The sequence below is a fragment of the Lactuca virosa genome, chromosome 4 (assembly GCF_052849685.1).
Source record: "Lactuca virosa cultivar CGN04683 chromosome 4, Lactuca_virosa_CGN04683_v6, whole genome shotgun sequence".
Taxonomy (NCBI): Eukaryota; Viridiplantae; Streptophyta; class Magnoliopsida; order Asterales; family Asteraceae; genus Lactuca; species Lactuca virosa.
In genome coordinates, this window is record NC_136429.1 from 44629253 (window position 1) to 44701341 (window position 72089).

At 35.4% G+C, this 72089-nt stretch overlaps 1 long non-coding RNA gene and 2 pseudogenes across 1 annotated transcript; 2 read left to right on the plus strand and 1 right to left on the minus strand.

Annotated features, from left to right (window-relative positions):
- The first annotated feature begins 6735 nt into the window (after positions 1 to 6735).
- On the plus strand, positions 6736 to 7655 carry LOC145109709 (uncharacterized). Its single transcript, XR_013709161.1, has 2 exons — positions 6736 to 7324; positions 7563 to 7655. It is a non-coding gene; the product is annotated as an uncharacterized LOC145109709 (long non-coding RNA).
- A 22793-nt stretch (positions 7656 to 30448) lies between these two features.
- Positions 30449 to 31491, plus strand: LOC145104372 (cyclin-dependent kinase inhibitor 7-like; annotated as a pseudogene).
- A 7941-nt stretch (positions 31492 to 39432) lies between these two features.
- Positions 39433 to 40628, minus strand: LOC145104373 (putative F-box protein At5g55150; annotated as a pseudogene).
- Between the last annotated feature and the right edge of the window lie 31461 nt (positions 40629 to 72089).

Below are 72089 nucleotides of genomic sequence, written 5' to 3' on the forward strand. Positions count from 1 at the left end.
CATTTGAATTTATGAAAATTAATTGTATTGCTTTATATTAACAATTAATAAGATCATAAAATAGACTAAAGTAGAAAATTTTATTTTATAATTTTTTTTTCACTTTTTAAAAAATGTCCCTTTATATCATTTAGAAATTATTTTTTTGTGCGAAAGTGATGTATTTTCAAACTATTTTTTTAAGCTTTTCTTTAAAACATTTGAATACAATTTTGTGGCAATAGTTCGGCATTTATGTTAAAAACGAACAATGGTCATTTTCTTTCCTTTCCATAATTTTAATATTTTTGTGATGATCTCGTTAATAAATTATAATTTATATGAATTGTATTACAGAAGGGACAAAGGGTAAGACATTTTTTTATGCAACCAATTTACATTGTTTTACCAATTTATGCAACATGGATTTCTTAACAATTTGTGGTGTGTGTTTGCACGATAGAAGTTTATATTTTTGTGAGAAATCAGAACATGGAGTAAAGTGTTGGGGTGCAAAGTTCTTCATGTATGACTTTGTAATGGTTTGACTCTTGTAGACCCACTTGCATGTGGTGCATTAGCCTTTAGACCCATGTGTTAGTGAGAGTGAGAGAGAGATATGTAAACACCTCTATATAAGGTGGGTTTAGTCCACTTGTAGAGGTGTGCTTGAGAGATGTAAAAGTGAGTGTGTAAGTGTGTGTTATTTATGTAGTCTAGATCTAGATCCTTTTTGTGTAACACCATATACAATCAATACATCTCTTGAACACCCAAATCACCATGTTCATTGTGCAATCTTTAATTCCGCATGCCAAACCATGTTCTTATGTCACTACAATTGCTATCAGAGCGGGTCTTCAAGATCAACGTGATTTTTGAAGAACGATTCTCGGTTTGGCAACTTTTGTCGCAATTTGAGCAATTTTGGTGAGTCTCTCTCTATGATCTCTTTTAATCTCATTGAATCGTGCGTTGCGTTCTTGATTCATGATCATTTGACTCGTGATCCAATAAATTTTTTTTATCAAAGTCAATCCTAATCTGTTGTTCGATTTGATTTTCGATTGAAAGTGTTTGGTTAAATCAAGATATTATCCAAAATCATTTTGATTGAATTTTGGAATTTGATACTGTCCAAAATTGATCCAAATTTCTTATCTGTTACTATTCACGAAAAATTAAGCCCATATTGAAATTTCGAATGTTCATTGATCAATTCATGAAAGCCCAATTTTAGATCTTCATATTATTGTTCATGTCCAATTCATTTTGAGCCCAATCATCTATTAGAACTGTTCATGAATCCGATTCCTTATATCTTTTTGCTCTCGTTGTTCTCTTTCTTCTGGTTCAAAATTGTCGATGTTTTTATTCTCATATCTTAAAATCGTCGATGTTTCATTCGTTTTTGATTGAAATTTGAGAACCAAAGATCGTGTAATGGTGTATGGATTCGAAATCGTTAATGCAAATCAATTTTAAGTTAAAATGAAAAAGTCAAAATCGATTGAATCAAAACTCAATTTGAGTTGAAATCGGTATTTTCTTGGCTGATCGTTGATTGAACACAAGTCTTATATGGTTCAAGATCATATTAGATATCTGTTTGGTTTTGATTGGTTCTTGAGTTCGATGTTTAAACATCAAGTTTTGGTTGTTGATTTGGATTTGACGTCAATTGATGTCTTGATTTTGGAAAAACTTTCTCAAGAACAAATGAAGAACTGTTAAAATTTTTATGTGGATCGATGTACTGTGTTCGTTCATATTTGCTTCTTGAACGAGATGTTCTGGGATTTGATTTCAATGTTCAAGGGATGAAGTGATTGAAGATGAAGGCAGTCGAAATTGATGAATTTGATGAATGAAAAGCAAAGTCGGCAACCTGGATGGTTAGTCTGGGTCTCATGTGCGAAGGATCGATGATCGAAGCTTTGTTTGGTATCTGTTATTGACGTACGAAGGTTTAATTTGGTCACAATGATTGTCGATGGTTTGGAATCGATGGTTGGGGAAGGCTATGAACTCAATCGTGTTTTCGATGATTTTGGATGTTGATATCGATTCGGTTTTGACGATTAGTAACGATCTGGGTTTGTAAGTCGATAGTCGATTTGTGTACAACAAAAATAGATGTCGATGGTTGATTATTTGGAAACGCGAAGCGACGAGATATTCAATAGTTGATGTCGATGATCGGATTTTGGTTTGTGTTTCAAAGGCTATGAAATCGAAGGTTTGAACGATTGAAGATTGATTTTGGGTCCCTGTGATGAACAGAACTCAGATTTGGAATCGAAGACAATCGATGTGTTGGAATCGATATTCGAAGATTGAGTCGGTGTTTGAAGGATTGGGTTTGGGAAAAATGAACGAAAATTTGGGTTTGATGATCTGTAAAATAAAATTTTGATTTGGGTTTGGTGAACTGGGTAACGAACGAACTGGGAAAATTCGATTCAGAGGTATTCAGAGGTTACTGTTCATTAAGAGGCTTCGAATGTTTCGAATTCGTGTGTTTGGGAAAATTTTCGTATGAAGAGGAGAGAAAAATTTTGAGGAAGATGATTTTCATACGAAGTGAAGAAAATGCTGTGAAAATTTTCGTGTGTTTGGTTGAAGCTTTGTACGAAGGGAAGGGAATTGTGTGAGAAACGAAATTGGGGAAGAAAGAAGGAAAAGTTTCGCATATGGCCCTTATAGTTTCGACTGTTTGACAAATTTTAAAACTCTTCGTATGATTGGCAAATGTTTCGTATGTTTTGCTCAAAAATCAGAATTTTCGAATTCAGCCCCTGAACTTTCGAATATTTGGCAACCTCTACAATTAATTGAAGTTTCGAATGTTTGACACTTTTCACCCAAATTCGAAAATTTTCTGAATTTTCGAATATTTGGGACAACTCTTCGTATGTTTGGAACACAAATGGCAGAATTTTCGAAATAGTCACTGAGGCGTCGAATGTTTGCGGTTCATACCCAAATTCGAAAAAGGACTGTTTTTGCTGAAAATTGAAGAAAAAGCATTTCAAGCCTCTGCAGTTTGTGCAAATTGACGCTTTCTACCCAGCTTTGGAAAAGGGGGAGAGTTTTGCATATTTTGTTGTGTAAGGTGCACCGGGTCACTGCAGAATTTTGAAATTGACAATTTCTACCCATTTTTGAGAAATTTTGTCAAAGGCGATCCGTGAACGAAGCTAAAAATTGAATATTTTTTGGGTTTTCCGGATTAAAGCACAAAGTTTATGCCACATGTTAAGGGGGAGTTTTGACACGAAAAATTCCGAATAGAGCACGTTCTTTTTCCTTGGGAGTTTTATAATCAAATTTTGATTATAAAAAGGGGGAGAAGTTTTATATGGAAATTCGAACTTGAATTTTTCATATTACACGGATTTGAAGACCAAAGTGATCTTGAAGTTTTGAAGCTTACGAAATGATGCAATTGGAAGTTCGGAAATGATTTATTTTCGAAATGGGTTTGGTTTTATTGAAGATTTTTGGGATGTGTTTTTATGCGCAACTTTTGGGTGATTATTTGGAGTTAATCATTCGTTGCTGCTCGGTTTGTATGGTTTCACATCCTAGAGCCCAAATTGAAGAATCATGGAATAATTGAAGATTGAAGTTCGTTTCGACATGTGTCACCTTTGAGGCTCGAACCGCGTAGTTGCTCGATTTTGGAAGATTTGAAGTGGGTCAACCATTCCTAACTTTGAGGGGGAGAATGTTGGGGTGCAAAGTTCTTCATGTATGACTTTGTAATGGTTTGACTCTTGTAGACCCACTTGCATGTGGTGCATTAGCCTTTAGACCCATGTGTTAGTGAGAGTGAGAGAGAGACATGTAAACACCTCTATATAAGGTGGATTTAGTCCACTTGTAGAGGTGTGCTTGAGAGATGTAAAAGTGAGTGTGTAAGTGTGTGTTATTTATGTAGTCTAGATCTAGATCCTTTTTGTGTAACACCATATACAATCAATACATCTCTTGAACACCCAAATCACCATGTTCATTGTGCAATCTTTATTTCCGCATGCCAAACCATGTTCTTATGTCACTACATAAAGAGTAAGTACTAAGCAGTGAAATTTTGAATAAGTGATTGCCGCAACCATACACCAATAAAATAGAAACAATTAAAAATATATTATGTTGGTAGATCAAACCTCTTATTCGCAGATCTTTCCTTCAATTTGCAGATCTTTACTTCCATTTGCAGATCTTAACAGATCAAAGACTCCAACTGTTGATAAGAGGTGGTCCAAGTTATTATAGCTAAAAAATTGTATCAATAAAAACATTATATGGTTAGTTATTCATCATGGTTAGATATGTTATTTCCATTAACATATACAAAAATGAACAAAGTTTATCTAACTTCCACTTATGTATCAGATCTATATGAAGCCCAAAAAATCAATTTAAGCACTACTACAAACAGAAGAACAAAAATATAATTATATGTCAAAATTTTAGGCTACAATGTGTTCATTTTCCTACTCCCTTATTCTTAGGCATTACATCAAACACTTGGAATGCGTCATCAAATGGCCCATAGAACTTACCAATTTCTAGCAATAAGGCCAATTTCCCAAATGAATTGCATCTTACTAAGAGAAAGAGATGAATCGATTATGAAACAAAGGAACAACATTAACGGAAACCCATTCCAAATCAAAATTGACAAAAAGAAATCCGAATTTTGAGGGAAAAGTATGTTAAGAACATATACAGATTATCAACACTACATGAGGATATGAGGAAATAAATGCTAATAAATGCTTATTGAAACGATTTTTAACCTGATTTACTAGAGAACGAAGTGAAATGAAGAGGTACAACACCGATTTTTGTCTTAAAGGCCAGTCGAAATTGGTGGTCAATCAAGTACATTCTCTTCCAGATTTCATAAAATTATTTCAAATAATGGTTGAGCGTCGACCTCATCAATGATCGGTCATCAATTAGATATGTCTTTCATCACTCAACAGTCTCTTAAGGGAATAATTAAATAGTCTTTGTTTATGGTTGAGAAGACATACCAAGCCTCACAAACGAGGTTAAAAGCTTTATTGGTGAAGGGGAACTTATTATGGTTGGGATCTAGAAGCTCGTATAACTGACTGAATGATCAGATCAATGGCTAATGAATCGTACGTATGTCAAACAGAATGAGGTGGTTTTCGAAGGTACGAGGAGTAGAGGCGGTGGTGCAGTGGTTCCGGCGGCGGCAATGCGGTGGTTCTATATGAATAGGATGTATGTTTTTGAAGAAACAGGAAATATTTTTATCATGTTAATCAAATTCATGCTTGAAATATTTAAATAACTTTTGTTCTTTTATTATTCATCATGTATGATTCAAAGATACAAGCTAATCGTCATTATTATTGTAATCAATTAAAAGCTTTACAAGTTCTAATCAATAATCATAAGTTTATAAGCAAAGATAGAAAACAGTTTTATAAAATAATGTATGATTTTTATCATCAAAAAATATCTAAAACTACTTGTTAATTTGTTCCGCACTATTTTGTCTTGAAACTACTTGTTATATATATATATATATATATATATATATATATATATATATATATATATATATATATATATATATATATATATATATATATATATATATATATATATATATATATATAAAGTGGTTGTGAATAGTTTACCTAGTTTTTTTACTTTGGCCTAGGGGGGGAATTGGTACGGTACCAATTTATTTTTCTCTAAACCGTGTACCGTACCAACTATAATTGGTATAAAAAGAATTCTACCGGTACCGTACCAAGTATACTTGGTACCAATTTATTTGGCTACCAACATGTTTGGTTGGTACAAATTGGTAATGATATATATCAACTTCTTTTAATTTTCTATTGTAAGATTTAAAAATAAGCAAAGACATCGGAATTTTGATGTTTAGTATAGAAATTAGTTATGTACTTCTTTTTGTTTACAAAAGAATTCTACTAAAGCAAAGACATCGGGATTTTGATGTTTAATATAGAAATTAGTTACGTAGTTCTTTTTGTTTACAAAAGAATTATACTAAAGTAATGTTTTAATTTTGTGTTTTAACGTGGTAATAACTATTGACTAATACAATCAAATGACTAATATAATGTTATTAAAACTGTAAACACTAAACACAATTAATAGTTGAAATATACGATTTCATATATATATATATATATATATATATATATATATATATATATATATATATATATATATATATATATATATATATATACTAGCCGTTTACCCGCGCCAAGCGCCGGGTGCGAATATTTCAGAAATTAGTTTGTAAAAACAAAACTCGAACAACTACTATAATCCATCATACGTGAACATGTCGCAATGACGAAAATTCTTGAACAACGGTATGACCAACCATTACTGAAATAATTCATATCAAAATGTAATATTGATAATTTTTTATTTTCATAAATTATTTTAAATATAAAAATATTTTTGTAAATTATTGTTTTTTTGTTTGTTCTTTTTCTTTGAAATGTTAAATATTTACATAACATTAACAAAATTAATTTTATGTAATAATAAAAAAATTCATATTTAAAAAAACATAAATTGGATTTGCCATGTTTATATATTTTTATGTGATCATATAATTAATGTTATGTAATAATAAAAAACCATTTGTTTAAAAACCTAAATTGGATATATTATATTTATATGTTTGTGAGGGATCGTATGAAAGGAAAAGTAGTGTATACAGTTAAATATTTATAATTGATACAGAACAAATTGCCTTTTGTTTTTCTAACCCTAATCAAATCGATCCCCTTTCTCTTATTCTTTCCTTCACCGACGGCTCCTCTATTAAGCTCATCACCGATGGACTGTGGTGAAATCAAGAGAACCGGCGACCTCAGCTGGTATGTTTAAGAACCAATCGCAGCCTCTACGTCAATATACTCCCAACAAACGCGGCGACCAACACCACCACAAACTACCACCGAATCCTTCTCATCTTGACCCCTCGTCTATCTCTCATCTTGATCTACAAAACAAATGGTGTTTGCGAGTCCGAGTAAACCAACGAAGTTGCTTTTTGTCGTGTGCCTCCGTGTTTGTTGCTGCTGCTCTTGCTGTGACGGTGATTGTTTATGGATTATCTACCGCTACTTCATTATGGTATGACTCCACCGTACTCCACCATTATCGTGACCACCATCGTACTCCACCGGACCATTTCATGTTTCCCTTTAAAAACCCTAACATTCAAAATCGCGATGGCAGCTGCAACACTCAAATTTCACCGATTTCCCCCTATATCTCTCTCACGGTCCCCACAATACTAATAGTGAGTGTGTATGTATTTTCCAGATTTTTACAGAGGAAAGAAGAGCAATTTTTTGTTTCGTTAGTGATGCATGTTCCTTTGACTTACTGAAGTAATTGGTAGCTATTCGAAGTTCATTGCTTGAAAATTAAATACAAATAAAGTTGGTTGTTGTAATTGGTATATTGTCAAACTTTGATGTAGAGTGTACATTTGTTGTGTTTTATTGAATCTCATGATTTACTTTTTGGTGTATTAGGCTTGAAGATTTGGATGAGAAACGGTATTGGGGTTGTACACAAACAATTTGATTTCAACTTCTAAATGTTAGTGTATTTGTATGTTAACAATATTATGTATAATTCATTTGCATATAATGGTCACATTGTTCAAGTAATTGCCTAATATAAAAGTAGTCATACACGTATTATATAACAGAATATAAAAATGAAAAAATAGCAACATAATTTTGTATAGATGTTTTATGCTTTAGGGTCAAATAATCAAAAGAAGTAAAGAACAAAGAAACACATACATATTAACGTGATACATTTAGCATTGATTGAAAATCACGAACACATTTTTAAAAACAAAGAGCGAGGTACCCGTTTGAGTCAGATAAAAAGTGAGGGAACAAATGTTGACTGCGGCTGTACAAACATAAAAATATGCACTTTTTTATGTTATTAACACTGTAAAGCATGAAGTAAAAATGTAGAAACAAAAAACACAACAAAATATACCTTTTTGCAGAAGCATGAGAGGAATGAAAACAATTGAGTCTTGAAAGTTTGGAGGGATAAGAAAAAGTCAAATTAACGTATCCGCTACAAATTTAGTTAGGATAGATAATCGAGAAAGTTTTAGGATATGTTTATAAATTTAAAATTAGGAAAGATTATTAAGATTTTGAGATATTTTAAAATTTTGTTTTTGTTTTTTTATCGTTTATTGAGCTAAGAAATTGTGAATTTTTCATTGATTGTTATTAAAATTATAGTAAGTTATATCAATATTTTATAAAATAAGTAAGAAAAGAAAGATTGTGGTAAATTATAGTTCTATCTTTTTATGCATTTAAACTTAACACTATATCTTAAAAAAAAATTGGAAGAATCCTTTTAAACCAAAGATCAGATTTAATTGTATGTCATTTTAAAGCATTATGCATTGAAAATTTACCAATTAATAACATTCTACTTTTGTTTTAATATGAACTAAAATGAAAATAGGGTGCTTAATTGGAAGATTTTCAAAGTTGATTGGTTTAAGTATAATATAATCTGAATCCAATTAAAGCATGCCATAATTCGAAAAAAGTTAAATACTTTAATATTATCAACCCTGAATATTACATATCTTTTTGCTTAAATGCTTTAATATTATCAACCTGAAAATCCATGTTATGCATTAGTTAAGTTTTGTATTTTAAATTTTCTCTTTCGAAAAAAAAGTTTTGTATTTCAAAATTTATAGTTTTAGGAAAAATTTTATAAATATAAAAGTAAGGATAATGTCATTTATTTCAATATGGGTTCTTTTTATTTATTTATAATATCCATTAATTAAATTTTAAATTTCAAACTGTGTACTTAGTTTGTATAAATAAATAGGATTGGTTATAAAGGGATAAGTAGAATAATGTAAATCTAAAATATCTAGTTTTTAATTTGTGTTTTTTGAAATTTCTAAATTTAAAAGCTGGAAAATGTAAATATAAAAATATCCATGTTTTAAATTATAGAATTATACATTGAATATTTATGTAAGTGCATTGTAATTTTAAAAATATAGAACATGTGTTGTTTAAAAAATTTAATAAAAAAATGTATCAACTACCCCAAGAGAGTTAGAATGTATATTAATAACATTTCACAAAAAACTTACCTCATAAGTTTTATGTTTTATGCAGGAACCGAGAAAGAGAGATTGCGGGAAAAAAAAGAATACTAAAATGTTGAATATTTCGGGTCCTCTTCTCACAAAAAAATACACATTCACACCATTAAAGATAATAGAAAAAGGGAGTTTGTATATGTATCTATTTGTTTTCTGTTGTGTGTGTGTGTGTGTGTGAGAGAGAGAGAGAGAGAGAGAGAGAGAGAGTAATATTGTGTATATATGTAAACACACACACACACACAAACATACACCATTAATCGCATTCAAGATGGAGAACATACCTGTTATTTTTTTTCCCTGCAAAAACCAAGAGAGAGAGAGAGAGTTTATTTATGGAATTCACAAATAACATACATGTTCACAAATAACATATTTGTTGCGTTTTATATGTCCAAAACACACAAACACACACCAATAATCGAATTCACAAAGAACATCAATGATTATTTTTTTCCTGCAGTAATCGAGCAAAAGAATTTTAGATATTAGGGTTTTGGATGATCAACAGATTATTGTTTCAAAAAATAGTGGATGGGAAACTTTGGAATTTTATAGAGTTAATCAGATCACCTAAAACATAGGGAAGACAAGCGATTCTAATCCATAACTATTGTCACGTTTTAATAATTTCCTATAAATTCACTTTGACTGATTCATAAATGTTGACCGAGTACTACTTATCTTATCTCATAAATTTTAAACATTCAAAGTTTGTTAGACTTTTTATAAATGTTGACTGTATTAGATTTCAAAGCATAAATTCATTGTACATGATGCAATAAGAGTTTGTACCTCTTAAAATTTAAATCTTTTATATTGGGTAAGATAAGGATGTAGGTTTGAATGTTTCAATATTAATTTTACATTTGTACTTAATGCATTGTATTTTGTAATTTGTTGATAAATGTTTGTACATTCAGCTTAAAGGTTTGGACGTCTTAAATCTATTTTTAGAAATAGTAAGGTTTGTATAATAAGATAGTATATATATATATATATATATATATATATATATATATATATATATATATATATATATATATATATATAAAATAAATGAATTGGTTGGTACGGTATTACCATGGTATTCAAATTTTTATACCATTAACGTACCAACATTGATCAAGTGGTACGGTACTACCAACCAAACATGTTGGCTACCAAATGTATTGGCTACCAAGTTTCTTGGTTCGGTTGGTAACATGTTAGTTGGTTTTCCGTGGTATAATTTTGCCAGCCCTACTTTGGCCATATATGTTTTTTATTTTATACTTAACCACAAAACTTTCTTTTTTTGACATGTTTGGTCCCTAAACTATAGTTTTGTGGTTTCATACTTTGGCAACAATACTTTCTTATTTCATTCTTTGACCAAAAAAAATTCCTTTTGTTCATAGATTTGATCCCAACACTTTCGTATGTTGGCACTTTCCTCCCTTAGTTTGTAGAATGTCACTTTTGACTCCTCTACATATGTAAGAACTAAACTGCATAGATGGGTGCCAAAACACATCACAAATTGATGTCAAAAGTGAGAAAACGAAACAGAGCGAAACATAAGGTGGTTGGGACTAATTTTTCATTTATTACCCATTCTACAAATCAACAACTAAGGACCAAATAAATAGCAAAAAAAATTCCTAAATAACTGGGACTTCTACCCTCTAGTTCAACCACTGCCAACATGGCTTTGACTGGATCAAACTTCAACAAACATAACAAAAGACTGATATATCCATAAGATAATCACGTGATTTTGACTCAGTTTGGATCAACACCAACAACATATTGACAAAGTTTTACAAACTATAGTATGTAGTTCAAAATTTGCAATTCAGCACACTCCTTTAGCAAATCAGCAGCAATCCATAATGTATGCATAATGAGTAAAGCAATTGGTTTGCATTTTTACAGGACCTGATTGATTATATGTGGGATAAAGGACTTTTGTTGTGCATGGTCCTAAGGTAGGTCAAAGTTTTTCAGTTGTACTATAAATAAAATAGAGTTGATAATTTTTTTCGCTTTGTATACCTTTACAGGAAATTCATGATCATTCTCATTTGCCTAGAAATTTGATTATAAATCATGGTCAACATTAACATGGTTCCAGATCCTAAACATATTATGCTATGGAATTAATTTAGACCACAAGGTGCAAAAGGTATGAAAATCCCCTCAAGAACTTTGAGATTTAAAGCATCAAAAACATGTATTTTTGTCGCCTCATCTTTTACTAAATTGCTCAAATAACGAATAACAAGAGTAATATAATATTTGAACTCAAAAACATTTTTATAGTATGTTTTTTTCTAGAATAAGAAAAGTATGTAGCATTGATTGGTTCCTAGAATAAAGAGCTAAACCCAACTCAATTGGGTTCGAAATTTTGGAGCGTGGTCTAGTGGTAGAATGTGGATGGTGGATTATGATGAAGACCACTAAAATAACCTCAACTAAAAGCGTGTACTTTCTTCTTTAAAGATTTATGGCATTTCTTTGTATATTTATAGATGTCTTAAATATATATCAAAAAAACCTCTTAATCCCATTTTATTTTATTTGCTATCCATAAAGATATCTATCAAAGTGCATTGATTGTTATAATGATCCAATCTCACAGTTTCAAGCAATTGGTGAACCTCAAACCTGCAACTTGGTCTAAAGGTTTTGGATGGGAACAAAATTAACCAGTAATAATCTTTTCTCGTTAAAACTCCTTTTTATTAAAAACTTTATCATAAATAAACTCCAGAACATTTAAAAATCATGGACATCCCTTACTGTACGTAGGAAGTTTAAAAATCGTCAATTTTGTTTTCTCCTTTTGTCCCATTTCACATAATATTGACTATTAAAGTATATTTCTACTGAATACTAATGCACACTCGATTTTCCAACATAGAAATAATGGGATATAGCATAAACAACAACAAATGTGTATGTATTGGCCTTCTATTGACGACATGTTCAGTCCTTTAACACAACTTCCTTTTTTTCACTTTATTTTCATGTTCAACCATAACTGATGTCATCCTATTCATACTAGACCCTTATCTTAACCTTCTCTAATAATCATGTTTGTGTGGTACAGAGTCAACTATGCTGGGGTATGAAGTCTTGTCCGACATGGAGCACTTGGAATCAACATGGAGTGCAATGGAGCATCAGGAACATGGATCACGTCGTGTTCATGGAGCATGTGATAAAGGAACAAATCATATGAGAAGGGAATGGATATTCAGATAAAGGAACGGATCAAGTAACAAAGGAACATATCTTCTAAAACAGGATATGGAGCACCTAGGAAGGGAATGGAGCATCTTGTGATGTTCTATGATGAAGATACGCCATCCATGATGAAGGTATGCCACATGTGTTCCTTGATGATCCACGAAATCCCTTGATGAGTCACTTATGCGATGATGCTCATGGAGGATGTTCATGGAATATTCTTATGGGAGATGCTCATCGATAATGCTCATGGAAGATGCTCTTCGATGATGCTCATAGAAGATGATCGTGGAAGATGCTCGTGGAAAAGGCTCATCGACAATGCTCGTGGAAGATGCTTATGGATGATGCTCGTGGAAGATGTTCATCGACGATGCTCATGGAAGATGCTCATCGATGATGCTTATGGAAGATGCTCATCGATGATGCCCGTGGACGATGCTTATAAGGTTGAAAGTTCTAGAAGCGCCCACATAGAATTATGTGATTCGTTGAAAATTAGGGCATCCACTTTATGGGCTAATTATGGATGGGTCTGGCCCATGAGAATTAGGGGTTCCCATGCTTTCCAATAAATTGGCTCATATCACCATGCATTATTCTTGGGCGACTACGTGTACACAATAATTTCAAGAGAGAAATCATTATGAGGTTGAGTGCTGTAACACCCCGTTTATTAAACAAATAAATGAGCAAATTAATAAATTAATAGTAGCCTTGAAATCCGTAATAATATGGCAAGGCGTTGGTCTCGAGGGTTAATTGTTACGATTTTGGATTTAATTTGAAAATGATTTCAGACGTCAGGGTGCGTTTGGTAATTAATGGATTTAAATTGAAAAGATTTGAAGGCTTAGGGGGCTGATTGGTAATTTAGGGACCTATTATGAAAGGAATTTATGGGATCAGGGTTTAAAGGGTAAATTATAGACTTCCTTTGAAAACAAATATTGTGGGAGGGACTGATTTTGTAAAAAACACTCAAATGTTTGAAGAAACACGTGTTGCATTCGGTGTTCATTCCCCGTCACCTTATTACTCCCAAAACCCTAATTGCTATACTCCAGCCGCCACCACCATGGGTAGCATCTTGAGCCGCCGCCACCCCTTGTTCCGTTCGCCTTTCCAACCAGACGAGCCGTTGCCGCCGCTATTTCGCTGTCGGGACATCGTTACGACTGTCGGACGTCATGACCATCGTGGGACGTCGTGTGGGTCGTCGGAGCTGTGAGGCGCGACTTTTGCTGTCGTTCGGCGATAAACACTCAACCCTCAGTTCTCAGATGCGGTTATCCTCCTCCCTCCGCCTATTCTGTCGCTGTACTGCCATCGTTATCTCTACTCCGAGCAGCAGTCATGGTGGCGCCCTTCTCCTTCGACTGCCGTACGCCGCCATGAGTATGGCCGTGTGTAGGTACGTTTTTTCAGTCTTGAACCGTGATCTGAGTATGTTGGGTTGCGTTTGGGTGTTGTATGAGTCGAATGCATGGACATGCGTGTGTGTTTGCCTAGAAACCCACCACCACCACCTCATGGTGGTGGCTGCCACCTTTTCTGCCACGTTTGCCGCCACCAGCCACCGTAGGAGGTGGTTGTGTGTGTGTGTGTATTTATGATGTGTGAAGTAGTATGTGTGATTTTTGGGCAGGAACCACCACCGCCACCATTGGAAATGGTGGTTGCCGCCGCCTGCCGCCATGAGCCGCCGCCGATCACCACCGCCCGAGGTGGCAGTGGGTGGTGCCCGACCTAGTAGAACCCTAATGGACCTAAGCACTTAACTTTGGACTAGGCTAGTTCGTTATTGGGCTTGAAAACCCTAATTAGGGTTTAGAAAACCCTAATTTTAGAGAATATTGGTTTGGACCTATCGGGACCCGCGTGTGGACCAGCAGACTGAAGTTGCTTAATGGAATAATGGACTTAATGGGTTAAGTCCTTAATGGGTTAAGTGAGAACACTTAACCCTAATCGTTATTTCATGTGAAAACCCTAATTGTGTTGGGCTTAGAGTTAGGCCTTTTTGTTGGGCCTAGATGTCTGGACTCTTAGTGAGCCAACTATTAACAAGTAAATGGACTAGAATATTTAAATTGACCTTTAGGATAAGGCCCATTGGAAAGGTTGGACCCAATTTGGAAAATTGGGTCATAGATGGGCCATAGTCTAGGCCTTGATGATCATGAGATATTGGGCTATCAAAATGTCAAGTGTTGGAACAAGAATAAATGGTCGGGCCTTAAGCCAAGACCATGTAGAGGTTTGGGCCCAATTTGGAAAATTGAGCCATAGTTGGGTCTTGGTTCATTATTAGACTTTTGGGCCTTTCGATTGGGCTTTGGGCTTGAGTCAAGCTAAGTTAGGGGTAAATTAGTCTTACCCCAAGCATGGATTTATGGATATGTGTCGGGGACCCAATTATTAATTGAGTGTTATTTTGATGTTGATAGATAGGGAATCTGTCATCCAGCAGCTAGGGTTTTGTCTGCGAGACTTCAGCAGTACGAGGTGAGTCCTCTTCAGTAGGAACGGGTCTAAGGCACCAATGTCAGCCCGTGTAGTTTATATGTTCTTGATAGGAACACGGAGTGAGGGCGGGGCCCGTATCTCATTATTACCAGAGTATAGATATTAGTAAGATTGTTGATTGCTATACTTGTTGTCTGTGTGATACATGTATGTGGTTGTTTATGTATGTGAGTGTGGGCGGGGCCCGAATCTCGTAGTATTATTTGAGTAGAGTTATGTGCCTGTTTGATAGAGTTGGGGATACTTGTTGTCTATGTGATACCTGTATGCGTGTCAGTAGCTGAGTGTGGGCGGGGCCCGAATCTCAGAGTAGCCGAGTGTGGGCGGGGCCCGAATCTCGTAGACTGTGTTTTCGGGATGTTTGAAGTTGGTATCAGAGCCTTGGTTTGAGGGATTCGGGCACACTCTCGGGTGTGTATGGACTTAAACTAAGGACTTGGTATGAAAATTTTCAAAAAAATCATTTTTTTTATAAAAATAATTTTAAAATGAGAATAGAATTTTGAAAAAGAAAAGAACTTTGAAAAGAGAAAAGGGTGTGGTTCATGAAATCAGCCGAGCTCAAGTAAATACTCTCAAATTACCCATACAAGTTTATGTTATGTTATGTGTATCAGTTTTATGAGAATTGCATGCTAGATTAGGACTAAGGATCTAGGAAGGATGCCTTATGTGCCTATTATATGTGTATCAGTTTTATGAGAACAACATGCTAGATTAGGACTAAGGATCTAGGAAGGATGCCTTATGTGCCTATTATATGTGTATCGGCTTTATGAGAATTGCATGCCAGATTAGGACTAAGGATCTAGGAAGGATGCCTTATGTGTCTATTATATATGTATCAATTTTATGAGAACAACATGCTTGATTAGGTTACTTTGACCGAACCATGTTAAATATTTTGACCGAACCACGTTAAATATTTTGTTATGTTTTGACCGAACCACGTTAAATATTTTGACCGAACCACGTTAAATATTTTAACCGAACCACATTAAATAAAATCCTCTCTCTCTCTCTCTCTCTCTCTCTCTGTCTGTCTCGTTCGTCCGTGGATGTAGGTCACTTTGACCGAACCACGTTAAATATTTTGTTATGTTTTGATTTAAGTATTTAAGAAGTCTTATTCTGCAAGTTTCACCGAAGTTTGTGTAACATCCCAAAATTTCAGATAAAAATTTCATTTTTAGTTCATTCCAAAATATTCAATAATCATGTCAAAACAACAAAGAGTGTATCATAGTGAAATAACATCAGAGTACAAAATCCCAAAATTACATAATGCGGAAAACATGGACGGATGCGATGCGATCAAGCTGGGCCCTTCCCTTTCAAGCTGGAAGTACCTGAAACATAAACTGAAACCATAAGCATAAAGCTTAGTGAGCTTCCCCAAGATACCCCACACCATACATACGTAACAGTCAAAACATAATTGGGTCTATTTCACCCCCTTCAGTATCTTTCAACCTGTACTGGGTCTATTTCACCCCCCTTCGGTATCTTTCAACCGATATTAGGTCTATTTCACCCCCTTTGGTATCTTTCAATCAGTATTGGGTCTATTTCACCCCCTACAGTTAAGCAAACAATCATATCAGTGAAAGTCACGAAGACAACAAGCATAAACAGGCATATCATGAAATTGTCACGAAGACAACTATCATCATACTAACATAATCTAGTGGGCCGACATTGGTGCCTTCGACCCACGAGTACAGTGAAGGAACTCATCTGAACTACTCAAAAGAAGCTCACAACTACCTCAGCAACAGATCAGCCAACCCAAGCTTCCTAAAGCCAAACCGATACCAAACCTTAGTCAAATACTCCACGCTACTCAAGGTTGACCAAAAGTCAATAGGTCAAAAAGTAAAAGTTAAAGTCATTCCAGCTAAAATCCACGTCATGACCAACCCATGGCGACGTCGTGGCCACTCAATCCAGTCCTGATCAAAATCTACTACCATACTGTAGCAGACATGCCACCACGCCATGGGCACGTCCTGTAACGACGTAAATTTTAAAACAATTTTTCATTTTTCAAACATAATAAATCTCATATAATATTCTCAAAATCTCATGTATCTATGTCATCACAATAAAACATATCCCAGTATCTCAACACAGAATCTTCTGCCAGTGTGTACAAATCATGCCGGCGCCTTCCCGCGACCCTCACTGATACCTGAAACACATATCACATAACACGGTAAGCATAAATGCTTAGTGAGTTCCCCAAAATACCACATACAACACATACGCCACTCGAGGCTACAGTACGACCCTCCGGTCGATGTGTCTCAGCGGGACCCTCCAGTCCCGTAGCTCGTTGGACCCTCTGGTCCGGTCATAGCTCGTTGGACCCTTCGGTCCGGTCTGTATCGTTGGACCCTTCGGTCCGGTCTATATCGTTGGACCCTCCGGTCCGGTCTATACAACACATTGCATACATATATCACAATGCACATAATCTCATACATACACATAGCACACAAGACCCTTCGGTCTACACATAGATACCACTCTAGGTAATGTATAGTGAGAAGACTCACCTCGGCTAGCAGGTGAGCAAATAACCTCGCGCTCGGATCTCGAACTAGTCTCCTCCTAACACAAAGGATGAATATCTCTTATTAATACTCTTCTCACAACTCAGATAATCGAAGGCGGGTGTTTCTCTTTCTAACTCATTAAAGTGGGTAAAAGACCATTTTACCCCTCCAAGGTCTCCATCACATATGCTGACCAAAACCCCATGGTCAACAGAAGTCAAACTCGAGTCAACAGTCCAAGTTTGACCCGACTCGTCGAGTGCACTCCTGCGACTCGTCGAGTCCCCTCGTATCCTCAGAAGTCTCAAAAGTCCAGCTCAACTCGTCGAGTTGACCCCCAACTCGCCGAGTTATCTCACAATCAATCCATCGGGACAAACCCTTGCCGACTCGTCGAGTCAGGTCATGGACTCGGCGAGTCCCTTTGATCTGATTTCTTATTCAGACGATTTCAACCAGATCTATCACTCTAAAATATAGATCTATCATCCCAAGGCTCAATAATTACGTAAAGCTTAGATCTTTACGTTCATACATGATGCTATTGCTTCAAAACGCCAATACATGCTCTTCATGAAGGTTTTTGCTCATCAACCCTCATTTGGACCACTAAAGCAGAGACATCTAGACTCTAAGGACCTTAGGAGGTCCAGATCTGAGGTTTCCAACCACAACCAGGTCTCATTCGACTCAGATTCAAAAGAATGGAAGCAAAGCCCTAAAACTCCCAAAATGAGATCTAGTACAAGGAATGAACAAGATGAGAACATTGTACCTTCTCTTAGCAGCTGAAACACTCAATACCATAGATCCACTGCCTTCCTTTGTTCCCCATCAAGAAGCTCTTCATCCTTCTCCATAGAAATGCACCAAGAACCACAATATGAGCTTCTCTCTCACTCTCTAGCTACAATAGCAAATAGGGTTTGCTCTCAGGGGAAGGTAGCTGCAATTGAGGCTATAAATGCCTTTAAATAGGTCCCAAACCCGGGAAATTAGGGTTTCTCTGCCCAGCACCTACTCAACGAGTCCCTCCTCTGACTCGTCGAGTCCATTCATTAAATCCACGCGGCAATCTCGACTCGACTCGGCGAGTTGGTCCCTCAACTCGTCGAGTCCCTCCTTAAATCTCAAGATTAACATACACAATAATGTCCCTGAAAATCCGGATGTTACAATTCTCCCCCACTTGAATTAGATTTCGCCCTCGAAATCGCTTCTCAACAACATATAGATCTAATCCAATAATCGAACAACACCATCCAAAGGATCTCATACCATACAACTATCTTTCTCTCTGGGCACCTGAATCCAACAGGAACTCCTCCCTGGAAAAGTACAGACTCACTGCCACTACGCTACCCCTCCTGACTCTCAAGAGTCTGGAGACTCTAGTATCTCGATACACAGCCAGACCGCTCTCTTCAGGTGTCACCTCGTTATTCGCTCCTCGAATAATAAACCCTGATAGCTCACTGCACCTCTGATTCTCTGGTGGGGACCGATAAAAACAAGTCCATGCCCAAAACTGGCTACCGATCACTCGTCCCAAACATGATAAACAACCCAGATCATATACCAAGGAATGGAAGGATCACATCACACCAGGGACTCATCCACTGTACTGTAATCAAATCCATCTGAACAACGAATCCTCAACACCCTGACCTCAAACACAGGTAATGATCATGCTTGTTCTGAAGCGTCCTCCGACATCTAACAAACATAAACCTCAAATCCCCTCTCAAAACTGAGCACCGGGTCCTCACCCGACCCAGCAGCTGAACCTCTAAAGGTTACCCCTTGCATGTCCTAAAACGTCTCGTCTACTTCCTTTCCACAACAACTATCTCGGCCCAGTGTGACACACACCAGTCACGGAGTTCGCTGTACCTCAAGCGAATACTGAATTCGACTCACTCTCGATCTCTGTCGTCCACTACTCATTAGTTCCATGCGTTTCACGGTTTTCTCATACCAACGAATTGACCCACTCCAGTCCAAGACATCATATGGAACAATACCCCCTTCCAAATGAAATGCATCTCTGAATCTGGAATCTCATTCTGTCTACTCGATACACTACTAGAATCGAACTCAACTCGAGAGTCTGATCCGGCAAAAAATTGGAACCACTCATCCCAACGAACCACTCAACTCATGACTCATGACCCGCAACTCATGCGTTCTTCACTTATCCACTTCCCTTTGGTTGCGACAACCATTACTCAATTCAGAATATAACAACTCCCGACAATTATGGAGATCCCAGTCTCACCCCTGATTCGACCACCAGGCTCCCACAAAACTCAAATATTAGGGCTACCCAAGCCCAAAACTCCTCTGTCTCACGCTCTGATCAGAGAGTACTTTGTCGCAACATTCTCTTGCTGACTAGTGGGTATTACGGCTCCCCGCAGTATCACAACAACCTCTCACTGAATAGTGAGTACTACGGCTTCCCGTAGCATCACAACAACCTCTCACTGAATAGTGAGTACTACGACTCCCCGCAGCATCACCACAACCTCTCACTGAATAATGAGTACTACGGCTCCCCGAAGCATCACCACAACCTCTCACTGAATAGTGAGTACTACGGCTCCCCATAGCATCACCACAACCTCTCACTGAATAGTGAGTACTACGGCTCCCCGCAGCATCACCACAACCTCTCACTGAATAGTGAGTACTACGGCTCCCCATAGCATCACCACAACCTCTCACTGAATAGTGAGTACTACGGCTCCCCGTAGCATCACCACCCTTGCTCTTACCACTTTACAATCTCATCCTCAGGTTGACGCCACACTGCGATCATTAACTCATGCCCTGCGGACCAACCATAGGTGTACATACTTACCCAAATTATGCATTGCTATTTCTGACGACATCTGCCATAACAAAACACCTTTCCCTGCTGCAATCCACATTCTCGAATAATCCCGTTTGATGTCAACTAGCTGAAAGGGCTCCCACTGGAACCGTGGACACCTGATACACCACTCGTCATCCCATAACTCAAGTCTCAAAATAGTCCGAAATTTAGAACATCATACTCGGATACCTCGGTACACCATCACAGAACCTCATGATGTCCTGTCTCAACCACTGATCTCCTACTTACCGCATCATACACAGATACAACAATGCGTTCCTTCAGGATTCACCACTAATCTTCATGCCACACACGGTCTGCGATCAATAGCCACCTGCCGTGGAGACACTCATCCTTTCCTTAACACATACCACATGCACTATCTCGCTCTGTACTTCGCCTTGACCACCAATAACCCTGGTCTCAGGAATCCGCACCGCAGGTCTCTATATCCAGTTCTCCAACCACTCTTGAACAACCTCTAATCTCCTCAAAGGTACCCGGTTCTCCCCCACTCAGGGTCTGAACCATCACCAATTGGTTCACCAACAATCTATCCCACAGACTGTTTTTACCAGTAACATCGCACCTACCCTTGGAAAGTGATACACAATGCTCGATGATCTCCCCGATGGAGATCAAACAATTCCAACTACCCCGAATCTCAGATGAAATCCTCAGAAACTCCTCATCATGACTGCCTCTAGTCATTCAGAATCTCGTACCATCCCACTACCGGACATCTCAACTGTCCAGTAGTAATACTGACCCTCAGTCTGAAAATAATGAACTAACATGCTCCTCATCCTCGACTCCTCAACTGACGTCCCATCACGTGAATTATCATAAGAGCAGAGTCCTCATTTCCACACTCGATATCCATCATAGACAATAAGAGCCACCACTCCGATATACTCCTCTTGACCGTCCGTTGCTGCAGCTAACACATGCCCTACTATGCTCAAATAGGGTGTATCCTGGTCCTTGATCATCTCAGTCCCCACTGACAACCTACTCATGCTATATCCTTACCTCGCGGCAGACATACTGCCCAGATACTCTGATGAAAGATCGTAACCAAAACTACGCCACAGGGCTCACCCCCAACCTCGGAAACCAAAAATCTCAATATCTCTCATGTTTCCCACTGGAACAGAAATAGCAGCGCTCAGGTCACAGAAAAATGACATCTCCACTATCGTCCGGTCGCTCAGCCCAGACCGTATTCTCCAATAACGCACCATCCCTACTCATCCATGAGTCTTGCGACTCCAACTGGCATCTCACCAAAAATCCCTCGGAGCTAACTCGATTCCCCTTTCAAGGGATGCTCCACTAAAACTCGTTCATCATGGCCCTCTGACCCCATACTCTTTCACATCTGATCTCAGTCTAGACAATCACCACAGAATAATCGGTAAACCAGAAGCACTAACCGCCACGAGTCAGGGTACTCGAACCATGTGGCCACCTCTTGATCTGCTATGAATCATGGTACCCGAACCACGTTGTCTCTTCTCAATCCGTTATGAATCATGATACTTGAACCATGAAATCACCTCTCGTTCTGCTACAAATCATGGTACTCGAACCATGAAATCACCTCTCGTTCTGCTACAAATCATGGTACTCGAACCATGAAATCACCTCTCGATCTGCTACTTAGATCCTCCGGAATGTTCCCTGTATCGAGTATGGGTCCTCTGCTTTCAGTAGTACGGGCCCATACTACCTGCCACATCTACCCATACTTTCTGCACGGACCATCCCCGAGTTCCTAAGTAGCTGCTCAACCTTCTCGATCACCAATCCTGTCACGTGTGTTCGCTCTTCTGCGAAATGCTCTACTCTTGTCAGCGTACTCATCTGACTAGGGTTACCCTTTCCTAGGCTCTTCCTAGGTTCTCACACTTCTCCGCCATCAGCTGCTGAAGAACTCCTTATGATGCCAGCCATCTACCTCCTGAATATCGTCATATTCACTTAGTAGGTGACTCCCATCATCAAAAGTTCCACAAAGCACGAAGCAAGCAGCATTCGGGCATCGAATAATTTCTACCAACATGTAAAACCACTCTAGGTTATTACCCACTTACTCTCCTGATACTCAAAGGATATCACCGAACTCAAGCAACTTTACCCCACACGGGCATCTGACTACTCTCTCAGTAGACTCCTCAAATGCTCATCTAGGTATCTCTCCTATATTACTCCTCTACTCAGATCCCTCTCTAAAAGGATTCCTGCTGGATACTCATACTCAGCACATACTCGAAGGCACGTCACATATAACAGCAACTCCTAGGCTAAGGTATCACAAATCAGGCCACTCTAGTCCTAAAATATGAATACCTAGCCTATCTCTAGCATGCATAGCATATCACATAATATCTCATAACACATAATGTAAGGGTATTTTGGGAAATCACCGTTCGGGCGCTGGCTGATCATACACACTGCTCCGTTCTGATTTTCTCAAAAATCTTTTACTCTTTTTAGAAAAATTGTTTCTTTTATGAAAATTCCCTCAAATCCTCAGTTTGAGTTCAGATATGCCCGAAGGTACATCCGAATCCCTCAAACCAAGGCTCTGATACCAACTTGTAACGACGTAAATTTTAAAACAATTTTTCATTTTTCAAACATAATAAATCTCATATAATATTCTCAAAATCTCATGTATCAATGTAATCACAATAAAACATATCCCAGTATCTCAACACAGAATCTTCTGCCAGTGTGTACAAATCATGCCGACGCCTTCCCGCGACCCTCGCTGATACCTGAAACACATATCACATAACACGGTAAGCATAAATGCTTAGTGAGTTCCCCAAAATACCATATACAACACATACGCCACTCGAGACTACAATACGACCCTCCGGTCGATGTGTCTCAGCGGGACCCTCCAGTCCCGTAGCTCGTTGGACCCTCTGGTCCGGTCATAGCTCGTTGGACCCTTCGGTCCGGTCTGTATCGTTGGACCCTTCGGTCCGGTCTATATCGTTGGACCCTCCGGTCCGGTCTATACAACACATTGCATACATATATCACAACGCACATAATCTCATACATACACATAGCACACAAGACCCTTCGGTCTACACATAGATACCACTCTAGGTAATGTATAGTGAGAAGACTCACCTCGGTTAGCAGGTGAGCAAATAACCTCGCGCTCGGATCTCGAACTAGTCTCCTCCTAACACAAAGGATGAATATCTCTTATTAATACTCTTCTCACAACTCAGATAATCGAAGGCGGGTCTTTCTCTTTCTAACTCATTAAAGTGGGTAAAAGACCATTTTACCCCCTCCAAGGTCTCCATCACATATGGTGACCAAAACCCCATGGTCAACAGAAGTCAAACTCGAGTCAACAGTCCAAGTTTGACCCGACTCGTCGAGTGCACTCCTGCGACTCGTCGAGTCCCCTCGTATCCTCAGAAGTCTCAAAAGTCCAGCTCAACTCGTCGAGTTGACCCCCAACTCGCCGAGTTATCTCACAATCAATCCATCGGGACAAACCCTTGCCGACTCGTCGAGTCAGGTCATGGACTCGGCGAGTCCCTTTGATCTGATTTCTTATTCAGACGATTTCAACCAGATCTATCACTCTAAAATATAGATCTATCATCCCAAGGCTCAATAATTACGTAAAGCTTAGATCTTTACGTTCATACATGATGCTATTGCTTCAAAACGCCAATACATGCTCTTCATGAAGGTTTTTGCTCATCAACCCTCATTTGGACCACTAAAGCAGAGACATCTAGACTCTAAGGACCTTAGGAGGTCCAGATCTGAGGTTTCCAACCACAACCAGGTCTCATTCGACTCAGATTCAAAAGAATGGAAGCAAAGCCCTAAAACTCCCAAAATGAGATCTAGTACAAGGAATGAACAAGATGAGAACTTTGTACCTTCTCTTAGCAGCTGAAACACTCAATACCATAGATCCACTGCCTTCCTTTGTTCCCCATCAAGAAGCTCTTCATCCTTCTCCATAGAAATGCACCAAGAACCACAATATGAGCTTCTCTCTCACTCTCTAGCTACAATAGCAAATAGGGTTTGCTCTCAGGGGAAGGTAGCTGCAATTGAGGCTATAAATGCCTTTAAATAGGTCCCAAACCCGGGAAATTAGGGTTTCTCTGCCCAGCACCTACTCGACGAGTCCCTCCTCTGACTTGTCGAGTCCATTCATTAAATCCACGCGGCAATCTCGACTCGACTCGGCGAGTTGGTCCCTCAACTCGTCGAGTCCCTCCTTAAATCTCAAGATTAACATACACAATAATGTCCCTGAAAATCCGGATGTTACACGACTAGACAAAACATACGCGATAAGTGTTGCCACCACGTTGTGGCCTTCCTTGGCCACATCGTGGTCCTCAGTCTGAAAGGGTTTTCTTCAAAAGAGCTTAATTTTCTAGGAAGTACTTTTTTGGGAAATAGTTAGGTCTTGGTCATCACATATTGCATAAGTAAACTGTTATCATTCGTCAAAGTGCATTGCCTATATTAGAAAAATCATAAAGCATATTTCCGTTTTTTCTTTTTTTTGCAATTTACATGAAATTATTAAATTTAATATTTTTTTACCAGTTTTTGAAACAACCAACTTCATTGCAAAACCAGTATGGCAGTTGTCACCCTCACTACGAAAACAAGGTAAGAAGTTGGTCATATATTCTTGACTGTTCTGTCATTCTTTTTTTAAGTACCTTACTGTCAATTGATTTTTAGGCTCACATAACTTAAGTTAATCATGGATGACATCGGAAAAGAGATTGCATCTATGCAATATATTGTTTCGTATTTTTGATAAACAATGAACATTTTGTAATAAAATAACAACATCCTTTCATTTATTTGTGTATTATATCATTCTGCTTTCGTTTTATACAGACTTACAACAAAGTATTTTTTTTTATTTTATTTGGTAATCAAGGGGTTTGGTTGGACATATGTTTAAGAAACATTCAAAAAGTGTCATGTATTATTGGCATACTTGAGCATGCAATGGATGGTCTCAAGGAAAAGCTAGAGAACGCATACAAAGCTTCATGGATAGAAAATTCAATCTTATATCATACTCCATGGATGGATTACTGGTATCATGTTTGATTATATGTGTATGTGATGATTGTAAACTTGACAGTTTCATGGAGAATATCACATGTGATCTACTTGTTATATATAGATATTTTCTAGGTATGTGAAAAAATTGGTAATTTATGTTCCAAAAAACAAGTCAATATTTACTTTCAAATATGTTCAACTAGGTGTGAGACCCATGTATTACATGGGTGTATATATATATATATATATATATATATATATATATATATATATATATATATATATATATATATATATATATAAATCTAAATATTTGAGAACTTTGGATTTATAAGAAAATTGGAAAAATAATGAATTATTAAAATTGAAAAGTTTTTTTTTATCTTTTAAATTAAAACAAATAATTTAAATAAATAAACAAAAGAAACTAATGAACTTTAATTTTGGGAATTTTGAAATTAAAATGTAAGTTCATTAATGGAATTGATATCTATTGATTACTACATTTATTGAAATTATTATATTAAAATATTAAATGAAATTTAATAAAATAGAAAAACTAATAAAATGACATGTAGAAAAAAAAATCAAATAACCACAAAATGACATTTGACAAATTAAATGAGAGTGTGAAAAAAAAAGTTTTATGACCCATGCGAAAACATGGGCCCTTCTTCTAGTTTAAAGTAATTTTCTGAATAACCTTGTCATTTTTTAAATATTTTTATTTGACATACTAAAAATATGAACTCTTTTATTACGTCATTTAGGATATTGAATTGTTTTATAAATTAATAATATTTTGATTATATGAAATAACTCATGAAATTTAAAAGTGAATTCATTTACATAAAATATATAATAACACTAAGAGTCCATTAAACCATTCAAATAGCCAATTATCTTAATATAATAGTCAGAATATTTTCTTATAATTATTTAAATTAAGTTTTATAATTAGCTAAAAGTTTAACGATAACGATCGATAAAATTAAAAATGATATCTACACCATATAAAACTATATCTACAACATATACATAACATATATGATCAAAAATGATGTTTATAACTTTTATTATTTATTATAAAAAAAGATGTTTATTATTTTTTATTATTTTCGGAATCCTATATAATAGTATTTATTTGTCTAAATATGAAAGAAATAGCTTAACATCATATTGGACGAAAATTAAATATAACAAAATGATTTTATAAGAACTGTTTATTTTTATATACATATATTAACCAATAAAGAAGTCTCAAAAACAGATTGGAAATGAAACTAAGATTAATTATTGCTATTTCATGAGTTTCCATCCCGAAACCAGTTTTTTGCCAAATACCCAAGAGATGCGGTGAAGTACGAATCACAACAAATTTCTTGATCCCAACTCCTAAGAGATGACCAATAATGACTTATCAAATTCACATTGTACTTCTTAACTTATTCTCATTAGAGCATTGTACTTTGAAAGTTAGTTGTTATTTCTTGCATTTAACCCAAACTAAATGCAAAAATAACAACTTACTTTCATTTCTTTCTACTGCTCTCCTACCATACCCTACTAAACATAACCAAACAAACGCATTTATCAGATACATACATACAAACAGCAGACCCATAAATGTACATACACACACGTAACAGACTTGCCTTTCCAATTTCATCTGCCACAACCGATCAAGCACAAACTCAATTAAAAACTATTTTATATGACTAAAGGCCTAACTAATTTGTCAAATCTTGAATTATTTATATACCAGAAGAAATTGTTTGCTCTTGCCATTTGAGTTTGTAAGGGGGGGGGGGGAACATTTCCAAATTCTAAAGTGGACGATACATAACTACCAAAGACTCCAGGGTGTGTCTTCACACCCTCTGATACTTCCCTACAAGTAGAAGTTTTTGTCTTTTCGTGAGATTTGGATTGGGGGGGGGGGGCATACGATGTTGCATTCACATTCAATCCTTTATCACCATTTATTTTAACACATAGTTTGTTGGGTGACAATAAAACAAGTTCAGCACTTCTGACAATTGTCAAACAAACTGTAACATCCGGTTTCGAGAAGCTTCTTATTTCAGGATTGTGGATAATAAATGGATCAAGTAAAGTTCTTGGGCTTCAAACGAATAGGGTTTAGAACCTACTGGATGTTGATAATATTGGTTATGTGATATAATCCTTGGTTTTATGTTTTGGAGTCAACGGGGAACGTGGGAAAAGTGATGTTTTGAGTTTCCTTTATGGATTATGGTTTTTAATTATGCATGTGTTAATCAAAAATTAACTAGATAGTAGTTTGGGACTCGTCAATACCTTTCCGTGGATATAAAGATCACCGAAAACAGAGTTGAAACGAAGAAGTTATGATTGTTTGAAGCTGGAAAGGATTTGGGCGAAAACCGTCACCACAGAGTGGTGAGACGGAACCACGAGGAGTTGATCACCACGTAGTGGTGAGTCGGACCACAAGGTGGTGGTCACCATGGAGTGGTGAGTCGGAACCACGAGGTGGTGATTTGTCAGGCCCAAGCCCATGATTTTAGGGTTATCAGTGTATTTAAGCTTAATGTTCCGCATTTTTGGGCATTTTATCAGCCCCCACCACCTCTAACACCTCTTGGGAGAAACGCTAGCCTCCATCTTCAAGATTTGAGCTCCTTACCTATCATCTCTCCTCTTTTGGATGCTTTTTATGCTATTTTGATGAAATTTACAGATCAAGAAGGTTTATTTGGTTGCAAGGAATGATGCTTCAAGTTTGGATCCATCAAAGACACCATATTTCTAGACTATTGTAAGTATAAAGTTCCAATCTTGCTATTTAGTTCTTTAGATCTCTATATATGTAGTTTTTGGCACTTTTGGTCCATTTTATGAGTGATCTTGGAGTTAAGTGGACTCCAACATATGATTTTGGCACTATGAGAACATTGTAACAGTGCTTAAGAAGAGCTAAGAGAATGTATATGTGATAATTAGTTCAGAATTAAATCTTAATGTAAAGAGCTACATATGATTTTGATTTCTAAACAAATATAGATATTATGAATTATAATTGGATTATGACTTTATTGTAGAATGAAGAGTAATTTTAGTTGAAATGAGGTCCAAGCAAAACATAATGACACAATCTACTACAAAATAAGAATACACTACTTTTGAAGTTGAAGTCAAATATGATTGGATAAATAAGTTCATTGAAAAGCTATGTTAATTTCTGCCATTCAAGAATCACATAGAAATCTTTGTGACTTCTTGAGTATACTTAATCAAGCTAAGAGACTCTATGTCATGAAAGAACACTAATCGTATTCTCCAAGATATTGATGAAATTATTCATGAAATTCACACAAATTAAATTTAGTCAAACCCATTAATAAAATCTTTCTTTTAAGCTAAGTATGAGTGGTCACACTTCAACCATGGGACTTTATTATTCTAGAAATGGGATTTTCATTCGGATTTAGTATTTGGATATTGGAACATTGTAACAACAATTATTATATAGTGTTTTGATATACTGGGATATGATCATCACATTAATATTTGTTATGTTCTATATTAACATGTTTAATCTATGAATAATATTATTATTCTAAACATTCATAGTCGGTTGTAATTGTGGGAGAAATTATGAAGTAAAACTAATATGAATTGGATTGGTTGACTCTCACTAGATGAAAGTAGGAAAGTGGTTGTAACCAAGTTTCATAGGTACTTATCAGAGAACTAGTATTGAACGGACCCATATCTAGATTAACTCATAGATCACAGTCATGAGTGACACTTGATTAAAAGGTACTATCTTTGTATCCTTAATAACTGATATACACAGTGGGACTTAAGTATAGGGAGTACTGTGCTTTGATATGTTCAAATGTTGATCCTTAACCGGACAGTTATAAAATCCATTTTCAGGTATGGTGTGAACTATGCAAGAGGCTTATGTAGTAAAGATGGAATTTGTTCCTCTTATGTGTTGAGAGTTAGACATCTAACGCGCGTTACCCAAAGTTGAATTACAAATTAGATTGATTGTGATCCAAAGGGATAATTGATAAACTTACCTTAATACATCAATTAAGGCTTTGAGATTTTGGGAATTGGATATTGATGAATGACATTCTTTGTCATATGTTATTGGGGGCCGTGAAATGTTGTTAGACATTCACCACTGTCTATATCAATCTATGATGAGTCTTTTGCAAGTGGGAGATTGAAAAATCTAGTATGCCCAAGAGTCATTATAGAATGATATTGCTAATAACATATGATCTTATAGGGTCACACCTTATAGCAAGTTACCATCAATTGATTATTTATTAGTATAATTTGATTATTAATAAATATATCAACACTTGTATTTAATTGGAAAATTATTATTTTATAGAAATAATGTTTAATTGGGAATTTATTATTTATGGAAATAATATTTATTGGAGAAACAACAAGTTATGAAATATATCATAAAGTATGATTATTTATAAGTTATATTTATATCTTAATAAACTAGTTAGAGTTTATTTATATAAAAGGTAGTTTTTTTATAAAAGATATATATATATATATATATATATATATATATATATATATATATATATATATATATATATATATATATATAGAGAGAGAGAGAGAGAGAGCGCTAGGTTCAGGTATTCAAAGTAATTATTATGTTATTGTATGCATAACTGTGGGCCAATCAAAATTTAAAATAAAAATAAATAATTAAATAAATAAATAAGGGTAAATAGGTAATTTGATAATTAGTTTCCACAAATAATATCCTGTAATTAAGGTAACCATTGACTTCAGCTACCTAGGTTTTCTCCATCCATCGTCGGCTTTTTAAAACCACCGTCTATTGCCGATACACCAGATCGATCCAGAGAAATGGCTCCCCAAAGGTACCAATGAAATTTGTATGTGTGAATTATGATTGAGGAAATGTGTACAAGCGGATGTGAAAGCATTGAAGAGATTTCAGCAATGGAGATTCCAAATTCCCATGGAGATGCACGGCGGAGTAGAGATACAGATGTTACAAGCTCCGGCACCGGTAAGCGAAGAAGATTGGATTCTCAAGATCAGGAGAATGTTTTTCAACTTCGGTTTCAGTCTCGACGTGAAATTGACGTCAAATTCTTTCAGAATGTTGTTTTGACGGCGGTATATGGTGTTTCTGATCATGTTTCGTCGTTAATCTGCTCCATCAATGATGATTCGAGACCATATCTAAAGGTATGAAAATCAAAATTCTAGTAAGTACATCGATTGTTTTTTATCGAGTAATGAATTTGTGTTCGTTACATGTTGTAGATCTTAATTAATTCGATTGAATGTTCATTTACAGGTGGAATATCTTTCTTAAACCGAAATCTTCATGTCCAGTAATGATGGTTTCAGGTCAAATCAATCAATCACTCTCAATTATGATTCTGTTTCAACAATTTTTATCAGTTCCATCGTTTCAGATTTGTCTATTTGTAGAAAACTCCACACCACTAAATTTTTGCATTATGTTTGTTATTTTACAGTAGAGAGACATCTGCATCAAGCGTGGTTTCATTAGAATCAGAAGAAATGGAGTCGTTATCCACGTCTACTCCAAAGAAGAAGAAGAAGACCTCAACAGCAAACGAAGCTACTTCCAGTCATAAACCACCACCGGAAAAGTCTCCTTCTCCGGCGGAGCTTAAAGAATTTTTCTCGGAAGCGGAAAAGTACGAACAGAAACGATTCACAGAAAAGTAAGTAGCTATGGCGATTTTTTCATGATACACATACACCACTCTTAACGTGAACCTCCACTATTCCTCCACATGCACATTGTTGAATTTGGAGTACAATCATTATTTCCAACTAATTTTTGTTTTTACTGTTCATCAGGTACAACTATGATATCGTGAAAGATGTTCCGATGGAAGGAAGGTACCAATGGATTCGATTAAAGCCATAATCGATGGATCCATCAGCTGTCGAATTGGAAGGAAGCGGTCTAATTCTTTCAAGGTGTAATATTTTTGGTGAATTTGAAATTTGTTCTGATTGTCTAATTTTTACAGAAAATTGAAAGTTGTTTTGATGCACACCAAGCGCTCGCTAAAATTCTTCAACTGAATGGTATTTCTTCGTTTATAGTATTCTATCAGAAAAGAATGTTTTTTATGATAATCATGAACACATTCTGTTAGAATGCCCTGAATTAATATAATTTTTGGTAAATGAATTCCAATTCTATCATAATGGAATCACGAATTCCAATTATGTTGGAATGGAATATGGATATTTTCTCAATAATTTATTCATTGGATTTGTTTCCACAGAAGCTGATGCTTGAAGAAAAGACCACGAAATTTGAACGACGCCTCTTAGCAACATTATTCTTTTAGAATGAATTAGTGTATTTGTTAGATTTTGATATTTTTTTTCCCGATTTCAAAGTTTTTTAGTTTTATTCTTTAACAATAAATGTAATTCTTAGCAATTGTTACATGTATTCTATAAGAATTAATATAATTTTTGTTTTAATTCTTCAATTGCTGGTTCGAGGATTTGTTATTCTACAAGAAATATGTTCAAGAATATTTTTATTATTTTATGGTTCTAAAATATTTTTATTTTTGAACATACTCAAACATATTCTGTGAGAATGTCCGAATTAAAAATCTTATAATTCGTAAAATCAGATTTTTAAAATTAATAGAATCTATGATCCCTTAAAATATGCAAATTTCCTTTATTAAATATATATTAATTGACTAAAATACCCTTCAAGTTAAATTAGATGGTATTTTTCGATTATTTTTAATTCAATAATATGTATTAATCACTTTCTTAAAATAAGTAAAATGATTGGCCCACATTTATGAATACAATAACACAATAATTACTTTGAATATAATAGCGTAAGCCTATATATATATATATATATATATATATATATATATATATATAGTGTGTGTGTGTGTGTGTGTGTGTGTGTGTGTGTTAAAATCACTTTTTATAAATGATAGGATTTTATATAAAGTTGGTATATGTATAAATTTAACATTTAGTCATGAACAAATGTGTAATATACTCCATATATTGTATTTTGTCAAGCAGGGCTGAATTTTTGAGGTCTTAGAGACAAGATCACTTTATGATTTGTTTATTACACGTACTTTGCTTCTTACAAACCTAGTTTAATATGATTAAAGACATGGCTAGTTGGAGTGTTAAATTGTTTATTATTTCTCCATGCATTGTAAGAAAAAGTGACTTCTACTTTTACTTTTGTGTCTTAACTTTTTCTATACACTTGCATGTATAACAGAGTGGTATGAGACAAGAGTTTTAAGCTAGCTTTCACTTGCATCTTTTTCCCTCTTTTTCTCTAGAAAAATCCGAGAGCATAAAGCTCTCTTCCCTCTCATCTTCTTCTTGCAAATAATGTAGAGATTAAGTGCTTAAATGTTGCTTATATTTAAGCATATTTTGGAATATGTCTTAAAGCTTAAGAAAAATATTTTCTAATTGTTATACTAGCATATATGGTGGTTTTGTCTTGCTTAGTGGATACTTATAGAGAGCTCTTAATTTAAAGCTTAATGTCATCTTCATCAAACTTCTAACCTCCCATGAGGATCAAAGTCTTCAAAGGTTATTATGTTTTCTCTTCTATGGTTGTTTTAATTTGTAACGCCCCAAATTTCAACCGAAAATTTTCAATTAAAACCTTAAGTGTTTATTTAAATCACAACTACAAACCTAAAAACATTTATCAGAGTATCATTAAAAGTTATCATGTGCATAAGTCCCCTATTGATTCGATGCAATCGAGTCGTACCCCTCCTTTAATATAAGAAAACCTAAAACATGTAAACCACAAATCGTAAGCACAAAGCTTAGTCAGTTTCCCCAAAATACCACACACAACATAGCACAAAAAAACAACTATGGTTATCAGCAACCCCGGGGACTATCAGCAGTCCCAGTGGGGAAATAGCACGCCCGGTGGGTTATCAGCAACCTTAGAGACTATCAACAGTCTCTGCGGGCAAACAGCACACCCGGTGGGTTATCAGTAACCCTAGAGACTATCAACACTCTCAGTACACAGTATCACATATCACAGTAACAACAAGCAAGATCCAGCTGTTCAGCACACACACACACACACACACACACATATATATATATATATATATATATATATATATATATATATATATATATATATATTACCACACAGGCTCATACAAACATGCAAGGGTCACAAAGACAGCTAGCATCATATATACACAATTTAGTGAGTAGGCATTGGTGCCTTCGACTCACAAGCATAGGGAGAAGACTCACCTGAATTGAAGAACTCTGAAACACTACGACACGATCTTTTTTCTGCACTGCTTGCACCCGTGAATCCACTAATACCATAACCATATAAAATCTTAATTAATAGCCCCAAACCCTCAAGTTTAACCCAATGTCAAACTTAGTCAAAAAGTCAACGGTCAACGGAAGTCAAAGTCAACAAGTCAAACTCCAGTCTGAAACTTGGTCAAAAAGTCAACGGTCAATGGAAGTCGAAGTTAACAAGTCAAACTCCAGAAACGGGACCCCATACGAGTACGCACAGCGTACTCAAAGTTACACCCAACGTACTCGGCCAGATGACATTTTTCCATTAAATGCTTAATCTCTTAAGTCCTTTCATCCAACACTCAGATCTAGTCCCACAACATCAGTCTAATTCATAAAGTTTCCACCTTTATGACTTTCCATGTCTAGAAAAGGTCCAAAAGCCAAAACCTTAACTTATTAATCCATTAAGACATCATGACACTTTCATGGAAGGAATAGAAGGATCAAGATCACAATTTTATCGATCTTAAAAGCTCCATAATGGATAAAGTTTCCAAATTTATCAATTAGAATGGTCCAAACCACCAAGATCTAGCCTTTAAATATCAAAGGGACCAAAAGTGCATCTTTTTCAACTTAATCCATTAAGTCCATGGCTCCAACTTTCAGATCTGATCACAATGATGTTTAGATTGATAAAGTCTCCAACTTTATCCATAACAAGGTCTCAAACTTTCAAGATCTAAACTCTATGCACTAAAATGACCAAAAGCTCATAACATCCAAAACTAGCTAGATCTAACAAATGCATCATCAAGATTCAAACTTTATACCTCTAGAAGAGAGATCTAGGTGAACAGAGTCTAGATCTACAAGCTCCAATACAAACAACACTTCTCCAATGAGCTCATTCTTCTCCAAGATAAACCAAGAACACTTCAAAGCGCTCAAAAATGCCTTCTTTTGCTCAAAAGGCTCAAACTAGGGTTAGGGTTGTCATGGGAGGGTGTTGGAGAGGTGGAGGTTGAAAATGGAATGGGTTTGGGGAGGTTAAGGAGCTTAAATAGGGCTCAAACCACGAAAATAGGGTTTGAGCACTGATCACGTACGCCCAACGTACTCCTAGTACGCCCATCATACTCAGGATGCCTTAGTACGCCTAACATACTCCCCGTACGCCCAGTGTACGCGGCTTAACCCAAAATTATCCAAACTTCAAACGATCGTAACTTCTTCGTTTCAACTTCGATTTCGACGATCTTTATATCCACGGAAAGGTATTGAGGAGTTCTACAACTCTATCTAATTACTTTTGACTTAAAACACATCGAACTAAAATTCATAATTCATAAAAGAAGTCTGAACACACTACTTTTCCTATTTTACCCTTTGACTCCAAAGCTCAAACCGAACTCTTGGATCATATAATCTACATTGCCCCAGATTCAAATGGGCCTAAACTTCTCTTTCCCAAAGCCCGAAGCCTTATGATACTTGAACTTTGGGTCTCGACCCCGAATTATGAAACGATTCGAAATAGAGGGTTACATAATTTTTCTAAATCTTGCAAAATGATCATTTGTGGAAATAAAATTAGTTTTATTTTTGTTCAGATCTTAAGTCATCCGCCGCATTGTTTATGTTTTTGAAACACATTTTGAATAAAAACTCAACATGTGCAACAACCTCGTCTTCATTATCATCAACACGTACATTGTGGTTTCGAAACGTGACATTGTTATTCCGATAAACCGTGACGATTTTGAGGTTAACCAAAACGATATTTTTACGTTTTCCTATTTTGTAACCAAACCGCAAAATATTCGCTTTTTTGATTTGGTTACAGTTCATGTTTTTTTTTTCATGGACGGTTAACCGAAAAACCAAAATTTTAATCCAATGTTTTAGGAGGGTATTTAAGTATATGATTCAAAATTTATATTGTATTATTATATATTAGAATTTGATAATTTAATTTCAATTACGACTAACCTTTATATTTATTATTGTTTATAATCCTCTTTTGTTACTAAACAAATATTAGTTATTGTTTAATAGTAATAAAGTTCATCATTGAGTATTTTTCACTTATTTGTCATTAAGTATTTGGATTTACCATAAAAACCCAACAATATAACCATGGAATCAAATAACAATTATGATTTTTTATTATTATCATACATCTAAATTTTTTTTTGGATAATTAGGAGTAACTAATTCTTTTTTTTTTCTATCGTTTTTATAATTTTTTGGTTAATGTTTATTTTCTATTTATTATTAACTAGGTGTAAAACCCATGTATTACACGGGTTGATTAAAAATTAAATATCAAAGAATAAACAATAAGTATTTTTTAAAATAAAATTTCAAAATAATGAATGAAGAAAACGTATTAATTGCAATTATTATCATATTTATTATATTTAATACTTTACATATATAAATACAAGTATTATGTGGCTTTTTAATTTTAAAATTTGAAAAAAACCAAAAATTTACATGTGGATATTATTTATTTTCAAAAATATCACAAAATGACAAGTGCCAAAAACTAATGAGAAATTGACATTTGGCAAAATGGATCTTTATTTATTATAGTAGATATTTTATGACACTATACATTACTCAAAAATTTCAACTCCATACAAACAAAAAAGGGTAAACATCTGATTCAACCATTCTATAATAAAGAGGGACGTTAACATTTTTATGTTATATATTTTTTGTGTTTTTTAATCTAGAGGACTTCTGTGAAAACGTCTTCCTGTCCATAGACGTTGGTCCATGTCTTTTTGGATAAGAGGAACGCAGACGTCATAACGTCTGCGATCTTCTAAAAGACAAAGAGTCAGACATAATCGTCTTTCCACCTGCATATATAAGCACTCAAAAAGAGTTTTTAAAAAATCAAATACCACCTTAATGCCAGTTTGTTCTAGCTTCGAATTAGCTTTTGCTAATTGCTCTCGTAATAGGATTAGAGTAATATTTAGTAAGTAATTTAGTGTATTTTTTTTGTTTGAGTATTTTAAATGGTTTCCGCTAACTGCTTTCTGCTAATTGCTTTCCTAATTAAACATTAATATTTAAATAGGGTTATGCTATTTACTACTAATTGAGTAATTGATTTCTTTAACTTTCTCCAACCATTACAAATGAATGGATACACCTGCACCAACAAACCTAATTATTGCAATCCAAAATTTTCTCCAATTATTGCATATAAGGTCTTGCTAATGGCATGTAATGGCATGAAGTTGTTCTAAATTAAAATTGTGGAAGTCATACGGGCTAGCTACCACCACTAGAGAGAGAATAAAATGGTTCGCATAATTGATGTTTTTGTTAAAAAAAATATATGGATGTTTTAGGTAATGTTTGCAAGTTTTAGTTTCTGTGGCTTGAGTTCTTTAAAAAAAATGTTTATTTTTTATTTTTTATTTTTTGTTTTATAAATGTATGTTATTCGTACAAATATAGTCCATTATTGAGTTCTATAGTCTAGAGCATATCGATGTTTTAGGTAATGTTTAGTTTCTATGGATGTGAGTTCTTTATATAACAAATTACTGAAATCGTCCCTATGGTTTGGGTAAAATTACGCGTTGGGTCCCTAACTTTGTTTTTGCACTCGGACAGTCCCTAACATATCATTTTGTTGCGTTTACAGTCCCTTATAGAGATAAAAAGACTATATTGCCCTTGGTATTTTCTTTTTCAGTTTTTTTTTATATTTATAAATTATTTATTAATTAAAAGAAATATAAATAATCTATAAATAAGTGGGTCCAACTACCCTTCTCCCTTCCCCTCCACCTTCCACCTCCACCATCCACCTCCGGCAACCACCGTTCAACCTCCACAGTTCACCTCCGACATCATCTTCGTTCAACCATGGTTCATCTCCAATTCACCTCCGACAACTACCATCAATTACTACCCCACCATCTATTAAGTAAACCAAACCAAAAATCAAAACCAAATCCTATAAAAATGATTGATGCTCTACAACTACAGATTTAGAACATCAATTGAGGGGAGGCAGTGAAAGGCACAAAGCAACCACCAACATGAAATCGTCTCCTTTATTATCTCAGAAAAGCACAAAGCTACGACGAAAACTCACCGGAAATAACATCACTCAAATCGATTTGCACCATTAACCACCGATATGTACCACCGGAGGCCGCTAGAAGCCTTTAAGGACCAATACCATCACATTCTCCACCGCCGGAAGGGGATCTGAAGCACTGTAGGAAGAAGATATGGTTCATCAGTCCACCGAGAGGTCCGGTCAACGACTGTATCTGCTCCCTCCTCGTTCCTCCCTCTTCGACATCTAACTGAATAGATATTTATGAAATTGTCCCTACGACGATGGTGAAGGCGACCGCCGCCGCCATCGATTTGTAAAAGGGTTTAGGGGTATCGGTGATTCTCTCTACTTTGTGTTCCTCCCTTCTTGTCACTGTGACATTGTGGTGGATCTGGTGGTGATGGTTTCATGGTACTATGGCGGTGGTGGCTTCAGGGTGGCAGTGGAAAGTGTTTAGTATCGATTTCCAGGCGACCGGGGAGAGGTGGTTTCAGGGGAGGCGGTGTTTCCGGTGGGAGTGGCTCTATGGCGGTGGTGATGTTCTTCAGATGAACTGAAACGAGAGAGGACATGGGGAGTGTGGGGTGTAGGGTTTTAAGTGGGTCCTTTTTCAAGCTTATTTAATAATTTATATTATTTAATAATAAACGAATAATAAAAAACTGAAAATGAAAAAACAAAGGGCAATATAGACTTTTTATCTTTACGAGGGATGAAAAACGTAATAAAATCAAAACATAGGGATAGTCCGAGTTAAAAAATAAACATAGGACTGAACGTGCAATTTTCAACAAACCACAGGGACGATTTCAGTAATTTGTTCTTCTTTATATATATATATATATATATATATATATATATATATATATATATATATATATATATATATATATATAATGTTTTAAAAATGAGGTTGGCTAAAAAGCCAACCCCATTTTGGATGTCTAAGGAGTGTCTTATTAGCAGCACTCTTTAAAAATATATGTTATTCCGACAAATATAATGTATTATTGAGTCCTATAGTCTAGAGCATGAAATATCTTTGGTCCCAACTCCCAACCTACATACATGTTCTTTCTTTGATATTGTTTTTATTGATCCATGCGTATTATGGTTGCGTACTTGTGTTATCTGGATTCTGGAATGTACACATTTACAAAATATTTCATCCATACTAAGGTGTGGTTTTTTGAGAATTCATGGTTGATAAGCATGTTGGTGCTCGGTTAATTTACAGAAGCTCGGTTTATAGAATTAATAAAAAATAATTCAAAAGTAAAAAAAACACTAAAAAGACCATTGGGTTTTGTAATAGAAATTGCTTTATGGATAAAAATGGGATTGTATAGCCATAGAAAATCTATCTGTCATGGAAAATAAAAACCAGTTTTAAATATAGGAACGGGGTTTTATTACACTTATATGACCCGGTTGTAAGGGTTTTTGTAGTAGTGCACATATATAGATTTAAAGCCATGTAAGACAATCAAATTTGTTCAATCGCAGCGATGGTGCTCGTTTGAAGCCACAAAGGAGGACGAGCACGGAACAAGTGTTTTCGTGCATCCATAATGGCTCCGATGCTACCATCGGACATATGATAAACTCCAACATCCCCTCCACCTCCATCCGGCAGATCACGGTATGGCTCATAAAGATCGTCAGTAAAGTAGATACAATCGGGCTTTATGCCACCACCTGCATCAATGGCGAATGATGAATTGAAACCCAAAAACACAGCTTTGTCTCCCAAACTGACGAGTTTCGACCACTTTTCATCATCCAAACTGAACACAAAGCATTGAAACCTCTTAGTGCTATACGGTCCATAACGACGAAACTCCTCACTATGTTTCTTGTACCACTGATGTTCACGTGTAACCATTAGCAACCTGTCATAACCCCATTCGAGAAGATAAGTTGATTGGTGGCACGAAAAATCGAATTCTTTTTGTGGTAATGTTGACAACCGTTTCAAAGTTAAACGACCCGGTCCACCGCTAAGAATGTCACATTCATAGATTGATCCGATGGTTGTCACTGTGTATAGCCGTTTTCGCAAGTTATGATACGTGATGTCGAGAAGTTGTCCATCGCAACCTGTTATACGAGTCCATGAAACGTCACCAAGCCTGCAAAACCCTATAGTTTCGCCCCAGATGATAATAACACGAAAGTCGGGATCCAATAATAGAGGGTTCGATGACGTAAAAACTACTTTCCTCATGCTTTGCCCATAGTACATCCACACGTCTTGATCAAAGTAGAGTTCCTCGAACGTATAAAGCTCAGGGAGATCGATTTGAGTACGAGAAAGTGGATGGAGGAGCTTGGCGGAGAACTCCTCTTCACCGGTGGTCAGCAACCACCCGTGGGTTGATATACATCGCTGCCAGCGAGCCTCAGGTAGTTACATCTTACGCATTGTGCCGCTGGAAAGAAGAAAGAACTTATAGCAATCTTGATCATCGTCTTCTTGGGTATTGGACTCTGCAAGCATCAACAATGGAAAACGAGAAGGAAGATGCTGTATGAACTTTTTAGTTGTGGTGGCCGAAGATCTCCATGAACTACAAACACAAAGAAAATTGATAAGATCTTCATAAATATCGAACTTTCCGGCTATCTTGTTTAGAATGTCCGGCGGAATGTCTGACCAAGGGGGCATTGTAAAAGAATTAATTTGGATTGGAATCTTGGAGTAGAGTGGGTATAAATGGGTAACGTCACTACATTCACGCCCCGTAAATGAATGAACCTGGTATGCATCTTGCGTTAGATACAAAAAGTTGTCTTGCTGAAATCCAGATGTACTTTTTTCTAATGGAACGTCACTACGTTCGTTCCCGAAAAGCTTTGAAGGAACACTGATACGCGAGTATCTTGATTAAATCAAGGAATCAAAAGTTATCACACATTTAAAATTGACAAAACTGCAAAAATTAGTCCATGTAGTCTCACAAAAGCTTTGAACATTGTCCAAAAAGTTTTCTACTTCTATTGAAGTTCCAAAATCAGAAATTTACTTTGGTTTTATGAAAATACTAAAATGTCTATTTTACCTTTATTATTTCTTTTTTCCATTTTTTTTATTTAGTTTAGTATTTAAAAAATCATAAAAATAAATAAATAAAATATCACTCTACCTCTCTCCACGACTCCACCCACCATACCCCCCCCTCTCTCTCTCTCTCTCTCTCTCTCTCTCTCTCTCTCTCTCCTTCTTCTTCACCTGTAAATCAAAAAAAAAAAAAACCTCGATTTTTTGCTACAAATTACACACACAAGGTGACCCCCAAAAAACATGGTTCTTCAATTTCTATTACCCCCCTTCAAGAACCAACTCCAATTCTTTAGTGATCAAACACAAACACCCTATTATTGAATCTCTCTCTCTCTCTCCCCTCCCTCTCTCTCTCTCTCTCTCGTGTTTCTCTCAAGCCCTAGATTAGTTTTCCCTCTTCCCTGTTATTGCAATTGAGCGTGGTGGTGTTCCCTCATTTTCAGTTTCAATTCACCGACACGTATTCGTCCCTAAATCTCCGCTTATAAATCCACCATACAAAATCTATATCCTAAAATTCACAACACAAACAATTTCTTCACATCAATGGTAATGTCGACTGCGTCTGCATCTTTCTTCTTTACTTCCCTTAATTTTTCCCAAAATAGAGAGTTGAGAGGGGGGTTCGTCTCCGGTGAGATTTTTCGACGAATACAGGAGGAAGAGGATGCAGGTCGATGCTGAATATGGAGGAAATATGAGGGAGGACATGTAGTCATCAGTCATTGTACCTCTCGATTCGGAAGAGCTGATAAATCAAACCCAAATAAGACAGTGTCTCCCTTATTTGGTGTATGCAGATCTATAATAACCTCTATCTTCATATACCATTAATCTGGAACACATCAATTCTTCATCATCCAGATGACCAACGTCGTCCGAGAAGTCCACTGTGAACCACCTTCATCTACCACCAGAGGCAACCTCCATCGTCTTCGTCTCTCATCCAGTTAAATCAATTATGGCTTCCGATCGATTTATCTATTTTCTAAAATGAACTAGAAACAATTGACTTTCAAACTATTTGGAAACAATCGATGTTCTCAAAATCAAAATGATAAACTTTGGGTGTGTCTCTATTTATTTGGATTTAGGAGAAATTGAGGATGGGTTCTTGTGATACATAGAATACTCTGTATATATGTGTGTGAAAGAGAGGGTGAGGAAGAAAAAGATGAGAGGGGGGGGGGGATGGAGGGGTGGAGTTATGGGGTGGGCCTTTTTTATTAATATTTACAAAATGGAAAATGTAAAAAAGAAAAATACAAAAAAGAAATTTAAAGGGCAAAACAGTCAATTCAAGTGCTCCATGGACCAAAACTATAAAAGTTTCTTAATTTTAGGACCAAAACCAAAGGAAAACCTTGATTTTTGACCATTCATGCAAGTTGAAAACTTTTTGAACCCTATCCAAAGTTTTTTGAATACCACAGGGACCAATTTGCAGTTTTGTCTTTAAATTTAGTAATTTCTTTACTATGGTGGCTTAGAAATAGACACTAGTACAAAAGTGTGTTATGATGTTGGTTTTTGAAAACTGTGTGGTCTCCGTTTTCATTTTTCTCATCACTAAAGGTCATAAACTAATTCACATAATTGTTTCCATGAGAGTGTTCTAAAAACGAGTCACATTGCATATCACACTTCACACATTCACGTCGGTTTCACATAAAAAAGTGATGATTAGTTCGACGGCCTAAAACGATGGACAAATGTCCTCTTCGTAATGGGTTTTGTTATTTTATATGTTCGTTTACCTTTTATCAGTTATTAAGCGAGACATATAGTGTTGAAGTTTCATTTATATATATATATATATATATATATATATATATATATATATATATATATATATATATATATATATATATATATATATATATATATATATATATATATATATATATATATCAGAAATAGATGTTCTCATGATTGATATTCAAATACCAAACTTATAAATGTCTAGTCATAACTTTATATAACTTCATATGACAATACAAAAACAACTTAATACTAATATAAATATAAAAGCAAAGATTAGGTTACAATTAAATAAAATATTACATACATAGAGGTTTCTAAGAAAATATTACATAAATGGTCCTTGTGGTTGACAGAATAGACCACCTTTAGTCCTTATGACAAATTGTTAGCATAGATGATCCTTGTGGTTTCAAAATGTTGCAAAGAAGGTCCTTTTGGCTAACGGTGTTAAATTTTCCAGTTAAGTCGTTTGTGAAATGACACATTTACCCTTCTTATAGGGACCGTTTATGTAATTCGTTCAAGCCACAGTGACCATTTATGTAATTTTGTCTATGATTTATTTTCTTTGTATTTTATTAATTTATATTTTTTGAGGTTTTTTTCGAATATAATGTTTAATTTATTATTTTTTTCGGCTTATATTTTTTTTTGACTATTTTGTTCAAATAAATTTCTTAAATTCTTAGACACTTTATTCGAATATGTGTATTAATGTTATTTTTTATTTTTTGTTTGAATAAATTTTTTTGATGTTTTGTTCGAATACATTTTTAACATTTTTAATATATATATTTTTTACGTTTTGTTTTTTTATAGGGAAATTGAGTAATATAATCGTTTTTGTGTTGTAATGTATTTTTTTTCAATAAAATAATCATTTTTTTTTTTGAAAAATTAACACTTAGCCCGGAATTCATACATTTCAGGTCATGTTATTAAACGGGTTAGATCTGACCCCATATTGTGGCCCCCCTATCAAAAACTGTTTCCCTACTATATTTGGATTACTCTGTTCCGGAGTACTTTAAGTTCGAAAAATATTTTCTTCAGGTGAAAAGCTCCAATATTAGTGGGTATGTGTCAATTTTTTTTGTATGATTATATGTTCAAAATAAAGTTGAAGTGTTTTTGTATGATTATATGTGATTAATTAGAAATAATTCGCTTTTATTCGGTTTCAGATTAATTGGAATTATTTTTTTCCAGTAGTACGAATTAGAAATAATTCGTTTTGCTTCATTTTTTTTATAATTATATGCGATTAATTCCAATTAATCATAATTAAACATCGAACTCGAAGCAAAAAGAATTCATTCCAAATAATCACATATAATCATACAAATTACACTTTAACTTTATTTTGAACATATAATCATATAAACAATTGACACATATCCATAAATGTTGAAGATCTTCGACGATAAAATATGTTTTTCGAAGTTGGAGTAGCCTGGAATGAAGAAGTCCAAAACATAGTACGAAATGGATGTCTTGGACTGGGGGACCACCGTACCGAGTCAGATTTGACACGTTTAATAATACGGCCCGGAATGTATACATTGTTGAGTGAATGGTTATTTTTTAGAAAAATGTGGTTATAAAAATTATTTTTTTTTATAAAATACAATAAAAATGGTTAGATTACTCAATTTCCCTATAAAAAACAAAAAGTAAACAAAAAACATTAAAAATGTATTCGAACAAAACGTCAAAAGAAATTAATCGAACAAAACATAAAAAAAACATTAATAAATGTACTCGAATAAAACGTCGAAAATTTTAAGAAATTTATGTCAACAAATATAAGCGGAAAAATATAAAAAGAAAATTAAACATTATATTTGAACAAAACGTCAAAAAACTTTAATTCATAAAAAAATATAAATAAAATAAAATAAGAAGATAGTAAATAATAGATAAAATTACATAAATGGTCTCTGTGACATGAAGAAATTACATAAACGATCCTTATGATAGTAAGAGCATATGTGTCATTTCACAAAGAACTTAACTGGAAAAGTTAACAACGTTAGTTAAAAGGATCATCTTTGCAACATTTTGAAACCACAACGACCATCTATGCAAACAATTCGTCATAAGGACTAAAGTTGGTCTATTTTGTCACCACAAGAACCATTTATGTAATTTTGTCGGTTTTTTAATGAAAAGCTAATTAAAGAGTAAATTACACGAATAGTCCCTATGGTTTGGGGTAATTTGTACGTTTGGTCTCTAAATTATTTTTTTTAACTCGGAAGGTCCCTATTGTTTGTTTTTATTGCGCGTTTGGTCCTTGTCTTACCTAAAAAGACTATCTTGCCTTTGATTTTATAATTGATTTAAATAAGATGGGTAGTAAGGTAAGGTAATGTGAGGTGGAGGTGGGATTGGGGTGTGTTTATTTAAATAAATTAAAAAATCAAGGGTAAAATAGTATTTTTAGGTAAGACATGGACCAAACACGCAACAAAAACAAACAGTGGGGACCTTCCGAGTTAAAAAAATAAGTTAGGGAACAAGCATACAAATTACCCAAAACCATAGGGTCCATTCGTGTAATTTACTCCTAATTAAAATAAGTGCAAAACATCATAGTCAGATTGACACCTCTTTAGAGGAGAAAAAGGTAATAGTACACTAGCTGGAAAGGTCTCATAGAAGCAATCATCATATACAATTAAATATCAAATTAAAGCCAAAAGTATACTATGAGAGTACAACCAAAAAGAAAAAAACGAAGAAAAGTAGAACTCAAAAAACATTACCTTCATTATAGATTTACACTCATCTCATGACTATGTTGGAAATCATACACTTAATGCTCCCTTATAAACTAAAGAAAAATGTGACATCCCCTAATTTCTCGGTCAGAAAAAGACCGATTTCGTTTATGCTTTTTAAAATAAAATCAGAGTAATCCTTTTAAAAGGTGTTGCGGAATTTGTTCCCATAAAAACATGATAATTATATTATCAAATCATTTCTGAAGAAATGTATTTTATTCACTTAAACCATTGGGATGTCATCGTCAATATAGAAACATAAGCAAAAAACAGAACTTACACTCACTTACACTAGTGATCTACATCTCTTTTAATCTCTCAGTGTAAAGTAACTTCGTATCGATACCTGTGATACAAACAAACTGAGTGGGTCAGGCTTGGGAGCCTGGTGAGCATATAGGGTTTTCAACCAACAATAAATAATTTATTATGCTTAAAAATCAAACAATCAACCCAATTACCCAATCCCCATTATCTTATTTATTTCTTAAGGATTTACCCTAAGAATCAAATCTCACTCATTCCTAAGGATTCATCCTAAGGAATAGGCACGAAGTCCATCGCTGCCCAAGGTTCATACAACAGGCACTATGTCACATAGTCGCCGGGTTTATACAATAGGCACTACGTCTCATAGTCGCTAAGGTTTATACAATAGGCACTACGTCTCATAGTCGCCAGGGTTTATACAATAGGCACTACGTCTCATAGTCGCCAGGGTTTATCTAATAGGCACTACGTCTCATAGTCGCCAGGGTTTATCTAATAGGCACGAAGTCACATCGTCGCCAAGGTTTATACAACAGACACTAAGTCCATAGCTGCCAACATACTAAATCCGTAGCTACCAACGTACATCTATACTGTACTAAATTCATAGCTACCATCGTACATCTATACTGTACTTTTATCCCTCATACTTTATCTACCCATGTTTTACCCAACATATTTGAAGATATAATACATATACATTTTAAATCATTTTAAACATGTATAAAACATTCATTCAACATCCATCTCAAATAAACAAACAACATATATACACATATCACGTATTTTATATAAAATACTTCATATTTATGTGTAAGATGAAAGTGACTACACACTCACCTGATTTAATGAAAATCGGGCAGCAATTCGTTTCCTAAAACGATCGTTTCTAATAAAACCGAGAGTTTTATTGAGAAATCGGGCTCTGCGAAAGGTCGGGCTTCAAAACCGAAAAGATAAATTTTTTAGGCTTCTCGGGAATCTCGGGGCGTGTTTCGGTCTTTGGAATAAGTACCGGGGCTTCGGGGGATGTCGGGATAGTAAAAATATGGAAAAAGGGGTCAAAAATGGCAAAATCTCAAAAGTAACCGGGAGGGTTCGCATGACCCTTCTATTTATAGGGTCCGAAGTCGGTCTGGTAGTGGGGTCCGCAGGCGAGGGTGCGCAGGTGGCTGCACGTGCGAAGGCCTCGGTGGCAGTTGCTGATTGGACCGAGGTCTAGTGGTCCATCTGCGAGGCTCGGAGGCTAAGGTGGTGCGAGGCTCGGTCCAGCTGCGAGCTTCGGATTGGGCCTCCCTTCGGTCGAATCAGAATCCGACACGCAGCTACTGTTCATGCGAGGGAAGGCGACACGTGGCTTCGCATGACTCACCAATTTCGGACACGTGGCACTCTTTCAGCGAAGGTCACGTGGCAAAAACGTGACTATGCGAATTTTCTCGATTTTCGCGCCAAAACTTCTAAAATCCATAACTTTCGCATACGAGCTCCGTTTTTGACGTTATTTATATGCACGCGTAGGTAAAACTACGCTCTACAACTTTCGTTTAGACTTTGTCGGCTAATTTTGACTTTAATTTTTATATTATTATTTTTAACAAACAGGGACAGGAAATCCGTTAAAAATTCATAACTTCTTCATCCGACGTCCGTTTTTGTCAGACTTTTTACCGTTGTGCTACTATTTACGAGACCTTCGATTCTCGTTTAGGTCGTGTCGGCTAAAAATCACTCGATATAAAATTCGAGTTTTTTAGCTGTCTACTGCTAAGCTGAAACTTCGAAAAATCATAACTTCCTCATACGAAGTCAGATTTGGGCGTTCTTTTTATACTTACTCTCGGTTTAACGAACAGTACAAGTTTCGTTTAGATCACTAAGGCCAAAAAGTAGTTTATCGAAAACTCACTTTTTACGACATTCGGCCCCGTGCCGGTTTGTCGCGAAACTTCGACAGGTCATAACTTCTTCGTTATAACTCGGATTTCGGCATTCTTTATATATTTGTAATCCTTGTCACGCCCACTACAAGTTTCTTAATAGATATCGGCTTTTTCTAAAATTTAATTTTTGACGCTCATTTTTATTCTTAATTAATTAAGCCCTAATAATTAAGCATAAAACACATAATTCACATAATATTCACATAATTCCTTTTCATTTCTTCAAAATGAGTTACAAATGTTAACCTAGACTATAATGTCAATATAAATGTCTAGCCTAGAAACACGGGCATTACAAAAAACACCTTGTGTTTTATATATGAGAAATATATAGAGAAAAGAAGAAGTAATTTTGACTAAAAAACTGCACACTTTCATTCATACGTAGATCTCTATATTTATAGCCTAACAAAACATATGGAAATTAATAACATATTGATTCTACCTATAGATTATGTAAATGGTTGGCTCCTACCGAACTAGTTTCTACAATCCAGTCATAGCTTTTACCAGTTCTATATTATTAAAAAAAAAAGCGTGCATAATTTAATCAAATAACCCATGAATGCAACCCAATTTAATCAAGATTACCCAACATTCAACCCCTAATCTTGATGGCATTGCTTCTCATGCTATAATCTTGCTTAGACTTCTTGTTGTCTCATGCCTCTTTCATTGCCAAAACGTGATCAACCGTACTGATTTCTCCACCTTCCTGCTTGCTTCATATTGTTGCTTTCTTTCTTTCTTATGTTTGTTGACTACTATTTGCTGTGATTTTTCTGTTACTTGCTTGCTATACTTGTGACCGACCCTCTCCTGATTCTTAATCACTTTCCGCTTGCTTCTTCTTTCTTAGCGTTCTATGTTTCTTTCTTTCTCAAGTAAACAACAGGTTGTCACGATCTTCTTTCTTATTTCTTTCTTTCTTTCTTTCTTTCTTTCTTTCTTTCTTTTGTCTTCTGTCTTCTTTCTTCTTTCTTTATTTCTTTTTTTCCTTCCTTCAGTTGCTGTCAGTCAAACCATCTTTCTGATTTTGCCTCCAAAACTAGTTGCTGACCCGTTGCTTCCGTTGCTCTTGTTGCCTTGCAACCAAAGTATCCTCCCTCCTTCGAAAGTCAACTCTCAAACCATCCCTCTTCAATCTACGCTCTAATACCAAATGTTAGAAATCAGGCCCTCGATGCTCCCTCATAAACTAAATAAATACACCTTGTGTTTAATATATGAAAAACATATAGAGAAAAGAAGAAGTAATCTTGACTCAAAAACTACACACTTTCATTCATCGTAGATGGGTATATTCATAGCTTGACAAAACATGTGGAAATTAATAACATATTGATTCTACCTAAAGACTAGGTAAATGGTTGACTTCTTCTACCCAACTAGCTCCTAAAATCCAATCATAGTTTTTACCCAGTTCTATATTATAAAAAAAACGTGCATAATTTAATCAAATAACCCATGAAGACAACCCAATTTAATCAATATTACCCAACAGACTATATATATATATATATATATATATATATATATATATATATATATATATATATATATATATATATATATATATATATATATATATATATATATATCATACTATATTATAACGAAAGCCTTTTTCCTTTCACCATAATTCATTTGAAACTCTCATGCATTTTTCCTTTCACCACATTCATTTGTAATTTTCATGACTTTTCAATTTCTTTCTAATAATAATTATAAGTTGGTTAATAAGGTTAAACAAATATCAAACCTAAAGTGTAATCATATATAAACTAAATTTCAATATTAAAATAGTATCTTTACTTCTACTTATAAAGTTATGTTTTGTTAACTTTTAACATATTATACTTAATTTATTAGTTTTAATATATTGTTGGATGTAAACCATTATCATTTTAAAGTTACAATTTTGGAACAATTTGTATAAAATATTTAAATTATTAATTTAAATATAACATTATAAGGTCAACTTAAATATAAATTTTAGTTTAACTTAAACAACCCAAAGAATATTTTGTAAATAGTTAAAAGTGATTATTTGTAGTGTCTTTCTAATAATTATTATAAGTTGGTTAATAAAGTTAAATAAATATCAAACCTAAAGTATAATCATAAATATATTAAATTTCAATTTTAAAATAATATCTTTACTTCTACTTATAAAGTTATGTCTTTAACTTTTAACATATTATACTTAATTTATTGGATTTAATATGTTGTTGTATGTAACCATTATCAGTTTAAAGCTACAACTTTTGCACAGTTTGGGCAAAATACTTAAATTGTTAATTTAAATATAACATTACAATGTCAACTTAAATATAAATTTCAGTTCCACTTAAAAAACCAAAGAATATTTTGTAAATAGTTAAAAGTGATAAATTGTAGTGATAAATGCAAAAACTAAATTGTAACCTCAATTTTAACTAAAATATTTCTTAAATATATTTTTATAATCGTTAAAAGTTTTCGAATAAGTAGCTTAAAATAAATTACAATAACAATAGTTAAAAAATAAGTCTATATAAATGATTATATTGTTACCTTTAAAATCAAAAAACAATGTTTGATGTTTTAAATAATTATAATGATAGAAATTAAAACATTACGCAAATAAATTTTAAAAAATTAATTAACAATAACAACAACTATAAATGTATATATTATCATATAATTCAAAATAATCAATATATTATATCAATTTATTATATATGAATTATTATATCAAATTTAACAACAACGTTATTGCTATATTTAAAAAATCATATATTTGTAAAGACTTCAACTATATAGGTGTTTCTGTGCAACGCGCGGGCAGTCGCCTAGAATATGATATATAGGTTATCATATTATATTTAATTTTATTCATGTGTAACTCGTAGGTAGAAGTCATTCAAACGATTGAGATTATGCAGTTAAAATAGATGTATATATTATCATATAATTCAAAATAATCAATATTTTATATCAATTTAGTATATAAATTATTATATCAAATTTAACAACAACGTTATTGTTATATTTAAAAAAACATATATCCGTAAAGACTTCAACTATATAGGTGTTTCTGCGCAACGCGCGGGTATTCGCCTAGTCTATCTATCTATATCATACATACTTATAAAGCTAGCATTTTTCCTTGAACCTCATGCATTTGAAACCCCCATAAAATTTTGCAAACACCTCATGCATTTGAAACCTCCTATTTTAATGAATACCACTCAAAAGTCTCTTAATAATGATTAACAATTCAAAGGTTTTATAACTTATATAATATATTTAATAAACAATTAAAGGATACTCTACTATAAAAATGTCAATCTTTTTGAGTAGACACACAAATACAAATCACATACAAAATTCACAAAGAAAACAAGTTTAAAGTTTTTTTGTGTTGGTTTGAAGGCTTTGAACAATTTTTCGAGCCATGTTATTATGTTGAAGTTTTTAATTTGTAAGTTTGTTATATACTAATTCTTTTTTGTATCTTCTTGATTTAAGTATCCTTTTAAGAATATCATTGTATGTTGTGGTTGAAATTTTAATGTAAATTAGATTAGATTCATGTTATCGATCATATGTTATGGAAGATGATATATAATATTTAATTAACTATTGTATACATGTTTGTATGTTCATGTTGCTTCAAAACAATAATTAATTAAAAATCATGGATATGTCATATTATCCATATTATCCATGTAAGCCTTTTTTAAAATGCAAATTGTCTATCTTATCACTTTATGTTTTAATGTATGTTTAACATTTTAATTATAACAATAAGTGTTTTTTAAAAGTTTCTTTCACTTATTAATAATAACAAGTGGTTTTAAAATTAATAAGCAATAATTACAAATAATAAAATCAAATTACATGGATATGCCATATTATTCATGCAAGTCTCTTTTGAAATGCAAATTGTCTATCTTATCACTTTATTATTTAGTGTATGTTTCACATTTTAATAATAATATTAAGTGTTTCTTAAAAGTCTTCTTTAACTTATTATTAATAATAAGTGGTTTAAAACTAATGAATAACAATTTTAAATGACAATAACATCAAATTATAAATTACATTTAACTATAAATAAATTGTATTTTAAATGAACATCATTATTGAAATTATAAAATGATCGCATAAGTAAAAATATAATTAATCAATAATAATAATTGTTAAAAATAACACTAAATAGATAATTATATTTAATTATATTAATGAGGAATGTGGGTTGATGTCAATGGATATTATTGTTCAAAATAATAGAGATTATATATATATATATATATATATATATATATATATATATATATATATATATATATATATATATTAGTGTAAAAATATTATCTCAAAGTTAATGTCAATAACATAACCATTTTAAACATATATTTTTCAATATTTTAACAATATATTTTTAATCTTCGCTGCGCAACGCGCGAGAATTCGTCTAGTATCTTATAAAGCTAGCATTTTTCCTTGAAACTCTCAAGACTATATAGAAGCATTTTTACTCAAACAACATTCATTTGAAACCCCCATCTTTTAACTAATACAACTCAAAAGTCTTATTAATAATGATTTAACACTCAAAGGTTTTATAACTTATATTATGTTTAATAAACACTTAATGAAATGTTTACTATAAAAAGATCAATCTTTTGGGTAGACATGCATACAAATCACATACAAACTTCATAAAGAAAACAAGCTTAAAGGTTTTTGAGTTGGTTTGAGGTCTTATGACTACTTTTCGAGATATATTATTATGTTATAGCTTTTAATTTGTAAGTTTATTATATACTAATTATTTTTATATTTTTCTTGGTTTTGGATTCTTTTAATACAATTGTTGTATGTTGTGCTTTAATCGTTAATATATATTAGATCATATAGATGTTATCGATTATATGTTATATACTGTGATGTGGATAATATTTAATTAGATATGTTAACGTTTTTAATTTGTAAGTTTATTATATAATATTTTTTTTCTTGGTTTAAGTATTCTTTTAAGGTAATCATTATATGTTGTGGTTGATACTTTAATGTAAATTAGATTAGATTCATGTTATCGATCATATATTATAGAAAGTGATATAGATAATATTTAATTAAATATTGTATATATGTTTGTATGTTTGTGTTTCTTCAAAACAATAATTAATTAAAAAGTCATGGATATGCAATATTATCCATAATGTCCATGTAAGTCTCTTTTAAAATGGAAATTGTCTATCTTATCACTTTATATTTCAGTATATGTTTTAACATTTTAATTATAAATAATAAGTGTCTTTTAAATGTTTTCTTTCATTTATGAATAATAATAAGTGGTTTTAAAATTAATGAGCAATAATTATAAATAATAAAATCAAATTATAAAAATCATGGATATGTCATATTATCCACGCAAGTCTCTTTTGAAATACAAATTGTCTATCTTATCAGTTTATTATTTAGTGTATGTTTCACATTTTAATAGTAACATTAAGTGTTTCTTAAAAGTCTTATTTAACTTATTAATAATAATAAGTGGTATGAAACTAAAGAACAATAATTTTAAATGATAATAACATCAATTTACAAATTACATAAAGTTAGCAACAAATAAATTGTATTTTAAATGAACATCATTATTGAAATTAAAAAATAGTCGCATAAGTAAAAATTTAAATTAATCAATCATAATAATTGTTAAAAATAATATTAAATAGATAATTATATTTAATTTTATTAATGAGGAAGGTAGGTTGATGTCAATAAATAATATTCTTCAAAATATTATATTAAAGTTAATGTCAATAACATAACCATTTTAAACATATATTTTTCAATATTATAACAATATATTTTTAATCTAAGCTGCGCAACCCGCGAGAATTCTTCTAGTATCTTATAAAACTAGCATTTTTCCTTGAACATCATGCATTTGAAACTCCTAAGACTATATAGAAGCATTTTTGTTCAAACCACATTCATTTGAAACCCCGATCTTTTAACTAATACAACTCAAAAGTCTTCTTAATAATGATTTAACACTCAAAGGTTTTATAACTTATATTATGTTTAATAAACACTTAATGAAACATTTACTATAAAAAGATCAATCTTTTGGGTAGACATGCATACAAATCACATACAAACTTCATAAAGAAAACAAGCTTAAAGGTTTTTGAGTTGGTTTGAGGTCTTATGACTACTTTTCGAGATATATTATTATGTTATAGCTTTTAATTTGTAAGTTTATTATATACTAATTATTTTTATATTTTTCTTGGTTTTGGATTCTTTTAATACAATTATTGTATGTTGTGCTTTAATCGTTAATATATATTAGATCATATAGATGTTATCGATTATATGTTATATACTGTGATGTGGATAATATTTAATTAGATATGTTAACGTTTTTAATTTGTAAGTTTATTATTGTAACGCCTGTGTTTCCGGGCTCGTCATTAATGATGATGTGATAGTCTAGGTTAACCTTTGTAACCCGTCTTGAAATAATAAAGATGTATTATTTGAGTATTATGTGTTTTGTGCTTAATTGTGTGACTTAAATGAATTAAGGATAAAAATAAGCGTCAAAATGAAATGTTAGATAAACCCAATATCGATACATGAATACGTAGTGGTCGTGACGAGGTTTCCGAATATATAAAGAATGCCGAAATCCGAGTTATAACGAAGAAGTTATGACCTATCGAAGTTTCGCGACAGAACCGGCACGACGCTGAATGACGTAAATGTGAAATTGCGATAGAGTGATTTTTAGCCTTAGTAATCTAAACGAAAGTCGTAGAATACGTTAAACCGAGAGCGTGCATAAAAAGAATGCCCAAATCTGACTTCGTATGAGGAAGTTATGATTTTTCTAAGTTTCAGCTTAGCAGTATGCAGCCCGAAACTCGAGATTGAGATCGAGTGATATTTAGCCAAAACTTTCTAAATGAGAATTGAAGATCTCATCGATAGTAGTCCAACGGTAAAAAGACAGACGAAAACGGATGTCGGATGAAGAAGTTATGGATTTATAACGGAGTTTTTCCTGTACCGGCCTACTAAAAATATTATAATAAAAATAAATCAAAACTAGCCAACGGAGTCTAAACGAGAGTTGTAGAGCATGATCTCACCTACGCATGGATATAAAGAACGTCGAAAACGGAGCTCGTATGCGAAACATATGAATTTCTGAAGTTCGGATCACATTATTCGAGGCTGTGTCAGAACTCACGAGGTGAGCACAGTGCTCACGACGTGAGAACAGACTGGACGTCCTCCAGAGCATGTGGACGAATGACGAACGTAGTGAACTACTGTGCTCATGACGAGAACACTTAAAACTCACGACGTGAGTACAGAATGCTGGCCCTATAAATAGAATTCAAGGGGCAGCCGAGTTTGGTTGCTCAATCTCTTCTCTCTCACTCCCGATACTCTCTCTAAGCCCTATTTTAGCCCTCCCGAAGCCCCGGTATCATCCCGAGACCCGAAGCGAGTCTCGAAGCCCGAAGATCCCGAGAAGAAAAAAAGAGTTTCCGAGCCGAAGCTCTGCCCGCGAGAAGCCCGGTGTTTGAAGATATTCTGGTTTCACCGAAGAGCTACTACTCTTAGAGTCGTAGTGCTGTCCGATCATCTTCTGATCAAGTGAGTGTATATTCGTTTTCTTCTAACACATAGATATGAAGTATTCTTATAAAATACGTGTTATGTGTTTGTATATTATTTGTTTATTTGAACTAGTTGTTGAATGGATGTTTTGTACAGGTTTTAAGCTGTATATAAATGTATATATTTTATCTACTAATATGTTGGGTAGAACATGGGTAGTCAGTTGGTGTGTGATGAAATAAAAATAATGAGAGGCCTCGATGTCGTTGTTGATCTAGTCATCTAGCGGAGTATGGATGACGACCACGGACTCATTCTAGACAGTCCAGTGGAACACTAGCAGGCTCATAACCTGTAGGTGTTGTGAACGATGTGTTCACCGGTGTACTCTATCCCCCTCATGGTTGCCTTTAGGACATCTATTGTTAAGGAAACCCCTTTGCAGTAATGTCCGTCCCGATGAAAATCCTAGATTAGGTCCCTTGTAATAGTTGTTGTTTTAGGGACATAAAGTGAGGATAACGGGAATGGGTAATCGGGTTATTGTTGGTTGGTGAAATTAAATATAATTATTTATTGTGGGTTGAAAACCCTATATGCTCACCAGGCTCCCAAGCCTGACCCACTCAGTTTTGTTGTATTACAGGTAGTGGCGCAAGGGCATAAGTTGGATGACATTGTCAAGATATTTTTGGATTATAGACCTGTAGTTATGTATAACTGTTGTAAGGTCTATTTTGTGTTGTTTATGCTTTTGATATGTTTATCGGGACATGACATCCCGAATATTGTTATATAATGAAAATGCATCTCTTGATGAAATGCTTTGATAAACTTTATTTTATCATATTTTGTTTTGGGAACAAATTCTGCAATTCTTTTAAATCAATGGATTTACTCTGAAACTATTTTAAAAGCATAAATGAAACCGGTCTTTTTTGGCCGTGATTTTGGGGATGTCACAGTTGGTATCAGAGCATTAGTTTAAGCGAACTAGGAATTTGTAGGATTTCTAGACTTATGCTAAGTGAAGATTTTGAGATAGTGTCTGTTATATTTTAGACACGAGTACTAGTTTATTTTAGGAAAGTTGCCTAAAATGCTTTTATGTGCTAAATGTTATATGTTTGCCATATATGATATTATTTGTTCGGATCTATAGTTTGTTGCCAACCGGATCTGGAAACCTTATGTGTTTAGGGTTCTAAGCGTAGGACTACGATATTAGAACTAGCATGTAAACGTTTCGGAGTGATAAGGATGATTTAATTATCTATCATGGATGAGGATCTAAATTCACCTTATTCGGTGTATAGATCAAGTATAGCAAGAACAAGAAGCGGAGTTGGAAATGCGAACGAAAACAGGAATCGACCACCTGTAATCGAGCAAATACCTGTTGTAGCAGCAGCACGTGAGCCAGTGACAATGGCTGGTGTACAATTGATGATTCAGACGATGTTGGATCGTCAGATGGAAGAAATTAGACGTCTGCTTCAACAAAATCATGAAGAACTTTCAATCCAAGTTGAAGAGCCCGAAGTGAATGGAGGGCCGTCGGAAGGAGGAAACTTCAGTGGTACCGTTGGTCAAGCCAACCCACCGATTGTTAGACAAAACAATCGTGATGGAGGAAACGACGGACGTGGATGCAAGTATAAAGATTTCATGGCGTCCAGACCACTGTGTCTATCCGGAAGCCCGACGTCGGTGCAAGTTATGGACTGGATCTCCGAAATGGAGACAATGTTTGAAAGTTACGAATGCAGCAACAGGCAGAAGACCGCTCTTGCGATCCCTTTGTTAAAATCTGGCGTGTTGAGTTGGTGGAAGTTGTTAGCTGACTCTATGCCCAAGGGAGAAGCGAGAAAAATGTCTTGGGAAGACTTTGTGGTGCAAATCAAATTGCAATACTGCTCTGAGCAGTACCTTCTGGAAATCAATAACGAGCTTCAGAATTTGAAGAAGGGAAAGATGAGCGTTGCTGAATATGCTGTAAGTTTCACAGAAAAGATGTAGCTTATTCCATACCTAGTTCCAACAGAACTCTTAAAGGTCAATAAGTTTGCCCTCGGATTACCAGCGGACTATGGTCCAATGGTTAAACAAGCAACCACATTAAAAGCCGCCATCTGGGCTGCTAAGAATGTTGCGACTCAGATCAGGGAGAAGGGTCTGGAGAGATCAGAGGTTGGTGAGAAGAGGAAGTTGGATGGGCCTTTAGGGTCCAACAAGAAAAATAAATTCTCAAAATCTGGTTCGAGAGGAGGTGGAGGAGGCGAAGCGAAATGGTGCGACAAATGCAAGAAGAAGCATCTTGGGAAATGTGGCGGGGAAGCCACATGCTTCAAATGTGGAAAGCCATGGCACTATGCCAACGAATGCACCCTTACCAAGAAAGTTTGTTATGGGTGTGGGGAGGAGGGGCACATCTCGAGGGATTGTCCGAAAAAGAAGGAGGCAGCAAAGCCCAACATTCCCCCAAAGCCAAAAGCGAGAGCCTTTCAGATGACACTGGAAGCTGCTAAAGAAGAAGCCGATGTCGCTTCAGGTACCTTTCTCGTAAACGAATTGCCTGCCCAAATTTTATTTGATTCTGGAGCCAACTACTCCTTTATTTCGCATGAATTTGGTAGAAAACTAGCTTTGCCTGTCGATAGAATAGATAATGCTTTATTAGTCGAAGTTGCTAGTGGCAAGTTTATACCTGTTAGCCATCGTATGAAAAACATCTTAATCGACCTGAATGGGAATAAGTTTCACGAGGAATTATTGCCTATCGAACTTAACGGTTTCGACATCGTGTTGGGAATGGATTGGCTTAGCGCCAACGATGCCGAGATTTTATGCAAGAAGAAGATAGTAAAAATAAACCCGCCAGGAAAAGAGTCATTTATGGTGTATGGGGACAAACGCAGAGTAAATTCTGGAATCATTTCGCTAATGAAAGCCAAAAAGTGTTTGGCCAAAGGATGTACATCATATTTGGCATTCGTGATCGATGCTAAGAAGGAGAAAAAGGAGATGCAGAGCATTCCTGTCGTGTGTGATTATCCGGAAGTATTTCCCGAAGATCTTCCCGGATTACCGCCTGATAGACAAGTGGAGTTTAGAATAGACTTGTTACCAAGGACGACACCAATAGCAAAGACACCTTACCGATTAGCACCAACGGAGATGAAGGAGCTGATGATGCAACTTTAGGAGTTATTGGACAAAGGTTTCATTAGACCTAGTTCATCACCCTGGGGAGCTCCAGTGTTATTCGTGAAGAAGAAAGATGGAAGTATGAGAATGTGCATTGACTACAGAGAGCTGAATAAGGCAACGATAAAGAATAGATATCCGTTGCCGAGGATTGACGACATGTTCGATCAACTACAAGGTTCAAGTTATTTTTCAAAGATCGACCTAAGGTCAGGATATCATCAGCTGAAAGTAAGAGAGCAGGATATCGAGAAGACTGCATTCAGAACACGATATGGACACTACGAGTTTTTGGTTATGTCGTTTGGACTAACCAATGCTCCAGCATCATTCATGGATTTAATGAACAGGGTTTGCAATCCGTTCCTTGATAAATCTGTGATAGTGTTCATAGATGACATTCTGATTTATTCGAAAAGCCAAGAGGAGCATGGCAGACACTTGCGAGAAGTGTTGGAAGTCTTGAAGAAGGAGAAGTTGTATGCTAAGTTCTTCAAATGTGATTTTTGGATTCGAGAAGTCCAATTCTTGGGGGTCACGTGGTCAACCAAGAAGGGATAATGGTTGATCCAGCAAAGATTGAAGCTGTGATGAAGTGGGAACAACCGAAAAGTCCCACGGAGGTCCGAAGCTTTTTGGGATTAGCCGGATATTACCGAAGGTTTATCCAAGGCTTTTCTTCGATCGCTAGTCCATTAACAGCTTTGACTCACAAAGGAGCTACTTATGCTTGGAGTGATAAGCATAGAGAAGCATTCGAGTTGTTAAAGAAGAAGCTATGTGAGGCACCGATTTTATCTCTACCCGATGGAGTTGAAGACTTTGCTGTTTATAGCGATGCGTCTGGAGTTGGATTGGGTTGTGTTTTGACCCAAAGAGATAAGGTGATCGCGTATGCATCTCGACAGCTGAAAGAGCATGAAAAGAACTACCCCACTCATGATTTGGAGTTGGCAGCGGTAGTTTTCGCTCTGAAAATATAGAGGCATTACCTCTATGGCACGAAGTGTAAACTTTTCACTGATCATAAGAGTCTCCAATATCTATTTAATCAGAAAGAATTGAATAAGTGGCAGCGACGCTGGCTAGAATTACTTAAGGACTACGACTGTGAGATACTTTACCACCCTGGTAAAGCCAATGTTGTTGCTGATGCCCTCAGTCGGAAAGTCAATCTTGAAAGGAAAAGGCCAAGAGCGTTGAGAATAGAAGTTGTCTCGACAATTGTGGATATTATAAAGAAGGCTCAAGAAGAAGCTTTAGAGAAGAATGACCGAAAGGAGGAACGTTTGGGCAAAACGTTAGTGTCTGGTACAAACGGTCATGGAATGAAGGTATTCCAAGATCGTATTTGGGTACCTAAGTCAGGAGGAATAAGAGATCTTCTGATGAAAGAAGCTCACAAAACCATGTACTCATTTCATCCTGGCAGCACTAAAATGTATAGGGACCTGAAACCCTATTACTGGTGGCCGACGATGAAGCTCGATATTGTGAAGTATGTGGCGGAGTATGTGACCTGTGCGAGAGTCAAGGCACAACATCAGAAACCATATAGGAGTTTAGAACCTTTGCCTGTGCCTATGGGTAAATGGGAAGACATTGCTATGGATTTTGTCACTAAACTGCCCAGAACAAAGAACGGTTACGACATGATTTGGGTAGTCGTTGATCGCTTCACTAAGAGTGTGCATTTCATAGCAGCCAATGAGAAATGCTCTATGGATAAGCTTGTGAATTCTTACGTGAAGGAAATTGTGAGGCTTCACGGTGTTCTGTTAACAATTGTGTCGGATCGTGACAGCCGTTTCACCTCGCGATTTTGGAGAAGTCTACAAGAGGAATTGGGTACCAAGTTGTGTTTGAGTATAGCTTACCATCCACAGACTGATGGTCAGAGCGAAAGAACGATACAAACGCTTGAAGATATGCTGAGAGCATGTACCCTGGAATTCCAAGGTAACTGGGATGAACATTTACCTTTGGTAGAATTTTCCTACAATAATAGTTTCCACTAGAGCATTAAGATGGCACCTTATCAAGCTTTGTACGGACAAAAATGTCGTACGCCGTCTTGTTGGCTTGAGGCTGGGGAAAAGCAGTTTATGGGACCGGAGATAGTCCATCAAACTGCTGAAAAGTTGAAAACAATTAAGGAGAGAATGTTAGCAGCTCAGGATCGTCAAAAGAGCTATGCTGACAACAAGCGAAGACCGATGACTTTTGAAGTTGGAGATTCGGTTTTACTTAAAGTCTCTCCGTGGAAGGGACTTATAAGATTTGGTAAAAGGGGAAAGTTAAATCCAAGGTTTATTGGACCGTTTAAAGTTCTTCAGAGGATTGGGAACCAAGCTTACAAGCTCGAATTACGCGAATAACTGAATGGAATTCATAACACTTTTCATGTGTGTTATTTGAGGAAATTCACGGGAGAAGTTCCCGACATGATTCCACTTTCGGAACTGAGAATTGATGAGAACAAAAGGTTGATTGAAGAACCAGAGGCAATCGTTGACCGAAAGACTAAGAAGTTGCGACGCAAGATGGTCGAATTAGTACTTGTCCGTTGGAAACACACGAATGGGCCAAATCTCACCTGGGAGACGGAGAGTGACATGATGAGTCGCTATCCGCATTTGTTTGTTGATGTGTGATTCCGGGGAAGGAATCATTCTAAGGTGGAGAGAATTGTAACGCCTGTGTTTCCGGGCTCGTCATTAATGATGATGTGATAGTCTAGGTTAACCTTTGTAACCCGTCTTGAAATAATAAAGATGTATTATTTGAGTATTATGTGTTTTGTGCTTAATTGTGTGACTTAAATGAATTAAGGATAAAAATAAGCGTCAAAATGAAATGTTAGATAAACCCAATATCAATACATGAAGACGTAGTGGTCGTGACGAGGTTTCCGAATATATAAAGAATGCCGAAATCCGAGTTATAACGAAGAAGTTATGACCTGTCGAAGTTTCGCGACAGAACCGGCACGACGCTGAATGACGTAAATGTGAAATTGCGATAGAGTGATTTTTAGCCTTAGTAATCTAAACGAAAGTCGTAGAATACGTTAAACCGAGAGCGTGCATAAAAAGAATGCCCAAATCTGACTTCGTATGAGGAAGTTATGATTTTTCTAAGTTTCAGCTTAGCAGTATGTAGCCCGAAACTCGAGATTGAGATCGAGTGATATTTAGCCAAAACTTTCTAAATGAGAATTGAAGATCTCATCGATAGTAGTCCAACGGTAAAAAGACAGACAAAAACGGATGTCGGATGAAAAAGTTATGGATTTATAACGGAGTTTTCCTGTCCCGGCCTACTAAAAATATTATAATAAAAATAAAGTCAAAATTAGCCAACGGAGTCTAAACGAGAGTTGTAGAGCATGATCTCACCTACGCGTGGATATAAAGAACGTCAAAAACAGAGCTCGTATGCGAAAGATATGAATTTCTGAAGTTCGGATCACATTATTCGAGGCTGTGTCAGAACTCACGAGGTGAGCACAGTGCTCACGACGTGAGAACAGACTGGACGTCCTCCAGAGCAGGTGGATGAATGAAGAACGCAGTGACCTACTGTGCTCACGACGTGAACACTTAAAACTCACGACGTGAGTACAAAATGCTGGCCCTATAAATAGAATTCAAGGGGCAGCCGAGTTTGGTTGCTCAATCTCTTCTCTCTCACTCCCGGTACTCTCTCTAAGCCCAATTTTAGCCCTCCCGAAGCCCCGGTATCATCCTGAGACCCGAAGCGAGTCTCGAAGCCCGAAGATCCCAAGAAGAAAAAAAGAGTTTCCGAGCCGAAGCTCTGCCCGCGAGAAGCCCGGTGTTTGAAGATATTCTGGTTTCACCGAAGAGCTACTACTCTTAGAGCCGTAGTGCTGTCCGATCATCTTCTGATCAAGTGAGTGTATATTCGTTTTCTTCTAACACATAGATATGAAGTATTCTTATAAAATACGTGTTATGTGTTTGTATATTATTTGTTTATTTGAACTAGTTGTTGAATGGATGTTTTGTACAGGTTTTAAGCTGTATATAAATGTATATATTTTATCTACTAATATGTTGGGTAGAACATGGGTAGTCAGTTGGTGTGTGATGAAATAAAAATGATGAGAGGCCTCGATGTCGTTGTTGATCTAGTCATCTAGCGGAGTATGGATGACGACCACGGACTCATTCTAGACAGTCCAGTGGAACACTAGCAGGCTCATAACCTATAGGTGTTGTGAACGATGTGTTCACCGGTGTACTCTATCCCCCTCATGGTTGCCTTTCGGACATCTATTGTTAAGGAAACCCCTTTGCAGTAATGTCCGTCCCGATGAAAATCCTAGATTAGGTCCCTTGTAATAGTTGTTGTTTTAGGGACATAAAGTGAGGATAACGGGAATGGGTAATCGGGTTATTGTTGGTTGGTGAAATTAAATATAATTATTTATTGTGGGTTGAAAACCCTATATGCTCACCAGGCTCCCAAGCCTGACCCACTCAGTTTTGTTGTATTACAGGTAGTGGCGCAAGGGCATAAGTTGGATGACATTGTCAAGATATTTTTGGATTATAGACCTGTAGTTATGTATAACTGTTGTAAGGTCTATTTTGTGTTGTTTATGCTTTTGGTCTGTTTATCGGAACATGACATCCCGAATATTGTTATATAATGAAAATGCATCTCTTGATGAAATGCTTTGATAAACTTTATTTTATCATATTTTGTTTTGGGAACAAATTCCGCAATTCTTTTAAATCAATGGATTTACTCTGAAACTATTTTAAAAGCATAAATGAAACCGGTCTTTTCTGGCCGTGATTTTGGGGATGTCACAATTATATACTATTTTTTTATTGGTTTAAGTATTCTTTTAAGGTAATCATTATATGTTGTGGTTGAAACTTTAATGTAAATTAGATTAGATTCATGTTATCGATCATATATTATAGAAAGTGATATAGATAATATTTAATTAAATATTATATATATGTTTGTATGTTTGTGTTTCTTCAAAGCAATAATTAATTAAAAAGTCATGGATATGCAATATTATCTATAATGTCCATGTAAATCTCTTTTAAAATGGAAATTGTCTATCTTATCACTTTATATTTCAGTATATGTTTTAACATTTTAATTATAATAATAAGTGTCTTTTAAATGTTTTCTTTCATTTATGAATAATAATAAATGGTTTTAAAATTAATGAGCAATAATTATAAATAATAAAATCAAATTATAAAAATCATGGATATGTCATATTATCCACGCAAGTCTCTTTTGAAATGCAAATTGTCTATCTTATCAGTTTATTATTTAGTGTATGCTTCACATTTTAATAGTAACATTAAGTGTTTCTTAAAAGTCTTATTTAACTTATTAATAATAATAAGTGGTATGAAACTAAAGAACAATAATTTTAAATGATAATAACATCAATTTATAAATTACATAAAGTTAGCAACAAATAATTTGTAGTTTAAATGAACATCATTATTGAAATTAAAAAATAGTCGCATAACTAAAAATTTGAATTAATCAATCATAACAATTGTTAAAAATAATATTAAATAGATAATTATATTTAATTTTATTAATGAGGAATGTAGGTTGATGTCAATGAATAATATTCTGCAAAATATTATATTAAAGTTAATGTCAATAATATAATCATTTTAAACACATATTTTTCAATATTATAACAATATATTTTTAATCTACGTTGCGCAACACACGGGAATTCGTCTAGTATAATTATAAAGGAAGCATTTTTTTTCTTTCACCACATTAATTTGAAACACCCATGACTTTTCTATTTTTTTCTAATAATTATTATAAGTTATGTTTAACTTAAAATGTAATCATATATAACCTAATTTTCAAACCTAAAGTGTAATCATAGATAAACTAAATTTAAATATTAAAATAATATTTTACTTCTATTTATAAAGTTATGTCTTTAACTTTTAAAATGTTACACTTAATTTATTAGTTTTAATATGTTGTTCTATGTAACCATTATCATTTTAAAGTTATAAATTTTGAACAGTTTGTATAAAATATTTAAATTGTTAATTTTAAATATAACATTATAGGGTCAACTTAAATATAAATTTCAGTTTAACTTAAAAACCTAAAGAATATTTTTTACATAGTTAAAAGTGATAAATTATAGTGTGAAATGCAAAAACTAAATTGTAATCTCATATTAACTAAAATATTTCCTAAAGATATTTTTATAATCACTAAAAGTTTTCAAATAAGTAGCTTAAAATAACTTACAATAACAATAGTAAAAACTTACAATATATAAATGATTATATTGTTACTTTTAAAAACAAAAGCAATGTTTGATATTTTAAATAACTACAATGATAGAAATTAAAACGTTAAGCAAATAAATTTTAAAAAATTAATTAACACTAACGACAACTACAAATAACATTAATAACTTATATTTAATTTTATTCATGAGTAACCTGCAGGTAGATGTCATTCAAACGATTGAGATTATGCAGTTTTAATATATATATATATATATATATATATATATATATATATATTATCATATAATTCGAAATAATCAATATATTATATCAACTTAGTATACCAATTATAATATCAAATTTAAAAACAACAATATTGGGACGGAGGGAGTATATATATATATATATATATATATATATATATATATATATATATATATATATATATATATATATATAGAGAGAGAGAGAGAGAGTCAAGATTAAATAAGAAGGAAATTTTTGGTAGTAAGGTAAGAAGTTTTTTTTCTACATATTTTTTTCGCGAACAAACAAAATGAATCATTAGATAATTCATTTGTAAGATGATTCACAAGAAAAAATTCTCGAAAAAACATCTCGATGATTCATTTATACAATGATTTTGTTGTTATTCACTAAAATTGTCATAAAAGTGATTTTTTTCTTAATTTACTTAAAAATTAATCATAAAGATGTTTTTTTGGGAATTGTTTCTTGTGAATCATCTTACAAATGAATCATCTAGTGATTCATTTATTTTGTTCGTCAAAAAAATATATAGAAAAAAAACTTCTTACCTTCCTACCAAAAATTTCCTTCTTACCGGATCTATATATATATATATATATATATATATATATATATATATATATATATATATATATATATATATATATATATATATATATATATATGCAAAATAGAATCACACGGAGATGGCGACTTGGGAGGCGGCAAGTTCATGAGCAGTGAGTAAAATCCATGAAGACGAACGACATAGTGAGAGCAAAGTATGGAGGACATGCGATCGTCGGATTCCATTTGAAGCGACGACCATACGGAATAGTGAGTTCTCCGGTTATGGATGCATCATCTTTTTCTCCAGTTTGGTTTATTTATCTTTATTATCTTATAAACACGGATTGGATTCTTTAATCTTAAACTGTTATTTGTTTTGAAAATCTAGGGAGGCCAATGTAGTAATTTTCTCTAAATAATAGATTAATTTTTAAAACTTTCAATATTACAAGGCTAAAAACCATGGGGGCCATTGCCCCTCCTAGCCCTTAAGGGACCAGCCACTGCCACCACCACAACCGTACTATTTTGGGGTGGTCTTCACGTGTGTGTTTGTGTGTGTGTATGAGAGAGAGAGACCCTTATGTATTCCTAATGACGCTCCGTAAGCCCAGCTACCGCACATCACGATTAAAGAGCTACAATATGGTTTTCATGTGTGGCTTTGCATGCCACATCTCTTATGGGTGCTCTATAAGGAGTATACCCTATAGGTATTTTTAGGCTGATAACCCAATGCGTTATACCTTGTAATTCCTCCTTGTGTTTTTAAAAGAGCAGTTTAAAATTAGTTTAAGAGTATGTTAGCTATGTTGTATAAAAAAAAGTTTTGTATTAGATATTTATTACAATGGATATCCATATGTTAGATATGTTGTTCAAAAAAAAGTTTTCTATTAGATATTTATTACAATGGATATTCATATGTCCGGAATTAATCAATCTGACCAACAAAAAGATTGTTTTTCTCAATAACATACATTTTAGATTTAAATTTTGGGTACCAAACCGAAATTGTGGATTTAAATACCAAACTTATACATGTCTAGTCATAACTTTATATAACTTCATATGATAATAAAAACAATACAAAAGCAACTTCATACTAATATAAATATAAAAGCAAAGATTAGGTTACAATTAAATAAAATATTACATACTTGATAGATGTTTTTAATGAAAAGCTAATTAAAGAGTAAATTATACGAATAGTCCCTATGGTTTGGGGTAATTTGTACGTTTGGTCTCTAACTTATTTTTTTAACTCGGAAAGTCACTACTATTTGTTTTTATTGCGCGTTTGGTCCATGTCTTACCTAAGAATACTATTTTGCCCTTGATTTTTTTTAATTTACTTAAATAAGGTGGGGTAGTAAGGTAAGGTAATGTGAGGTGGAGGTGGGGTTGGGGTGTGTTTATTTAAATAAATTAAAAAATCAAGGGTAAAATAGTATTTTTAGGTAAGACATGGACCAAACGCGCAACAAAAACAAACAGTGAGGACCTTCCGAGTTAAAAAAATAAGTTAGGGAACAAACATGCAAATTACCCAAAACCATAGGGTGTAACATCCAAAAAATTTAAGCCAAATTTAAACTTTTTCAACCATAAAACCAAATAGAGTTTTACAAAAATGTTTTCAAAATATTATTCATCAGAGTGTCCCAAAAGTATAATCATATAGATGAGGAGCGGTACGGTCAAGCCTTTGCCTTGCCACGATCTCCAGAAGTACCTGAAACAATAAACTGAAACTGTAAGCCCGAGGGCTTAGTGAGCTACCCCCAAAATACCAATACCACACCGATAATACCATATCAATAACAGATAATCAACAACATGCATACTGGGCCTTTGGCCTGACTGGACCGCCCAAACGGGCCTTCAGTCTATCTGGATCTATCCCGAGCCTTCGGTATGACTGGACCGCCATACGGGCCTACAGTCTTTCCGGACCTCTCGTAGGGTATGTTGGCCTTCAGCACAAAGCAGGACCGCCCCAACCCAAACATCAAACCAATAACCATATGCACAAGACTAACATAGGCTAGCATATACAGACATCAGATATAACTATCTCACAGATCATCGATCACAGTAATCTTTCCTAACCAGAGCACCGACCTAAACAGGCCACTAACATTCAATCCTAACGGATCATAAGAGCATAACAACATACTGTCTATCTTGTTACCGATCTAACAGATCATAACCACATGTAGCATACTGTAACCAAGATAACAACTAAAAGGGCCGGCCTTGGTGCCTTAGACCCTATTGATATAGTGAGGATAACTCACCTTGCTAGCAGCTCGGAATGATACTGTCCACACCTCCCGATATAGCTCCAACCACCTCGCCTGTACCCATAAGTGGTCCACACCATAATTACTTAAATTACCAAAATGCCCTTAGGAGGTACAAGACATCCCACAATCAAGTCAAGTCTCTGGTCAATGGTCAACAGTCCATGTTGATCTGTTTGCTGGATATAACTTTCTCTGCTTCGAGCCCCTTCTGATTCCAGAATTTCTCGACTCGACTCGCCGAGTCGATACGCGACTCAGCTTGGAAGTCCAAACTGACTCTTCGAGTCATTTCCCAGACCTCGCCAAGTCCAAGCGGGACTAATTTGGACAAAACCCTACCCGACTCGCCGAGTCCTCTCCCAGACTCGCCGAGTCCATACGCATACTCTCATGATCAAGTGACTCTGGACTACCCCTTTGATCCAAACAGTAGATCTAGGTCCCTAGAGTACATTAGCAACATAAAGTTGCTACCTTTACGTATTTGCATGACTCAAAATCCACATCTAAGCTTTGAATGGGACTTTACTCATAAATAAGGGTTCCTTCATGACCCTAATAAGAACTTTATGGACTTAGGACTCAAAAGAGATTCAGATCTGAAGTTTTAACTTCAGATCTAGCTCCCATACCATAATCCCTTCATGAATAGCTAAAGAAAGCCCTAATCTTCACATATGAAAGATTCTAGAAGCAAAGAGGTCAAGGTAACAGCTTGTTACCTCCAAAATGTGCCCAAGCTGAAGTAGACTCTGGATCCACACGAAATCCTTCATGCTAGCCTCTTGATCTACAATTTTCCTTCACAAAATCACTTCTCAAAGCTCCAAAACACTCTCCAAGCTCACACTCACGAAAATTAGGGTTTCTGGCTCTTAAGGGATAATAGAGGACAGTGGGAGGCGCTAATGGTCCAATATATAGGGTGCAAAAACCCTGAAATTTAGGGTTTCCACTGCCAGCTCCTACTCGTCGAGTCTCCCATGCCGACTCGACGAGTCACTCATTAAATAACGTGTCCTGACCCGCTGCTACTCGACGAGTCACAGCGTCAACTCGTCGAGTAGACCTTAAAACATGAAACCTAAATGGAATAATAATGATACCTGACGGTTGGGATGTGGCAATTCTCCCCCACTTAACTTAGACTTCGTCCTCGAAGTCTGCTGTAGCGAATAACTCCGGGTAATGCTCCCGCATCTCAGCCTCCGACTCCCATGTCCACTCGGATCCCCTCCGATGCTCCCATTGTATCTTCACCAACGGAACCTCCTTGTTGTGCATGACTTTCACTTTCCTTTCCAAAACGACAACCGGCCTCTCAATATAATTCAGGCGCTCATCAACCTGAATGTCATTCAGTGGGACCACTGCCTCCGGGTCCACAATGCACTTTCGCAATTGCGAAACGTGAAAGGTGTTGTGAATCCGGCTGAGCTCATCCGGTAGTTCCAGCCTGTAAGCCACTTTACCAATCCTAGCGATGACCATGAACGGCCCAATATAGCGGGGACCCAATTTTCCCCTTTTCTGAAGCGGATCACGCCCTTCGAGGGTGAGACCTTCAAGAGTACCATATCATCAACCTGAAACTCCAAATCCGATCGGCGTCTATCAGCGTAACACTTTTGTCACCTCTGGGCGGTCTGTAGTCTCTGTATAATCTGCTGGATCTTTTCGGTAGTCTGCAAAACTACCTCCGTCCTACCCAACACTCTGTGTCCAACCTCACCCCAACAGATCGGGGTTCTACATTTCCGACCATACAACAGCTCAAAAGGCGGGGCGCCAATACTGGAATGATAGCTGTTGTTGTAAGTAAACTCTGCAAGAGGTAGATGGGAATCCCAACTCCCTCCGAAGTCAATAGCACACGCCCTCAACATATCCTCGAGGGTCTGAATGGTCTGCTCACTCTACCCGTCGGTCTGAGGATGAAACGTTGTACTAAGGTGCAGGAGCGTACCCAGTTCCTCATGGAACTTCTGCCAGAAACGGGAGGTAAACCTGACATCCCGGTCAAAAACGATGGATACCGGAACCCCATGGCGAGAGACAATCTCGCAGACGTACATGTCGGCCAATTTCTCGGCCGACGAACTCTCTCGAATAGCCAAGAAATGGGCACTCTTGGTCAATCGATCAACGATGACCCATATAGCATCGAACCCCTTCGTCGTCCTTGGCAGCTTCGAAATGAAGTCCATCGTGATCTGCTCCTATTTCAACATGGGAATTTCTAAAGGCTGCACCTTACCATGTGGCCTCTGATGCTCGACCTTGACCATCCTACAGGTCAAGCACCTCTCGACATACCAAGCGACTTCTCGCTTCATACATGGCCACCAGTAACTCAAACTCAAATCACGGTACATCTTGGTGGCCCCCGGGTGTATGGAAAAATGAGACTTATGAGCCTCCTCCATCACCGTCTGCCTGACCCCACCAAACATCGGAACCCAAACCCGACCGTATCGGGTCAATAATCCACGGCTATCCTGAACAAACCGGACGCTCTCGCTCTTGACCTTTTCTAACTTCCGGTTCTCTGGCCGCATGCCCTCAACCTGAGCATCTCTAATCATACTCACAAGCGGGGAATCCACCGCTATCCTCATGCACTTTGCTGGGGTAGAAGACCAAGCTGACTTGCGGCTGAAAGCCTCCGCAACCACATTCGCTTTACCGGGGTGGTAAAGGATCTCGCAGTCGTAGTCCTTGACTACATCCAGCCACCTGCGCTGCCTCATATTCAGGTTCGGTTGATCCATGATGTGTCTCAAACTCTTGTGATCCGTGTATATGGTACAACGGACTCCATAAAGGTAATGCCTCTAAATCTTGAGAGCGAATACCACCGCTCCCAACTCCAGATCGTGCGCAGGGTATCTCGTCTCGTGCGGCTTCAGCTGCCGCGATGCATAGGCTATCACTCGTCCTCTCTGCATGAGGACTGCCCCCAAACCTGTATGGATGCATCACAGAATACCACGAAATCCTCAACTCCCTCGGGGAGTGTCAACACTGGCGCCTCGCATAAACACTGCCGGAGGGTCTCAAACGCCCTTTGCTGCTCAGGGCCCCACCGGAAGTCCACCCCCTTCCTCGTTAGACGAGTGAGGGGTACTGCAGTCTTGGAGAAATTTCGAATGAATCTCCGGTAGTACCCCGCTAATCCCAAGAAGCTCCTGATATCTGAGGGAGATTTCGGAATCTCCCACTGCATAACTGCCTCAACCTTGGCCGGATCGACCAAAATTCCCTCCTGGTTAATGAGGTGCCTAAGGAACTGGACCTCTTGCAACCAAAACTCACACTTCGAGAACTTGGCATAAATCCGTTCTCGCCTCAAAACTCCCAATAGCTCCCTAAGGTGCTCCTCGTGCTGCTCTCGGGTCTTGGAATACACCAAGATATCATCTATGAACACAATGACCAAGCGATCAAGCATCGGTCTGCAGACCCGATTCATCAGGTCCATGAACATTGTCGGCTCGTTGGTGAGCCCAAACGGCATCACTACGAACTCGTAATGACCATAACGAGTCCGAAACGCGGTCTTCTCTACGTCTTCCTCTCTCACCCTGACCTGGTGATATCCAGATCTCAAATCGATCTTGGAAAACCAAGATGCACCCTGCAACTGATCGAAAAGATCATCTATCCTCGGGAGTGGATAACGGTTTTTCACCGTTAACTTGTTCAACTCTCTATAATCAATGCACATCCGGTGCGAACCGTCCTTCTTCCTGACAAAAAGGATCGGTGCTCCCCATGGAGAACTACTCGGACGAATAAACTGCTTACCTAGCAGCTCCTGCAACTGAGATGACAACTCCTGCATCTCTGGCGGTGCCAAACGGTATGGCGCCTTAGCGATAGGGGCCGCACCCGGCACTAGATCAATCCTGAACTCCACTTACCTCTCCGGAGGTACTCCAGGTAACTCCTCCGGAAACACGTCAGCAAATTCTCTAACCACCGGGATCTATGAAACTGAAGTCTGATCCCCGACCCGCGTATCCACCACATACGCTAGATAACTGGCACACCCGTGCTGAATATACTGCCGAGCCC